Source organism: Bidens hawaiensis, unplaced genomic scaffold, assembly GCF_021521415.1.
Source record: "Bidens hawaiensis isolate Kalapana, Puna unplaced genomic scaffold, B.hawaiensis_p1.1 tig00026585_1, whole genome shotgun sequence".
NCBI lineage: Eukaryota > Viridiplantae > Streptophyta > Magnoliopsida > Asterales > Asteraceae > Bidens > Bidens hawaiensis.
Window position 1 is genome coordinate 94,737 of NW_027494264.1, and position 72,089 is coordinate 166,825.

General features: G+C 35.9%; 2 protein-coding genes, 1 non-coding gene and 1 pseudogene across 3 annotated transcripts; 2 read left to right on the forward strand and 2 right to left on the reverse strand.

The window, feature by feature from the left end:
- Positions 1–16,607: 16,607 nt before the first annotated feature.
- On the forward strand, positions 16,608–18,187 carry LOC143573538 (berberine bridge enzyme-like 8 pseudogene; annotated as a pseudogene).
- Positions 18,188–27,034: 8,847 nt separating this feature from the next.
- TRNAY-GUA (transfer RNA tyrosine (anticodon GUA)) lies at positions 27,035–27,117 on the reverse strand. The gene has a single exon. It is a non-coding gene; the product is annotated as a tRNA-Tyr (tRNA).
- A 545-nt stretch (positions 27,118–27,662) lies between these two features.
- On the forward strand, positions 27,663–35,487 carry LOC143573540 (nuclear poly(A) polymerase 2-like). The gene is made up of 13 exons (XM_077058392.1): positions 27,663–27,723; positions 28,648–28,823; positions 28,896–28,973; positions 29,660–29,767; positions 30,373–30,435; positions 30,529–30,690; positions 30,778–30,891; positions 30,973–31,035; positions 32,080–32,409; positions 32,493–32,657; positions 33,742–34,377; positions 35,127–35,203; positions 35,274–35,487. The coding sequence occupies exons 2-13, from the start codon at positions 28,677–28,679 to the stop codon at positions 35,296–35,298; spliced, it is 1,968 nt and encodes a 655-aa protein (XP_076914507.1). The 5' UTR covers positions 27,663–27,723; positions 28,648–28,676; the 3' UTR covers positions 35,299–35,487.
- A 1,019-nt stretch (positions 35,488–36,506) lies between these two features.
- On the reverse strand, positions 36,507–40,465 carry LOC143573539 (uncharacterized). Its single transcript, XM_077058391.1, has 2 exons — positions 37,861–40,465; positions 36,507–36,943 (listed from the first exon to the last, which is right to left on the reverse strand). Exons 1-2 carry the CDS (start codon positions 40,463–40,465, stop codon positions 36,507–36,509), a joined length of 3,042 nt encoding a protein of 1,013 aa, XP_076914506.1.
- Between the last annotated feature and the right edge of the window lie 31,624 nt (positions 40,466–72,089).

Here is a 72,089-nt window from a genome sequence, read left to right on the forward strand (position 1 = left end):
TTCGAATGTTTAAACTTCATATTCTCGCCGTTAGAATACTTAAATCATATTAATAAACGAGTTGCCATTAAAGCATGAATAACAATATAATAATCAAAAAATATATAAATAATATAAAATATTCCTTACAAGTTATACAATAACCAATCCCATACAATTATCGATTAAATCTCGTTTTACTCAATTTAGTTAGCGCGGATCGCTTGTTTCGGCTTTCGTGACATGTTCGGTTGTTTGCCATTTTTCAACGCTTTCGAGTTCTCCTTTTTGCTTCAACACCAAAGGTGAGTTTTCACAACCCCTTTTTAAACGCTTTCATGTTTTGGGATGACATATGTATTTATTATCAAACTTCAAGATTTACAACTTTGCTTACAAACTACAATTCGTATCATGGACTTGTATGCTTACTTGCTTATTTGTTATATACGTGGATTTTAAGTGGTTGCCTCAATAAGTATGATCATACGCCCCCATTTGCACTCAGGTCTATTTGTATCGAGTGGAAAAAGGACCTCATATCCAAGTACGTTGGTAGCCCCAACTAGAAAGGACATTCGTTTGTTCTTTACACTCAAGTCCATTGCATCGAGTGTAAAGAACCCTTACTTGAGTATTTACGAGTTTCATGGAATTGTATAGTTTCTATATAATATATCAAAATGTGAAAATATCACCAGCTATATTTATAGCTGATCATATTTTATACATATGTTACAGGTACCGTGATTAGAGGTTGAAGTATTGAATACGCTTAGTTTATTTAGGGTATTCAAATAAATGGATTATTATTATTGTTTATCTTTGATTTGGATGTATTTGTTTACTTTGAAACTTGTGTTACATGATGTATGAAATGAATTAATGTTATTATTGTCACCAAATAGTGTCACGTGTGTTTAAACAATCTGTACGTCACACTCGGGCGTTTCCGCTTAAGCCGGGGTGATACATTAGATTTTTTTAAAAATAAAATATTCATACCAATATTGTTATATTAAATATTGTGTGTATAAAGATGATATTTATGACAAAATGTTATCACAGATTTAAAAACTAAATTTATAATGACTACGGTTTGGTTGTAAAAGAAAATATATTAAATTTTAAAATGAAAAGAGAAATGATGAACAATCTTAAATGGTTGTGTTAAAGAAATATGAGAATACAATGTGATATTGTGAATTATGGAAATGTTAACAATTAAGTATAATTTTGGTTTTATACTTGAAGAGAAGTTACATTTATATGTGTTAAGGCAAAAATTCTAACACAATTACCAATTTAGTAGGGTTGGTAAGCATATTTGGTTTGAAACATGAGGTTTTTGGTTCGAAACCCGTATCATACAATAATTTGTTTTTCAAAATTTTATAAAGCCTTTAGGGGTCATGTGCCATGATATTGTTATAATAGAAAATTGTGACATGACATCTACTTGGCATCCTATGTGGAGTGCTTAGTTAAATGACACGTAGACAACTTGTTTTGCTTTAATAGTATAGTTAGATAGAACAAATATGCATCTAGTATCTCATCAGAAAAATGATGGATCAAGGTGTATTCTCAATGTTTCAATAAAGAGTTTCCTAGTTCCCCACTTTTTTTTAGTTTCCTCTTGAACCTGCCCGTGTGGGGGGGGGGGAATGTTCATGTATATTTTAATCTTAACATGAGAACGTAGGAAATAATACCAATTTATAAAAAAAAATTAAGAACTTAAGAAACAATACCAACTACAATACCAATCTAGATAAACAATGATTTATAATAACAAAAAAAAACCTAAAAATTACAACAAAATAATCAAAATCAAGAACAAAATTAATAACATCAAATACCAGCAAATACTTATAACAGCAAAATAAAAAATCTAATAATAACAACAAAATATAAATCAGCAAATACTTATAACGTCTCATAATCGAAAATTAGCAAATATGAATAAAAAATAACAGCAAAGACCTATAAAAATAAATTTAATATAGCAACAAATTGGTATTTACTGTTTTCATGTTAAAAATAAAATGTATTTGATCAAGTTTCTACACACACACACACACACACACACATATATATATATATAGGATCTTAGTGTGAAAAATTAATATGGACCACTAGTTTAATTTTTTAATCATTAATGTTTAAAAATAAATGAAAATTGTGTAAATACAACAATATATACTATCTCTCTTCAATTAATACAACCACTAAAACCATTAGTTTCTCTTTCCTTAGAACGTCGACTTTCTTGTATTTAGGCTACCACGCTCTTCAATTTTGGATAGCCTCATTGCCCCATTCTAGCTAGACTATGCTGTCTTAACTGCACCCACACTGGCTTCATAGTTTGGCTTTGGCATTCCCCCAGGAAACCATACCGCCAGCTGCCACTTGACAGTCGTTGTACCACCACAACAGCAGAACTCTTTGGCGTAACACAGGGTGGGACGAAAACTCGGTTAGGCTCGGGGTTCAAACATACAACCTTTGCACAAGTTCTATCTCAAATACTTCATTGCCAATTTTCACCTAAAGTGGCACAAGTGGGAATCGAACTTAAGTCTCAATTGAAGAACCCAAGCCTCTTTCTAATTTACATAACTAATCAAACTAAGAAAATTAAAAATAAAAAAATAAAAAGTATAAAACTACTTTTGTAACTTATTTCTTTTCCCTCTTGATTTTTCATTCTACACAAATACAATTTATTCATAGAATATAATTTCTTTCTCTCCAAAAGAATTACTTTTAACTCAATATATCACTATCCATTAGCATCATTAACATGTAATTTTCTTTATAGCGATTAATACATAACTTTTTTCAACTAACATGCATACATAAACTAACACATAGTTATATTGTGATGAATAATACATAAAAATATCCTACACATGTTTGTATTATAAGGTAACAAAAAATATACAACCTAAATTCCTACACAAAAATGCATATAACCTAAACTTGTTCTTGGCGTAGAAAAACATATAACCTGCACAACAACATACAACTTACACATGTAATTTAACATCAATAAATATATATATATATATAAGCTACAAAAAAATGCATATATCCTACGCATGTGTATATTAAATATTAATTAAAACATGCACCCTACATAAAAGCATAAACCAACACTTGTATTCCAGCATCAACAATTATATATAACCTAGACGAAAATGCACATAACCTACACATGTATTTAATATTAAAAAGAAAAACAATTGAAGGTTGTACTTTAAAATACACATATACAGATTATATTTATTTTCATGCAACTTATATATATACTTGTTGATGCTGAAATTCATATATTTGTTACATGTTTTTGTGTATATTGCATGTTTTTTTGCAAAAATAAAAGTGTAAGTTGTATGATTTGGCATAAGTTGTATATTTTTTGTAAAAATTTAATATCCACATGTAGGATATATTTATATTTGTGTAGTTTTTATAATCGTTGATGCTAAATTTCATGTGTAGGTTGTATGTTGTAGGTTCCCAGCCGGATCGACACGAGATATCTCGTTCTACGTAGGTGCGGAATCCCTACGTAAGACGTTACGAGCGTAGAAGACGATATGATTAAACACACGTTACAATAAACAAAGACTCGTTATATTGCAACTGGAAACACGTGATATTAATCACAAACACTGGACTCGTAAACTCGATACAATAATTCTTGTAGAAATGTTATCAACAACCGTATATATAAACACGACAACTTCGCCTGGCATGTTCAGGCGAAGTTGTCCCTAACTTCGCTTAGTTCACAAGTTCGCCAGTATCAGCGAACTTGTGAGCTAACTTCGCTTACATACAAAAACACAAATCTAACAAACTCGATTACAGACACTTGACACTGAACTACTGACATCATGTACCAACAGACTCCCCCTTGGCAGTAGCTTCACATCTCTATCTTCACACACGTGTCTTGTAATCTTCAACAATCTTTTATCTTCATCTTTAAGCATGAACTCCCTCGCGTACACAAACTGATACAACTTTTTGATATTTCTTCGCTTCGTCTTTCCAAGCAGGAATATAAAATATCTTCTAATCATGAAGAGCCTCAACTGCTCATCATATATCCAGCAAATAATCCCTTTCTTCGCTTCAGCATAACCTCTAATGTTGTAACTCTACTTAAACATAGTAGGAACCGCCGGTTTCTTCGTTTTGACGAACCATTGAGCATAGCCTTCTTTCCATCGTGGCTGCTCTTCCCATTCCGTCTCATCGCTTCCAATCTCTTTACTCATATCTGCTTTATCCACTTCCGGAATTTCATGCTCAATATTCTCTTCTACTATATCTCCCTCTTCAATATCATTATCTATAACTATCTCTGCACCAATCTTCTCTATCTCTTCAACCGGTAATACATCATCATCACCTATCAACTCATCATCCATCTCCTCAACTTCCACGACCACCACCTCATCACCTGTACCGCCCGCCGCACTTGTTGACTCCCCCTGAGCTGTGGAAGTCCCAAGAGCTTGTTCAGTTCTTGGCAACTCTCCACCTGCACCTTTCGATGCATTGGGATCATCGTCTCGATCATTTCTCTTCTTAGTCCTCAGCTCATCGCCTTTACAGCTCGTCTCCCCCTGAGATGCCAAGAACTGCTTGAAAGCATCAATGATTTTGCCATGTTCAACCAGCAGGGACGACTGTATCTGATTCTCTGCAACAAGGCATTGAATAGCATGGGTCTGGATAAGATTCACCCTTGATTGTTCTGCCACGACCCGTTCAAGTGCTGCTAATCGTTCTGAGTCTGATAAGGTTGTATCGAAATCAAACCTCAGATGTGATATATCTTGAGTGTACTGATGAGGGATTTCCGACATAACCGGGACCTCAGAAGTAGGCGTAAACGTAACCGCAGATGGTATCGTTACCGACAACCCTGCAGTTGCTACCACTGTTGACTCTATAAATCGTGCCACGACCTCCGTTGGAGTAAGAGTTGGAGGTGGCAAGGATACAATCTCTGGAGTCGATAGCTGGAATGTGGTGGGTGGGAGGCCAAAAGAGGATGATGTAGCCACCACGGGAACATCCGTGGCGCTTGGCCTTGTAACCGGCAACGATGTAGGGACTATAGACATACCGGACAGTGCGGGTGGAGTGAAACGTACCACCCTTGAGCTCTCACCAGCTCCCCGTACCTGCACCTGTCCTGTCCCTTCTTGGTCTGCGAACCAACTGATGAACTTCTTCTTCATAATCTGACTCGCTGTCATCATCAGTTCTCTTTCTTTTCCCATGAATCCGTTCTTGAGTTACCAAAATTCGTCTTGCCTCAGCCACTTCATCATCAGAATCAGAGTCAGCCACCATCGTAGCTGCCCTAGTCACATTCACACTCGAAACTTGTGCAACTGAGACCTGTATATTCTCCTGAGGATCAACCCGATCCATATCAAAGAATCCTTGACCACCAAACAGTGCATCAAGGTCTACATTTTCTTCTGGTGACACAACAGGAGCAGCAGGTATAGCTTGAGGTGCTCCTGCCTGTTGTGGTTGAGGATCCCTAAACTCGTACCCACGAGCAGGAACATACTCTGGGTTGATCAAGTACCCGAATAATGGAGTATGTCGAGGACGGAGCTCAGGTTTGCTTATCGCACTGGAATATCTGCACTGAGCAAAGATCCGCTTGCTCACACTTTCTACGTATCTGATTGGGCGGCGCTGAGGTAGCGTTGGAGCAACATGATTCAAGATCATCTGAATGAATCTTGGATACATAATAAATCTCTCACACGCCACCGCTCTTCTATGTCGATCTATCTCGTAAAAGACCATCTGACTAAAGCCGTAATGCTTATTGTAAGTCAGAGCAGTCATCGCCGACTGCATGGTCGCGCCCATCCCATCAGTACCAGCCTTTCTCCCTGACATGCATACAATCATGACGTGCATGAGAAAGCGCCACTGGTCTAATAAGAACCCCTTCCTTCTCTGAGTATCTCCCAAGGGTCCAGAGTATCCCATCCTCAAAAACGCACCATCTCGGAATGGAGCTACAAAGTCTGTCGGGTCATCTCTCGTCTCATCTCCAAACCGTAAAGCCGCCCGGATCTGTTCAGATGAGAACTGAACAATCTGATTGTTGACCGTTGCACGCATAACCGAGGGCTCGACGCGACAGTCATATTCCACGGTCTGCCAAAAATCCTCAATGTTTGGCAAGGATATTGGCAGTGTTGTTGTAATCGCGTGGAATATACGCGAGCGAAGGAGAAACGTGATGATCTCGCGGAAATCATCAACACCGCTCGCCTCCGGGTCTAATGTTATGTACATGTTATGACCCGGGAAAAACTGTCGCTGGTTGTCTCCTCCATCATCACCACCAGCACCACCTGCTCCAGCTACAGCAGCCATTTCTACAACAAACAGGCCAAGTCAGATAAACGTCAAGGCAAATCACAAGTTCGCCTGTTACCATGAGCGAAGTTGTGATTAATTCTGTATAGGCGAAGTTAGAGGTGGGGCGAAGTTGAGAACAACTTCGCCTCAACTTGAACTTCGTCTAATAAATGTTAAGTAAAAGGGCCAGGCGAAGTTAAAGATAACTTCGCTTAACCACAATATCGCCTCATAAACTGTTACATAAGTAATTGTCAGGCGAAGTTAAACCTCAGACGAAGTTACGGATAACTTCGCCTAAACTGTAACTTCGCTGAATACGACTCGGTGACAGATAGACGAAACAAACGAATCGATTTGGACAATTTTGAAGATTTTGGTCAGTTAACACATGCTTTTGAGACGATTGGACGATTAATATGTTTACTACCACGTGAAAGTAGTTTGAAAATCGGGTGTTAAGGTTCGAAAGAACGAGGTCGCTAATCGGGTCGATACGACCGATGATTAACATTTAAAGATAGTGATTATACGACATTAGAACCCTACACACCTTTAATCGGATTAGAATCGAGAAGGAATAACACATATTGATCAAGATCGATAAGTTCGCTTAGGTTTTCGGAGAGAATAAGTTCGCTGGTTTGTAAATAATGAGCAGTTTGACCTTTAATTTCCTTTATATAGGGGCAGAGTTATACAGGCGAAGTTGTGGATAACTTCGCCTATTGCAGGCGAAGTTATGGACAAGTTCGCCGATATTACAAAACAAACCCCTATAATTTGAACAATTTGCAATTAAGTTTGAAAACATCCTTTAAAGAGTTAAATGATACAATCAAGACCAAGTAACCAGGTATAAAATCATACAACTACATAAGTAGAAAAAATTTTAAAAATAAAGTACACGGGATCAAATTTCAGTCTCGACAGGGACTACCATGTTTTAGAAAAGATCCGAACAGGAATCATACTAATTACGTGACTGTCACATAGATCCGTTTTCAGCTGTATTATGACATAGAGAAACAGGTTGTAAGCAGGTAAATAACTTAGAATGGTTTTCATCGTTTCTGTGATACGGGTTAGGTTCAATTAAGCTCAAAACTTAAGTGGTCAATAACTCAGAGATTATGATGCCTCCTATCTATTCTCAAGGCGTATTTGGCTTTCCCCAAGTCATCCCGAGTTGACCTCGACCCGTAGTGTCTGATTAACTAGAAAGTACTCTTCGATCTTTAGACTCTGCTTCCCGTTCTCTTTCTTACACCTTGATTGAGAAGTCTTAACATTATGAACTCTAGAATGTCTCAATAACACACACACATTTTTTTTTTTAAATTAAACAAAGTATTTACATAACTTCAGAGTAGTAGACAACTGCAAGTCCCGAATCTGGATCACTGCAGTTTCTTGACACGCTATCTTCACGGGAATCAGAACACTCACGGGCTCGTGTATGACTGGGTAATCGCTTTTCTGCCTATCATTCGGAAAGATATATATGAAGACATGCACAGCTCTTAAGGAGTTTTCACGTAAAATCGAGTAGATTTAGTTAGTATCACTTCTACTTTTACGCACCATAAAAAGTTACCATGACATACAATGACTGTTCTAAAGTCTTTTAGGCGTAATAACTTCACTAGTTAAGCACACAGAATCAGTATATCTATCACTTTCCAAGGTTGGATCAATTTTCTATTAAACATAGTAAAAGAACTTCTTACGAAGTAGTAGACTTGAAAAATAATTTCATCTCCCTAAAAAAAATTTTAACATCAATCGCCCCGATCAAATCAAAGTTTTCAGGTAAACGGCTATCCCGAAGATCCAATGGATCAGCTGGACCGACCACATACAAGTATGTGTCCTTCTAACTAAGTATGAAAAACTAATTTTCAGTGAAAGAATAAAAACTACATCATAAACCGCCCCGGTCACTTTCAGTCATCTGGTTAATGGCTATCCTCATATTCTACAAGTAGAGATGAGGACCAAACATATCCGAAGATATGTCTTTCAAACTGAGGCAACCGACATAATTCTAAGCGATAGTGACGTTTTTTTTTTTTTTTTTAAACAAAGACAAAAAAACACGGTTACTCGGGATTGATCATCCCATTCAGCTCAACAAGGTTTTGAAAATGATTTTTGTCAAACGCTTTAGTAAACAAGTCAGCGAAATTATCTAACGTATCAACCTTTTCGAGCACAATCAGTTTCTTCTCAGCACAATCCCGTATAAAATGATGACGTATGTCAATGTGTTTAGTTATACTGTGCTTTACGGGATTGTTAGTTACTGAGATAGCAGCAGTATTATCAATGCAAATAGGAGTATGAGTGAAATTCAGACCATAATCGCGCAACTGTTGTTGAATCCAAAGAACCTGGGAGCAGCAGTTGGATGCTGCCATGTATTCTGCTTCACAGGTTGAAATGGCGACTGAGGTCTGCTTCTTGAATTGCCATGACACTAATCTGCCACCAAGAAACTGACATCCACCTGTTGTAGACTTCCGACTCTGATTGCACCCTCCATAATCAGAATCTATGTAGGCGACCAACTCCAAGTCTCCTCCTCTCGTGTACCACAACCCCAGCTTAGGTTTGCCTTTGAGATAATGTAATATCCTCTTCGTACCCTTCAAGTGAGATTCCCTTGGGTTTGCCTGAAAGCGAGCACAAAGACAAACATCAAACATTATATCAGGCCTAGAAGCAGTTAAGTACATTAAAGAACCTATTATTGCCCGATATTGGGTTGGGTCCACGTCTGCATCATTGTCTGAATCAGCACGCAATTTATGGTTGACGCAGACTGGAGTATCAAATGGAGAGCTGTCCTCCATCTTGAAGTGTTTGAGAACATCATGGACGTACTTAGTCTGATGAATGAACATCCCATCTTTTTTCTGATCAACCTGCAGTCCTAAAAAGAAAGTTAGTTCACCCATAGCACTCATTTCAAACCTCTTTTTCATGACGGCCTCAAACTCCTGACACATGGCGACTTTTGATGCAGCAAAGATAATGTCGTCCACGTAGACTTGCACCAGTAGAAAGTCGCTCCCTTTTCTCTTAAAGAACAATGTGCTATCAATCTTACCTCTTTCAAACTCATTCTCAAGCAAGTAATCGGATAAAGTTGAATACCAGGCACGAGGTGCCTGATGTAGTCCATACAGCGCTTTACTTAGCTTGTACACGTGATCGGGAAAGTCTGGGTCAGGAAAACCCGGAGGTTGCTCAACGTACACAACCTCATCGACTTTACCGTTGAGGAACGCACTCTTCACATCTAACTGAAATACCTTCATCTCCTTGTGTGCCGCAAATGCCAAAAACAAACGAATGGCTTCCAATCTCGCCACAGGAGCAAACACCTCATTGTAGTCAATCCCCTCTTGCTGATTAAAACCTTTTACAACCAGCCTAGCCTTGTTCCTGATAATAATCCCTTTCTCATCTCTCTTGCATTTGAAAACCCATTTTGTGCCAATCGCATGCACATCATTTGGTTTTGCAACCAAGTTCCATACCTCCATCTTCTTGAACTGGGCTAACTCTTCTTGCATGGCTTCGACCCACGAGCTGTCCTTGAGAGCCATTTGATAGTTCTTTGGTTCAATCTGGCTGATGAAGCAGGTGTACAAGCATTCATTAATTATGCCCGTATCTTTAATGCTTGTGTAAACACAGGTGTGCTCATTCAAGCTTTGTCTTGTTTGTACACCATCGGACAGATCACCTATCACGTTCTCCAAATGGTGATTTTTGTGAACTCTCGTAGTTGGAACCGAATTGACTTGCAGATTGTCTTCCAGGTTTGAAGATAGCTCATCAATGGGTGATTGTTGTTGTTGATAGTGAAACGGATTGAAGAATTCCTCTTCTGTAGAGGCAGCAGGGTATCGACAGCATTTGACGAGGAAGGCTGACATCCATCATACTGCGGTCGTTGCACCAAAGTGTCTTCCTCATCGTAAATCATCTTCGAAGCAATTCTTTCATCAACTTCTGCACAATCCAAATAAGGCATGTTAAAAGATTTAAAAAGTCTATCATAGTCGAAAACCCCAGCGGGTCCCGTGCTTGGTTTTGGTGATTTGTAACTTGTGATATCAGTGTTACACACCACCTCAACCTTGCTGGTCGATGTATTAAAGACACGTCTGTTGGGAGTCCCAACAACATATCCGACTAAAATTCCTTCGTCGGCTATTTCACCAAATTTAGAATTTGTCTTTAATATCGAACACGGGGACCCGAATGGTTCGAGACCACTCAAGTTGGGCTTTCTCCCATGCATAAGTTCATAACATGTTTTATTCAGTCTTTTAACAGTTAACACTCTATTAAGGATATAACAGGCTGTTGCAACAGCTTCAGCCCAGAACACCACAGGAAGCTTCGAATCAGCCAGCATGGTTCTGGCTCCTTCAATTAACGTTCTGTTCTTCCTCTCAGCCACCCCATTTTGTTGCGGAGTATACGGTGCGCTGTACTGGTGTTCTATCCCTTTCTGTAAGCAGAAGATCTCCATCTCATAGTTCTTGAACTCTGTCCCATTGTCACTCCTGATGTATTTAACCCTTTTCCCCATGATATTCTCAACCTTGGTAATCAAATTCTTTACCATCTGAACCATTTCATCCTTTGACTTCAGGAAATATACCCAAGAATATCGAGAGAAATCATCAGTGATCACCAAGCAATATGATGTTCCTCCTAGGCTTTTTACATTCACTGGACCGAAGAGATCCATGTGAAGTAGGTCTAGGGTACTGACTATAGAATTAACCTTCTTGGTGTGATGGGATTTCTTGTGTTGCTTTCCCTTTTTGCATGATAAGCATTGGTCTTCAAAGTTAAAATTCTTCAAGGGAACACCCAGCACCAACCCATTCTTGACAATGTAGTTCATCTTCCAAGGATGAATATGCCCCATTCTCCTATGCCATAACTCGGACTCCGATTCAGTTGCTTTTGACAGAAGACACGATTCTTCTGTGGCCATCTCAGTCGACCTCATGTCCATAATATACGTATTCTTTTCTCTTGGAGCCTTCATAACAATCCAATCCTCTGGTATCTTGAAACCAGGATACAGCACGATCGCCTCATTCTTGGTAAAGTGCACGGTGTACTCTTTGTCACAGATCTGCGATACACTCAGCAGATTATGCTTCAGTTCTTCAACAAAATTCACTTTCTCTAAAGTCATTTTTCCATTCGTCACCGTCCCAATTCCTGTAATCCTTCCACCGCTCTCTCCAGCAAAACTCACTCTTCCTCCTTGAACAGGTTTCCATTCGTGTAACAAATTCTTGTTACCCGTCATGTGCCGGGAACAGCCGCAATCCACAACCCATTGATTGTTTGCAGCCCTGTTCAACTGTCCCTGCACGATTAAAGCATAGGATTAAAATCTGGGGACCCAAGACCTATTGGTCTTGGGTCGATACATCCCGTACTTTGGCTGTCCAAAGTTAGTATCAGAATAATTTATGTAAGTCCTAAAAGGATACCTTCTTGCAGATTGACTATGGGGCCATCCGAACCTTCTTGAATTAAATGAATTATTACTTATGGTTTGGTTGTTAGCAGTGAAAAACTGAGATCGATTTCTTTGAAAACCCGAATTAGTCCAATTTCTGAACTTTGGTGAGTTTTCATTTTTACCATTATATTGATTACTGTTAGTTCTTTTCTCAGATTTTGAAGGCCTCACACCTCTGAATCTCTGCTTCAGAGGGCAATCAGCAATTAGGTGTCCTAATTGATTACATCTGAAACAACTCCGGTGTTCAACTTTCTTATCAATAGTTGTCTTAGATGTTGAGGCTGTATTACTGCCCGTTTGTCTCACATATGGTGGGACATACGGGTTTAGTGGAGAACTCTTTTCAGTTGTTTTATGTTTCTCTCCACTTTTTGGTAACACTGCCTCTTCTGTTGTCTTACCAGACTCGGATGACTTGTCCGAATTTGATGAGACAGGACTAGGAACAGAAATCCTCACATTCGAAACAGGCTTACTTGTTTCGCCTTTACTAACTTCTGGTTCTTTAATAGTAACCTTAACCGGAACTGTCTGACCAAAATCAACATCAACAGATTTCTGATTACTAGGATCATAAGTGTAATTATGATTGTAAGGTGGTGGAACTTCATGATATCCAATTCCTCCCCTTTTAACTGGGGAACCTTGATCACTAACGAGGTGATCAAGTATAGCGGAGGAATTTCTAAATTGCTCAAGTTTCCTGTTCAGTTCCACCACTTTCACCTGGTGATCAGCTATCTGTTTATCCCTTTCAGCTATTAGTTTGGTTTTCTCTTCTAACACTTCATAGCTAAGATCAATTACTTGTATTTTCTCAGCTAGATTGGCTTTAAGACTTCTAATCTTTCTCACTAGCTTTTATTTTTACCTTATAACTGTTTTCTCTAGCTTTAGTGAAATGATGATCTTCTTTTAATGTTTTAAATTGAGCATCCAAACTAACAAACTGATCAGTTATAGTTGTCAATTGTTCAGACAGATTTTCACATTTATTACAAGGGAGTTTAGTACTTACCTCGGAGAGCTGATCTGTCACATCGGCCATGAAAGCTTGATTTTCTCCAGTCACCTTCTCACTTTCTGCAGTTTTGATGTTTGCCAAATTAGCCTGTTCAAACACTTCCTCAACATGCAGATTCCAGTTGTACTCCCCGTTCTGTCTGGATATCATGTCTCTATTATCATTACCACCCCCACTCTGTTGTGTAGACCTGTTTTGACTGCGTTCTACACGTTCATTTGTGCACTCCTTCGCAAAATAGCCATTCTGTTGACAATTGTAACACCTAACCTTCGACTTGTCAAAACCTGGTCTTTCACCTACAAACTTCCTACCGGTCTTCTTCATAAACCGTTTAACCCTTCTCACAATCATCGCCATCTGCCACTGCAGATCCATTTCTTCCAGATCATCAGCATCGATCTGATCATAGTCTTCGTCCAAAGTTGCTGGATCAACAATCTTACCCTGAATGTAATTTTCATACGAGGCAATGAAAGATGCATAGAGAGCAAACTGATGTTCAGCAGATTTAACACTCATGGGCATCTTCGAGTAGTTTTTGTTCGAAACACTTGGGGAAAAACTACCCTTGGTCGCTTGAGGTTTAGAAGCATTAGTTCCACCAGCTACAAAGCACACATCACCATTCATGTTGAGAGATACATGTCCTTCATGTGTTGAGTTAGCGCCCGACTCTCCCTTTGAGTAGTAAGCAGATGATTCAGACTTCGAACTTGAACTTGAGTTAACTTTTGCACCATACATTCCCGGATCTTGAACCTGATCAGTAGGTGTCTCTTTTCGAACCATGTTTAGTTCAAAAGTTCGTAGCTTGTTAACTGCTGTTTCCAAGTCATAGTCGGCAAAGTCTTTGTCTTCTCTCATCAACACAGTGTACATCTCCCATTTTGGTGGAGAGCATCAAGAAGCTTTTCAACAATCTCATCTTCTTTGTAAGCAATTGAATAATTGCTGAGTTCTGTCATCAGGTGATAATATCTCGTGATGATATCATCAAGTGATTCATTCTTCAGATACTTGAAGACCGAGAACTGGGTTTTAAGTAGTTTAATCTTTGATGCACGAATCCCCACATTACCCTCAAACCGGTTTTCAAGTGCTTCCCAAAGCTCTCTAGCAGTTTTATACTTCCTGAAGGTGTGAAGTATTTCTTGTGGAAGAGCCATTGTTATCGCTGCATGAGCTTTGCTTTCAGCCTCATACATTTTCTTCTCTTCCTCTTCCATCTTGCTGTATTTCTTAATCTGATCACGACCCTCATACTCAGCAGTTGGTGGAATGTATCCATCTTGGATGCACACCCACATCTTAGCATCTTGGTATTTGACATATTGTTCAAACCGATCCTTCCAAGCCACGAAATCGGTTCCTTTCAGCAACTTCGGTGCCTTAGTAGCTGAAACCGCTTCCACTTCCATCTTCACCAGTTCCGTAATATTTATAGAAGACATCTTTCGCGAAACACAAAGAAACCCGAAAAACAAAAATTTTATTCCTAACAGTACTGTAGGCGAAGTTGTGGATAACTTCGCTTAAGTCTTAACTTCGCTGGAATTCTTAACTTCGCTTCCTTTTTAAATTCGCCTGATTCGGCGAAGTTGTAAATAACTTCGCTTAAGGTAAGCGAACTTGTGAAGTAGGCGAAGTTGTGGGTAACTTCGCTTAGGCGAACTTGTGAGGTAGGCGAAGTTGTGGATAACTTCGCTTAACCTTATATCTTCGCCGAAACCCTACGAACAGTGACGGCAACTTCGCCTGATGAACACGATGGTTTTGCAGGTTTGATTTCTGGATTTTGCGAGGTTTGTGACAGTGTAATGGGTTGTTTATGATGGTGGGAGGTGAGTAGGACACAAAAACTCGGTAAACTCGTCCCGCGAATAGTCGAACGGAACGATTTCTACACCCGCGTGATAATCCCGAACCACAATCACGAGCAAAATCTCTGATACCAATTTTAGGTTCCCAGCCGGATCGACACGAGATATCTCGTTCTACGTAGGTGCGGAATCCCTATGTAAGACGTTACGAGCGTAGAAAACGATACGATTAAACACACGTTACAATAAACAAAGGCTCGTTATATTGCAACTGGAAACACGTGATATTAATCACAAACACTGGACTCGTAAACTCGATACAATAATTCTTGTAGAAATGTTATCAACAGCCGTAACCTAGCAGCTATATAAACACGACAACTTCGCCTGGCATGTTCAGGCGAAGTTGTCCCTAACTTCGCTTAGTTCACAAGTTCGCCAGTATCAGCGAACTTGTGAGCTAACTTCGCTTACATACAAAAACACAAATCTAACAAACTCGATTACAAACACTTAACACTGAACTACTGACATCATGTACCAACATATGTTTTTGTCTATGTTACACATTTTTGTGCTTCAAATTAGTATATGTTATATAATTTATATAAGCTGTATATTTAATATTAATATTAATATTTTATCGACACACTTGTATGATATATATACTTTTTGTATATTTATCACAATGATTTTTGTATGTATGCAGAAAGAAATACGTGTTGATGACTATAAAAAAAAGTTACATGTTAATGGATGTTGAGTAGAACGAAATTGTTTTTAGATAATTATATTGTATGAATGAATTGTATTTATGGCTTTATGTGTAGAATAAAATGAAGAGGGAGGATAAAAAAATTATGAAAATGAATTAAACATTTCATTTTTTTTTTTTTTGGAACGACCAATTAAGTAACACTAGGTACTCCGTACGCGGCCCCCAATGGCTAAAGGTAGCCCGAGCCGGCCACGAGTCTGGACGGACAGGGCCCCTAGCGTCCAACTATTGAGGGATTCCCCGGATAAAAGCCGACCCCCACGCCCGCCAAACGGCACGACGGCGATGAGCCGGGAAAACCGGGTGAGATCAGGACTCGAACCCTGGCAAGCCAGGGTCATCCCTCATATCTCCCATATAAATTGGTGATAGTGAGGTTTGAACCCCCTACCTCTCACTAATAAAGTGAGTGCTCGAACCCTGGCAAGCCAGAGTCATCCCTCATATCTCCCATATAAATTGATGATAGTGAGGTTTGAACCCCCTACCTCTCACGACAGCGAGGAGCCGGTAAAACCGGGTGAGATCAGGACTCGAACCCTGGCAAGCCAGGGTCATCCCTCATATCTCCCATATAAATTGGTGATAGTGAGGTTTGAACCCCCTACCTCTCACGACAGCGAGGAGCCGGTAAAACCGGGTGAGATCAGGACTTGAACCCTGGCAAGCCAGGGTCATCCCTCATATCTCCCATATAATTTAAAAGAGAATTATAAAGGTTTTATATTTATACTTTTTAATTAATTTACTTTTATTGGTTATGTTAATTGGGAAAGAAATTAATGGCTTATTAATTGTATTAATTGAAGAAATAAGTTATTTATTGTTGTAATTAAAATCTTTTCATTTATGTTTAAACATTTGTTAAATTAATTGTTCATATTAAAGGAAAATTCATCTTAAAACCCATATGATTTTTCATCATAAATATATTATGAGTTTTGATTGTCTATAAATTGCATGCACCAAGAAACCTCAAACCATGCTAAAACAGCAAACATATTTTCTTTTAACATGCAAATTTTCATTTTAACTCTCCTTGTGTTGTTCTCAACCCAATCTTATGCAACTTCTGCTATAGATAGTTTCATTCAATGTCTAAATGACCGAGCGCACTCTTCGTTCCTGAACACCGGAGAGGTCTACACTCCCGGAAACTCATCTTTCCCCACTGTGTTGCAAAACTACATCAGAAATGGTCGGTTCAATGAATCTACAACACCAAAACCCTTTGTAATCATCACCGCTGAACATGTTTCCCACATTCAGGCAGCTGTTGTGTGTGGAAAAGAAAACTGTCTGCTAATGAAAACAAGAAGCGGTGGCCATGATTTCGAAGGTCTTTCCTACCTTACTAACACGAATCAACCATTCTTTATTGTCAACATGTTCAATTTAAGGTCGATAAACGTGGACATCGAACAAGAAACCGCATGGGTCCAAGCCGGTGCGACTCTTGGTGACTTTACTATCGAATCGCCGAGAAAAGTAACAAACATGGCTTTCCCGCTGGCGTTTGCCCGATGGTTGGCGTTGGTGGGCATTTTAGTGGTGGTGGTTATGGTAACTTGATGAGGAAATATGGTTTATCCGTTGATAATATTATTGACGCTCAAATAATCGACGTGAATGGCAAGATTTTGAATAGAAAGAGTATGGGTGAAGATTTGTTTTGGGCCATCACGGGTGGTGGTGGTGTTAGTTTTGGGGTGGTTCTGGCCTACAAAATTAAATTGGTTCGTGTTCCAGAAACCGTGACAGTCTTTACCATCCAAAGAACCGAGGAACAAAATCTTAGCACCATCGCCGAACGGTGGGTCCAAGTTGCTGACAAGCTAGATAACAATATTTTCATTCGAATGAATTTTAATGTCACCAAAGATACAAATGGTGAAAAGAAAATCCATGCTATTTTCCCAACGTTGTACCTTGGAAACTCGAGGAATCTTGTGATTCTATTCAACAAAGATTTCCCTGAGTTAGGGTTACATGAATCAGATTGTACTGAAATGAGTTGGGTTGAATCGATTCTTTATTACACGGGCTTTGCCATTGGTACTCCGACCACAGCTCTCTTAATCCATACACTTCAAAATCTCAAACCACTTAAGATCAAATCTGATTATGTGCAAAACCCTATTACTAAACAAGGATTTGAGTTCATATTTAAAAGGATGAAAGAACTCAAAAGTCAAATATTGGATTTCAACCCATACGGTGGAAGAATGAATGAAATATCAGAATTTGCAAAGCCCTTTCCACATCGATCGGGTAACATAGCGAAGATTCAATATGTAGTAATCTGGGACGAACTTGGTGATGAAGCAGCAAATAGATACTTGAATTTCACAAGGTTGATGTATGAATACATGACTCCATTTGTATCGAAGAACCCTAGAGAAGCATTTCTCAACTATAGAGATTTGGATATTGGTATCAACAACCATGGAAGGAATGCTTATATTGAAGGAATGGTCTATGGGCATAAGTATTTCTCAGAGACAAATTACAAGAGGCTGGCAAGTGTGAAGACTAGAGTTGATCCTGATAACTTCTTTAGGAATGAGCAAAGTATCCCAACGATGTCAAATTGAAAGACGTAATACGATGGTGCATGAAATTATTTGGACAAGTTAAAATGAGTGAAATGGTTCTCATAATATTTATAACTAGCTAATATAAAAAATAGTAGTAGTAATAATAATAATAATAATAATAACAATAACAACAACAATATCTGTGATGCATGCATTTGATTGTTTGTATGTTTAGGCAGGAAAAAAAAGTTAAAATTAAAATGTTTGTTAATGAGATTTAGCAATTTAATTGCAAGCCCAAAACAAGAATGGTGAATATGTCAAACAGAATGGGCCAACAAGAGTGAAAGAAAAGAGTAATTAAAGTGGGTGGACATGAAACAAGAAGGATACAATAGAGAATAACTAAATACAAAGGCCACGTCACATAACTAAGACTTGATCGGCAATTATCAAAAGGGAGAAGAGGAGTTCTCGAGGTGGCGACTATGGATTAAAAGGAAAATAAAAAGATGCTAGCATGCAGCCTGGTCTATAAAATGTCCATGGCTCTTATCTATTGAATAAAAGAAGCGTCACTAGGTGAATTAATTTAACTAGGCAAACACCGATGTTATCAGACCTAGACTGGACATCAACCTGGACTTCTTACTAGATCACAGGTCGGACCGTACATTAACTCGGATGATGTAATTAACAATCATACACCTTCGTTTGATTTATTGCGAGCACCTGCGGGATATTTGTTTTAGTCACTGCCATTTCTTGCAAGTTGCAAACATCAAATAGGACCCACTTTTATGCGAGTGCATGTTCAAGTCGGTTATGGGCACCATTTAGAAACCAGTCCCAGCCCGGCCTGTCGAACCGGGACCCGGTAAAACCCATTTTTCATTAAATCAAAATGAAATGTGTATGCTGGGATTCGAACTTAGGTAATTTCAGAGATAGAAACTTTAATAATTACCCTAGGAGTCAACCAACAAAGCTTCATTGATGTCTTTATTAATCAAACATAAATCATATATATTTAAAAAGCAATGCATAAAACATAAATAAACATTAAAGTTTGTTATTGTTATTATTTTTGGTTATTATTATTTTTATATGTATATGAATTATATATATATATATAGGGGTGTTCAAAGTCGGATATCCAAACTTCGGATATCCGAACATTTCGGATAGTGGATTTCACTATCCGAATCCGTATCCAAAATTTCGGATATCTGTTCAGATAATAAAACGATATCCGAAAATTTAAAAAAAATAATGAAAGAAGCTATTTCAAAACTAGAGTTTTTGTAAATCTGTAATACACTAATAATGAAGATGTGGAACACCACAACGGCACAACTTATGATATTTTAGTTGTATTCTTGAATAGAATGTACAAATAATTTAGATAATCGACAAGAGTATAAACAAACCAAATGCCCAATTAAATTATACAGCTGGTTACATCCGAATAGTACTATAGTAGTGTAGCCGGAATGGAGCGCCGGAGTCGGAGAAACGACTGAGACCACCACCGACGCACCGACAGAGTATAGGCTGTAGCAGCGGCCGGCGTGCGGACGTGAGAATCTACAGACGATTGGATAGCAGTGGGAGTCACTGAACTATTGAAGCGGCGTTAAGTTTGTGTTTGGTTGGGAATTAGGGTTTCATATCTTATATCTTGGTATATAATATATATTTTAAAAATATTAAATTTAATGTTTCGGATAGTTCGGATATCCGAACTATCCGAAAAATCCCAAAAATGCTATCCGAATCCGAATTTTCGGATATCCGGGTTTCGGATATCCGAATTTTCGGATATCTGAAATTTCGGATAGTTCGGATACGGATAATCGGATAATTCGGATACAGATTCGGATTCGGATACTTTTGATCACCCCTATATATATAAATTATTTATGACGCTATCCGAGTCAAACATCGATCCGCCTTCCCAGGTCCGGCCTTTAACCCAATAAGGCATCCGGGTGATCGGGTGTGAAAACATTAGTTATGGGTGCACCACCACTAAATTCAGTTTACCACGAGTATAATAATATTCCCACCTGATCTTGTTTCCATATTAAATGTGTTCCATATTCTCATAATAATATTTCCACAATTCTTCATACAAATGTTCTTTATTAATGTGCTATTCCATATAAATCTCGTTTCCTTTTCTTGGGTTACCATATTATTTTTATTAATTATTAATGTTTCAATATGGCCTTGGTAAGTCTAATATCATTTATTATTGGGGCATTTACATATTTCTCCTTTCTAACATCTTTAATTACATACCAGATTATTGACCCGTGTACAACACGACAAGGGTTAAAATATAAAACATGGGTTGAAAAAAATATTTTTTAACATGTTATTAAATATAATCTATGAAATTTTAAAAATCAAATAAGTATGTAAAGCAAAAACATTTATTTTAGGAAATGGTGTTATAGGTTAAATGCTATTTATTTTTTCGTTCAAGCAAATGTACATGTCTTATGCGGTTCTCAACGTACGGTTGGTTTTGAAAAGAATGTGCCTCTATATATGTGTGTGCATACATATTCATGTTTTTTTGTTTATTTATAACTAGGATAGTGGCCCGTGTTACATACAGGTGAAAAAAATTTCAAACGTCATATATATATATCATAAGAATTCTTTAAATTGTTTTCTGCAAAATCACAAGTTGTAGGAAAATATGTATAAATGGTGTGAATGAAAAACTGTATAAATATACAAATCATTGAATTGCTAAAGTAATAGTCATACTAAAAAAGGTAGCAAAAATTAGTTATAAATAATTAATTGTAGTCAAAATTGGTTTTTAAATCATTTAAAAGGAAATAGTTGGTTATGATTATAGAAAGCATTAATTAGTGAGGTTATGATTCTAGAAAATATTAATTAGTGAATTATGTGGCGATTTTAGAGATGAAAACCTTGTAAGCTTATGTGGACATCCTGTTTAAAGGCCACGTGGATATCTTGTTTTGCTTTAATAGTTTAGTAAGAAGATTAGCATTAGGCTTAAAATTAATTGATTAATTATGTGGAATTTATAAACATGAAAAATGGATGACATGGAACATTAGGTGGACACCCTAGGAGAAGGACAAGTGGACAAATTGATTTTCCTTTAATATATTAATTAGATGTAATAAAGTCAAAGTAAATGTTAACGCGTGTCTTAACAATTAACATGTATATATTCCTTTTGCTTTTGACACTTTTGGTTTCCGCGTGCCTGAAGCTGTGGAGTTACTTATCCGTGTTCAGCGGGTCATGCATAGTAATGTTATGACTCGAAGATCAGCAAATGCAGTTTTTAAAAGATTGGGTTTTGCAATTCAAAAAGGGGTAGCGGTGCAGCTTGTTACCTGCTTGCCTTCTGTATCTATGTAATCTAAACATTGAAATTTTTTATATTTAGGTTGGTCAAAAAAATGTTAAGTTATGAATTCAAAACTTTAAATGTTAAGTTTGACCAATGCTTGTGTTATATATTGGTTTAAATGTTAATTAGCATTATGATTAAAATTAATTGATTAATTATGTGGAAATTATAAGCATGGAAAGTGGATGACATGGAATATTAGGTGGACACCTTAAGAGAAGGATAATTAGACAAATTGGTTTTGCTTTAATATATTAGTTAGATAACTAATGTCATTGTGTGATTTATTGTTGTAGAACTTAAGGTCAAATTTGACATTATGGAAACTTGGAAATTTACCACCAACTTTGATTGCATTTAGAGGCCTTCCAATATTGAATATTAATTTTTATTTTTCATTTATTAAACTAGAAGAAAATTCTAAGAATGCATTCTTATTTATAGAAATTACTAAAACCATCCAACAGGAATGTAGTAAAATGTATTGCTTTAATATTATATATATAGACTAGATTTTATCCCCCGTATTACGGGATTGTTTTACGTTATTCGTTTTTAATATTTATATATGTATATTTTGATTTTAATTTTATTTATTGTAAGAAAGTTAATAATTAATATACTTAAGGTTTGATGATGAAATGGTTTCACAAATAAATGATATGTTATAACCCGGTTTAAAAACTATCTGGGTTTGGTAATACCCATTACTCGTTTACTTTCTTTATTATAAAATTGTTTTCTTAATTATAAATAATATCTTTTTTTTAAAATAAAATAGGATATTAATTTTTAGTGTATTCCTATTTTATAGAATTTTCATATCAAATATTTGATGAGATTACTTTTTTAATATACCGAGATTACTTTTTGATGAGATTATTTTTCATATCATATATTTGATGAGATTAAATTTAATAGCTATCTGGGTTTGGTGAGACCTTTACTCGTGAATTCGGGTCAAATGCGTGATAAGCCTTCATTTACAAATAAAATAATATGATGGCTTGAGAGAATGGTTGTTTTACATTTTTAATTTTTTAATATTTATTTTTGGATTTTATTTTTTTTTATTGTAAGAAAGTTAATAATATACTTAGGGTTTGATGATGAAAGGGTTTCATAAATAAATGATATGTTATAACCCGTTTAAAAGCTATCTGGATTTGGTGACCCATGACTCGCTTATGTTTTTTACTATAAAATTGTTTATTAATTATAAATAATATATTTTTCTTTTTAAATTGGATATTAAATTTTAGTATATTCCTATTTTGTTGGATTTTCATATCAAATAATTGGTAAGATTAATTTTTAATTTAATGAGATGTTATAACCCGTTTAAGAGCTATCTGGTTTTTGGTAAGATCCATACCCATGAATTTGGGTTAAATCAATGAGAGGCATCCATTTAAAAATCAAGAAATCTGGTGGCTTCCATAAAAAGTAAGAGCGACCACATTGCGACACATAGGATTTTTGGGTTTTCATTTATATATATTATAGATATATAGATTTCCCCAAAGTTTAAACAACAATTAAATATTTCCCCTCTCTAACACATATATATTATATACATATATATATAGAGAGATGATCAAAAGAGAACTCCTTTTTAAAAAGAGAATTAGAGAACTAATAAAAAAATATTTTTAATTTAATCAAAAAATATTTTTACATTTTTTTTCAGCCTATATATTTTTTTTTACCAAAAGAGAACTCCTTCTTTAACAATAAAATATTTCTTTATTAGTTTTCTAGTTCTCTTTTTAAAAAGGAGTTCTCCTTTGATCCTCTCCTTATATATATATATATGTATGTCCATTACACTAAAATAAACCTATTAATTGGCTAATTTACCCATTTCTCTAAAACTAAAATTAAGTACCATTGTTTAATATTAACGAAAATCTTTAAAAAAAATCAAATAAACAAAATACATTAAAAAAAACTAAATTTAAAACCCACAATTTGGTATTATAAACCTTAAAAAAGTGCAATCCCTCCGGTCCAAAGGGTCATCGTTTTTAACAACCCCTATCATCGAATCACCGCTTTACACCATCACCAGCATTTGTCATTTATTTCATGGTCTTACACACTCGCCATCATCTCTGTACATCATTTCCAACAGTTCTCGTAAGTCTGGATGCGACTCTCTCTCTTTGCGTCTCTCTCTCTTTGGATTTGCAGTTCTGTTAAGCCAAGGTTTTCAGTTACCACCCTTCATCTCCATCTTCAATCTACCTGTATCAAGTTCGATAGTGGTTTAGATCTGGGTTTCAGAACGAAAGAGACAGATTCAAGTTACAAATTTTGGGTTTGGGCATTGACCTATGGTGGTTGACCATTGGTTTAACGAAGATGAAAGGTGATGGTGGGTCGTCGACGGTGGCAAGCAATAATAGATATGTATTTTCTTTTAATAAACTTTTATTATTATTATTATTATTATTTTCAATTAATATAGCAAAACTAAATTGTTCGTTCCCCCCAAAATTTTTTATAACAATAATAATTTTTTTATTATTTAGTTTTTATTTTATATATTTAAACATAATTAGATATGACCAAATGCTCGTTTAAACGTCTCGTATTTTAGTGGGTCAATTTACTCATTATTTACTCGTGTACCAATATTTGAAAATTAAATTTCAAAAATTTTACTTTTATCCACAAAATGGGATGTTACATTAAGTTAGTCTTTAGATGGGCCTTATAATCCTTTATACGGTTCGTCAAATCCGAAATTTCCACAATTGCATATTAGACCCTAGATTTTAACTTTCACATGTCTACAAATTGGTCCCTCAACTTTCAAAGTTGGCAAATTTGATACGAAATTTTCCAGGATGCTACATAGTGGTCAGTGATGGTGGTGAAGATGAACATGGTCATGGTGGTGACGATCAACAGAGATGAAGGTGGGGTTGGTGGTTATTGATGGTTGCGATGAAGATGGAAAGATGAGGGATGCATATTGAATGTATATGGGAAGGTGAAGCGAAGATTAAACGCAAGGTTCTGATACGGGGGTGAAATATCGATTTTGCCCCTCCGTTTATCGGTGTTATTAACGGACAATAGCCTGAGAGATTCATAGTGATCCCGTTAAAAAAACAAAGGGACTCAACCAATTCAAATTTCGTGGGAGGAGTGAAGTTGCTCCCGTTCCTAAACCACATCGATGCAAACTGTAATTTACTCCTAAATTTATAAATAATTATTAAGTATGACAATGTAGATTTAATGTGCGTGTTGAATGTTAAAACAAATATACTGACATTTGTTAATACGAGACGTGTCGATTATAAAACGTGGCAGCTCACCGAAAATTGACTCTTAATAAATAGACACAAGACATTTAGCTAGTACCACTCACAAAATTCTAAAAACCTCTTCAACGAAGCAAGGTGTAAACGAAGAACATCCATAAGGTAAATGCACATTATTTTCAAGGATCAACCATTTTACTACTTGAACAATATCCAGGTTTGATGTTTACCATCCATTCAATCACTTTGAGTAATAATCGTTCATTTAAATGTTTTGAGATGAAATTAAATCTGATTCTTAAACCGACTAAATGATATTAATATCCAGATTTATTAATGGTTAATGCGATGATTTGTTTCAGATATGAAAATGAAAAATTCTTAAAAATTTAAGATCCTTTTTCCTTATGTATTTCTAAATTTTACATCTAACGAGATATGGTCCCAGATCGGTTAATCGCACCCTACGGAAATGGCTATTCAGCCCATGTTAAACTCGTGTTTCATCAACATCAAAACTAATATCTTCTTAACAAGCTTTGTTCACACCCATCATATTGCAGTCTCTTTTATTTATTTATTTTTTCTTATGTGTTTACATTGTTAGAATTCTCATGAAACTCTTGATCAGCAATTTCCACTAACTTTAATGGATCGTATCATGTGACATGATCACAACAAGGGTAATTAAGTCATTATAACTCTTGTGTTTCTTCATCGGTAAATGAAAACGTTTCGCGTGATTATTATTAACTAGGATATAGCTTGTGTAATACACGGGTGGTTAAAAAATGCAACAAAAAAATTAAATTTAATAATAGACATACTAGCATACCTGGGTATACCTGGGTTCATAAGATATAAATAATGATAAATAAAATTTTATAATTCATAGCTATATAAAAACCTCATTTAATACAACATTTAAAGTTATATTTGTAACTTTGTTAGTAATTATATAAATGATAATTATTAAAATTAAATAGGTTATTAGGTGTAAATTATACTTTTAGAAATTGTTAAAGTGGAATATTATGTGGATAGCTTAATTAAATGCCATGTGAAAACTATGCATTACTTTAATATAGTAGTTAGATGAAAGATAATAATAGGTATATACAAAGTATTTTCATGCATGACAGTAATCACATCTCTTTGTAACACGTGCCAGCAACTTTCGACGCCTCTTGTTTAATAATATCTTATCTGTTTTTTCTTCTTTTTTTCTTGCCACTTATTTTTGTAAAACTTAGTTTAAATAAATCGGGTATGTGTGACAAAGGAAACATAAAACAAAAGATCAAATATGAGTATCCATTCATAAAGAAACCTCACATCCCATAAAAAAAGCAAAATTTTTTTATCAGCCTTTTCACTATTCGATTTTTGAAAACAGTGAGTACGGATTCCGAGTGAAAGAAAAATAATTAAATAATAAAAGAAAAATATTGTTTAATTGAATAAATATATATTAAGAATCAGATGTGAAGAGCTTTTAAAAGGTAAACAAAAGATCAAATATGATATTCAGGTCATATTTATCATATGTAAATTGAAAATATTTAATATTCTTCTCGATCACGGTTTCAATGTCATAACTGTTTATTAGAATATATATTTAAATTCTTTTAAGTTTCTTCATAATTTACTAGAATATAAGACATATTTTGTAGCATATATTATATTTCCCTCTTGATGTCTTCGCTATGCCATGCTAATTTAAACCACTGATTACGAGCTTTTGATCGTGATTGTCTACACGTATGGCCTCTACTGGGGCCGCAACTTCTTTCTTATATACTTATCTTGTAAGTTAGTCGTATTCGCTTCAGGGAATGTACCAGTACAATTGACTGGTCATGGGTAGAACACATAAAATATGGTGAATGTCTTGTTGAACATGTCGTCATAAGTGTTGTTTTTCACCACATAGGTTGAACTTGGAGGTAATCTAGCACTTATAGCAAGAAAAATTTATAACAAGCTTTATACGACCAACTTCTGGTGGCCAAGCTTGTCTTTTGATGTTCCTCCACACGTCAAGAAAATCCTCGTGATGCGTTTTTAGGATGTGGCAGAGGAGAACGATAATAACTTTTAAGAAAGTCTCCCCTTGGCTATTTAATACAATTGAACTTCACGGAACGACCAAAGGAGCTTCGCTCGGTTGGCCTTCCTACGTTGACGAGTGCCTCTTTTCTCTTCCCTAAAGTCAACAACAAGTGGGAGAGGCAGGATTCGAACCTACGTAGAAAAACTTCAACAGATTTACAGTCTGTCGCTTTTGACCACTCAACCACTCTCCCCTTCCTAGGCGGAGGCCCCCCTTCGTAGCTTCTAGCGAAGCTACGAGTTCATGAGCAAGTGAATGAACGAGCCATGCTCCTAAAAGGAGTGGCTCTCTTTCTTTTCTTCCCTTTCCCTATCCCTTCAAAGCCTGGTTAGACGTTAGCGCTTGACTAATTATAGAAAGTCAGGCTCTTCTGCTAAGCGAAGTTGCGAGCCTACCCTTCTCGAGCCTACAACAATAGCTTACGCTTACCAAGTCTAAAAATAGGCTACAGCAAGCCAAGCAAGCTTTTGTTTACATTATATAGTTACAAGATTATGAAACGCTAAATTATAGCATTGATGATAGTTAACACCTAGTCAAGGTAATTAATTAAGGATTTGATGATGTAATAACGGGCTGTTTCATAACAAAAATAAAAATTTTATAAATAAAAAGTCGCAGATTGAAAGAAAAAAAAGTAAAAAGTAGAGCTAAGAGAAATCGATGAAATAAAAAGTTTGACTTGTTAGTCTCCAAACCTCAAATAATAATAATAATAATAATAATAATAATAATATCAGAAAAGCAGCACCGGAAGGAAGAAATCAATTCCGTCTACGATGCACCGTATGACGTTCAGGTTCTCATTCACTCCACAAATAAATCTCTTTCTTTAGATCCATTCATTCATTTCTTTCCTCATTAACCATCCAATTCAATCCACTCATTATTATAATAATAATTACACGGGTTTTATTGAAATCCAACTGGATTATTAGATGATTACTTATTGTTCTTTCCTTTCTGGGTTTTGCCCTAAATTTGATGCTGCTGCTGCTTAGGGTTTTTAGGGTTCATGATCTCCAAAATTGAGAATTTAGGGTTTTGAATTTGCACTCTGTATTTGTATTTTAATTCATTGATGACTAACAACTGTGTATAGCTAGTTGTTTTATTGAAAATTTCAACATTTCCTCACACAGATCAAAATGTGGTTTTTATCTGTTTAATGATCATATATTTCGTTTATACCGACAGGTCTTGTGTTAGTCTGGATTTAGTGTTCAAACCTTTTTTTTTTGGGGGTGTGTTATTAGGGTTCATGATCTTCCAAAGTTGAAAATTTAGGCTTTTGAATCCCAATTTATTTTAATTACATTTGATTATTGTTAGGATTTTTAACAAGTGTGTATATTTGTTCTCTGAAATTATCTACATTTGGTCACAGAGATCAAAATGTAGCTAATAGTTGTTTTAAATGTAACACGTCATACGGTTCATCGTAGACTGCAAACATTCAGAATTGAAATCGTTTTCGAGGTTGAAAATATAGGGTTTTGAATTTTGCTTTTTTTTTTTTTTTGGGATAGATTTCACTCTACATTTAAGTTACATGTATCAAGGTGTAGCTTTTAGTTATTTTACAATCATAACAAGCTGTGGACCCTGTTGCAACATGCCAATTCCGTTGATCTTGAATTAGTGTGGATTTGGTTTTCAAAGTATTTGTTCTTTTGTTATGTTTCTGTTAAGGTAAAACAGTTATTTTTTGTTATTCATTTAGGTTTGCTGTAGAGTTCTGGTTGCTTTGAGATGGTGGGCTCTGAGACAGATGGTTCATCACCAACACCAACACCACTGCCACAGACGGTGGAAGTGAAGAAGTATGGTGTGATGGAGCCAATATCACGTGCGGGACCCACTGCAGTTGACATTCGCAGGAATGCACTGCTGGAACAGGTAGACCATGGTCTTGCTTTGACCCTTTGACCACATTTTTACAAAAGTTAATTTATTTGTTTATGTTGTAAGCTTTTGAGGGACTCGGGAGTTTATGAGGGCCCAGAAGAAACTGCAAAACGAGAAGAGGTTCTTCGTCGTCTGGATCAGGTTTTTCTAAATTTTGAATAGTTAAAACTTTTATAATTTTTTTTTCTATACAATCTTAATGTGTGCGCCACTACATTGTTTAAACTTTAAATTTGAACTAGTAATCCTTTGGTTTGATGATGATCAAGATTATGTACCTTGCAATATTACTTGTTTGTTAAAGATAATCACATACTACACATATGTGTCCCTATACACTTAAGGAATCATCTTTAAGTTTAGAACCATGCTGAAAATGCAAGTATACAAGATCAAGATATGTAGAAGTACAAGAGTGAATCGAAGCATAAATCAACCACATGGATGTGTTGTGAAATTAGAGAGATTCTAAACCAATTTTTAATAATACAACAAGACTTATAAAAATGAAAATTTATAAAATCATCATGTTATCCGAATAGTTTAATATTATGCATGTTGTATCACTGCTTTGACCTTCCCTGTAGGTGTCTTTGATATTATGCATGTTGTATCACTGCTTTGACCTTAAATCACTTTAAAAATTCATTAACAAAACTATAGCATTTTGCCAAAATGATAAATGATGTCTCGTTTCTGTTCATGTATTGATAGATATGTTCATCAACATGACTGCCATTGTTTCTTAGACGCGTCGCATATATCATTTTGATGATCTAACGATACAAATGCATTGTTTAATTTGTAACTTCGTTCTTTTGTTATAGATTATCAAAGATTGGGTGAAACAGTTGACCCGTCAAAAAGGGTACACTGAAAAAATGGTTGAGGAAGCAAACGGTATCGTTCGCACCTTTGGATCCTATCGCCTAGGGGTAATTGCCATTATTTATGTGTACACTGAAAAATTTGTGTTTTGTTTGTTTAACTTAAACCGAACAGATGATAGAACACGAACAATTAAAAGAACAATACTTTTACGTTTTTGCTCGTTCGTTAACAAAAAGGAAGTCCGTATTCTTTTATGTTCGTTTATTAATAATAGTATAAACAAATGGTTCGTGAAATGTAAACAAACGGACATAACTGAGCTAATACCAATTAACAGTAAAGGTGCACAACAATGTGCTGGGCCTTAAAAGCTAATATTTAGCCTAAATTGTAATGGGTAATATTTTAAATAAATATATATTAACGAACGTAAATGAGCGAACATAAGCGAATTTAAACTAGCGAACGTTCATGAGCAAAAAGTTTTGTTAATGTTCATTCGTCTATTAAATAAAAACAAACATAAATAAACAAACAAACTTCACGTTGACTGGTTCACGAACTGTTCGTTGAACGTTCGGTTCTTTATCAGGCCTATCTGTAATTATATAATTATATAAGTTTAATCTTGAAACATGAAAAGTAAAATCTGTATATTTGGAGATGAAAAGAATAAATGATGGTAAAAGCATGACCCATTTGGTCACAGGTACATGGCCCCCACGCTGACATTGACACACTCTGCATTGGGCCATCATATGTGAATCGAGAGGTGATCACATAATTTAGCTGAAAATGTATTTTCTATATTTTGATTTGGTCATCTTTGTGCTTAAATTAACCTTTTTATTATTTCTTTCATCAGCATGATTTTTTCAGAATATTGCATAATATACTATTGGGAATGGAAGAAGTGGCTGACCTTCAGGCCATTGAGGATGCACATGTTCCTGTGATGAAGTTTAAGTTTCAAGGGATATCTATTGATCTTCTTTATGCTAGTGTATCTCTACTGATTGTTCCAGAAGTAAGTGCCAAAATGCCTAGCCCTTCTGAAAATGTATAGTTTGTTTTTGAGTTTAGGTTTTTCTCGTGTGAAACTAACTTGTGATAGGATTTGGACATTTCTCATAACTCTGTGTTGTACAACACTGATGAAAAAACCGTGAGGAGTCTTAACGGATGCCGCGTTGTTGATCAGATTCTTAAACTTGTTCCAAATGTGGAGGCACGTATTTTGGTCTATATATAATGTTAGATATACATTATTGATTTTTTTACGTTTATTAAACTGGCATGAAATATGTAGAACTTCTGCACAACATTAAGATGTTTGAAGTTTTGGGCTAAAAGGCGTGGCGTTTATTCGAATGTAAGATTTCATTCTATGTTTATCTATATTGTTAGATGTTACAATTTTGACTAGGCTTGTAAACGAACCGAACGAACACGAGCGGGGCATGTTTGTGTTCTTTCATGGAACTTTAACCAACAAACAATCAAGTACGAACTGTTAAAAGAACGGAGCTTTCTTGTTCATGTTTGTTTCTCAAGAAAATGATAGTGTTTGTGTTCGTTCGTTAAGAATCTTTCCTGCTTCACCGCTAATAGGATAGGTATTCTATTTGAAATAAGGGGGCTACCCTAAGGTGAGATAGTGTGTCAGTAAATACGCAGTGGTTAAGGGCATAGACCTCTAGATAAGACAGAATAGATTGTGGGTTCCAGGCGAATTTTATAGATTGCGATAGAGTCACCCCCTGAAACCGACACAGGTGGGTAGGTAGAGAATAGCTAGGGGCGCAAGACAACTCTCTCTAAGCAACTCAGCAAAGGGAAGAGTGTAAACAAATGGTTCACTAACGTAAACAAACGAACATAACTGAATATAAATGAGTGAACATAACTAAAGTGAATATTAATTAAAAGTAAAAGTGAACATCAATCAGTTGGGCCTAAAAATTAATAAAACTAGACTAAATTATAGAGGGTCTAAATATCTAAAAACAAACTTAAACAAACGTGAACAAACGAACATAGACGAGTGAACGGGACATGTGCTCATGGTTCATTTAACTGAACCTACAAAAAAGTATGTTCATGTTGTTCATTATTAAATAAACAAATATAAATGAATTTCCCGCTGAACGGTTTATTAAACGTTCGTTTTGTTTCCATGCCTAGTTTTGACTTTTGATCTATTCGAGTCCTTTGTCATGTTTAACGAGCTAGATGGGTAAATATAAAAGTTCTGATTATGTCAGAAGATGCATTTTTTTATGAAGTTCTATTTGATACTTTAATTTTATAAAACTATAAAATGTTTGTGGGTTGTCCTAACCAGATCTGGCCCAACGTGTTTGACCACATAACATTCACTGTTTTGACCCGTTTATATTTTGATGATTTTGATTAGGTCACGGGATTTCTTGGTGGTGTTAATTGGGCTCTGTTAGTTGCTCAGGTATGCCAGCTTTATCCCAATGCAATACCTAGTATGCTGGTTTCCCGTTTTTTCAGAGTGTACACACACTGGCGTTGGCCCAACCCGGTCATGCTTTCCCCAATTGAAGAGGACGATCTTGGATTTGCCGTGTGGGACCCACGCAAGTGGAAGGGTGACCGCACTCATCTTATGCCTATTATCACTCCTGCATACCCGTGCATGAACTCTAGTTACAATGTTTCTACAAGCACTCTCCATGTTATTGTGGAGCAATTTCATTTTGGAAACAGAGTTTGCGAGGTAAAAACTTAAAACCCTTTATTTTGTTAACTTTATTAATTATGCTTTTGCTGGTGATATATTGCTTTTTTAATGTGATTTAGGAAATCGAGTTGAACAGAGCAAATTGGAGTGCTTTGTTTGAACCATGTGCTTTTTTCGAGTTGTATAGAAACTACTTGCAGGTAGATGCTGTAGCTGCAGATGCTGATGACCTGCTTTCATGGAGAGGATGGGTGGAATCCCGTCTTAGATTCCTTACTTTGAAGGTCAGTTTCGTTAATATTAATAGCCTACTACATTCCTCGTTTTAACATTGACTTGTTTTGACCCGTTACCGACCTACCTACCCTTTTAGGGGTGCTCATCAAATCGAATTTGGGCTATTCGAACTTGAAAGTTTTTAAACTTTTGAATTCGAATAAGTTCGCAAAAATCAGTTCTGAGTAACCCTAAATCCTAAATTTAAAAATACTGATAAAAGAAATTCTAATATAATTAAAATTATCAAAAAAAAAAAAAAAACATCCCTGAGCAAATATCTAGTTATATATAATATCATAAAGCTTAGACATAATTCAAAAGCCTGTTTGAATTTGGGATACTCGAATCGAATCAGTTCAAGATATTTAAATTCGAATTAGAAATTCGATTTGGAGTTTGGACAACCCCAAATTTGAATTCCTGATTCATTATTTGAATTTGGTTAGGTTCAGATTTCCCCTACAGCCTGCACATGAATGGGGCATGTTCGTTCGATTAATTTAACCGAACAAACGATCGGACATGAACGATTGCACAAACGAGGTTTTCTTGTTCATTTTCGCTCGTTAAGAAATTGTTCATGTTCATGTTCGTCTTTGTTTATGTTCACATGCTAATAGTATAAACGAGCTATTCACAAATGTAGACAATCGCAGGCTAACAAACATAATTGAAGTATTGAGCATAGATGATCAAAGACAACTTTTTAAATACCAATTAAAAGTAAACGTTTATTTAACTAGACTAATAGTAAGAGGTGATATTTTAATTTCATAAATTAAACTAAATTGTAAATGGCCTAAGTATTTTAAATGAATACTTAAACCAACGTAACCGAACGAACGTAAATGAACAAACATATCCAGCGAACGTTCATGAATGAATGAGACATGTGTTCATGTTTGTTTCTTTAACTAAATGGACAAAAAGATTTGTTCATGTTCGTTCATTTATTAAATAAACGGGCATAAACAAACTTCCTGCTCAACGTTTCACGGACGGTTCACTGAATGCTCGGTTTGTTTACAAGCCGACCTGCTCTTATGAAATCTGACCTCTGTTTTCCGTACCATGCTGTGGTGTTTTCAGATTGAGCGCGATACAAAGTCGACATTGCAGTGCCACCCGTTCCCAACCCCGTATGCTGATACATCAAAGCCGTTTTCACATTGTGCGTTTTTTATGGGGCTGCAAAGGCAACCGGGGGTAATTGTTCAAGACAGCAACCAGTTTGATATTCGTGTAACAGTGGAAGAGTTTAAGTCAGAGGTAAACAGTTATGATAATTGGAGACCTGGGATGAACATTTTTGTGTCACATGTGCGTAGGAGAGAGCTTCCGGCTTATGTTTTCCCGTCAGGACATAGACGTCATCGACAATTAAGACACCCTCCACAACCATCTACAATAACGTCAAACCAAGATGTTCAAGGCTCGGTTTCTCCAGCTTCTGAGAGACGATCCAGGAGGAGAGATGATGGTCCTACTGAGGATGTTCACGGCTCGGTTTCTCCAGCTTCTGAGAGACGATCCAGGAGGAGAGATGATGGCCCTACTGAGGATGTTCAAGGCTCGGTCTCTCCAGCTTCTGAGAGACTGTCCAGGATGAGAGATGAAGATGTTCCTACCGAGGATGCTGGGCCTAGTAAGTTGCTGAAACAGACCTCAGGAAGCCAACAAACACCTGAAACTGCTGGCCTGATAACTCAAGGACTCACTACTGAGGTCAGTTTTTCAAGCTTCAATATTCTTGTGTCTATATTGACTTAATAGCTAGTTAGAAGCTAGATGCTACTAACCGGTGGGCGAAAACCGGGTGATGGTGGAGGTATTAAAATTTATAAGTAGCATTCACCCTGCAAAAAAGTTCATGTTTAAACGTTGATAAAAATAAGCACATCGAAATGACATTTCTGGAATTTTATAAAGCATCATTTTTTAAAGGTTGTATGAGAAAAACAAAAACTGCAAAAAAAGGAAAAAAAGAACTAGAAGAAACCTTGAAGTATCTTTGACGGCTTGTACGTTCGTGCTTCGATGACTTGTACATTATTCCGAAAACTCGGTTTTGAATAAAATTCACATCAAAATGTAGATAAAAATAAGCACGTTGCAACTTACATTCGGATTTTTTATAAAACGCCATATTTTAAAAGTTAACAAAAGAACAAAACAAAAAAAGTGTGTGCCACGTGTCATAACCTGGCGACACAAAAAAAAGGAATAAAAAAACAAAGTGAAAAGTGTAGGGTGTAAATGGTAAGTTCAATTAAAGTTGGGTTGCAAATTGTAATTTGAATTTTATATTCGGTTCACGCTGAAATCACTTGTAGTGCTTCAAGCATTTGTAACCTTTGTTGTGACAGTATGATCTTGTGCGAGCACCGACCACTGCGAATCATAAAAAATATGATATAGTTATTTAATGTTTCTTATCTGGTTTGCTTCTTGTTGGTTTATAATATCGTATGCAGTCTCCAGTTCAACTGAATGTTGTAATGGAGTCTGAGGATGGAGCAAATACTGAACCAATGCAACCACCCACTATAAGGTATGTGAATTTGTGATATTCATAATTGATGCTAATTGGTTTTAAGTAATTTTATTTTTGTTTGTGACAGGTTGAGCTTGGAATCAACGGCTTAAGTTGTTGAGAGCGTGATGCGGTTGCAGCAGAGGGTGACCTTTGTGGCATCAATCAGTCAATCTCTTGTGTTTTGTTGTTGAACATGGTACAATGGCATAGTGTGTAATCCAGCTAGACTCTAAAAGGCTTGTGTTTAGACCTTGAAGTTTCTTCTTGTGTTGACTGATGTTTATGGTTGTTTGAGACAAGTTTTGTGTCATAATCTTACTGTCATGATAAGTTGTGCGTCTTGGAATCTAATAGATTTCAGTCAATTGGGTCATGTAATGAGCTGATAATGGTTTTGAGTTAAAACGAGTTCAATAAAAATAGGTCGTTTTTAGACAAAAAAAAAGTGAAAAAAAAGGAAGAGTATAATAATGGGTTCGCTAACGGGTAGTGCCTGCTTGAAACCGTTCAAAACTAACAGTTTTATAATGGTGACCCATTTTAACCATTTGTATATTTAGCGAACTCTAGTTGGCCTGTTACGCTGTTCACATGGAGGGGGCTTTAAAGCCTCATCACAGTGTCATCACCGTTACATAGGTACCGGAGGCTTTAAAGTCCTTTCACAATGTTGTCCCGCAATGGTCTGAACCTTCGTTACCGTCCCATTATACACACACACATATATGCATGTGTGTATGAGAGAGGGAGAGAGGGAAATACACATGGTCCCACCATTTTTTACTTTACCACCGGTCTTCACCACACCGCCCTCTCCCTTACCGCCCCTTTGCGGTGTTCCCCCCTTTACCACCCTCGACCAAGCCCATAGCGTGCAGTCTTAGTAGACCTAATGGCTGGTTAATAACTGTTCAAATTGGTTCCACATCGGTCCAAACCCGTTCCTACACATTATCTTTTAAACCGGTTCCAAACCATCAGGTCCAAACCAGTTCAGTTTTGGTTTGGGTAACTGGTTTTGATGTGCACCTCTAGACCCAATTAAACTCATAAGCAACTTTTCTTTTACTCGAATCAACTTAATTTCTTTTACTCATAAGCAACTTTTCTTTTACTCAAATCAACTTAATTTCTCGTATAAAACTGTTCATACTTGTCAGGGTCTGCAATCTTAACAACTGCTTTTGATGTCTACACTCATAGTACAACACACCATTCATTACCATAAGACAGTATTCCTATACGTTAAGAGAGAGATCTCTCACATAGTGCATAATAATAACACTCACTCAGAGTTTAGCTACTTTTCGGCTAAACATCACACACTCGTGTCGAGGAAATCCTCATTTTTGTGATAGCTCGTGACGTAACTTTCTCGCCAAAGAAGAGGTGCAACATCAAACTCTTCTCTTGCTAGTTTCACTTCTTCCGGGAGTTGATCAAGCGGGTTGCATCTTCTAAGAACCTCAAGAACATCCTTCATTGATGGCCTACTTGAAGGCAAGGTGCTTGTGCAAATGAGTCCTAGCTTGAACACTGTGCTCATCTCTTGTATGCAACTATCTGGATCTTTGATATCTTCATCTAAAGCTTCCACCATGGAACCGCCTTCTTCATAGTGCTTCCATGCCCATTCGGCTAGGTTCAAATCTTCATCCCCTTCGTTGGCTTCTTTTCCCGTTACGAGTTCAAGCAGGACCACACCGAAGCTATACACATCTATCCTCTCGTTTATTCTACTAGTGTATGCATACTCTGCAATTAAACAAGTGTTGAGTTTAAGTCTTAACTAGCTAAGTTCAACTTTAATTTTCAACATAAATAATTTTTTCGCATATAAGAAAATGGATAGTTGTTTTGAGATGTCATGACACAAAACGGTTGTTTACAATCCAGTTTGAACGGTCTTAACAGAACTGGCTGGATTGGCCAGACCAGCCAAAGCTGCCAAAACAATTCGGTTTTGGCAGTTTGGGCCGTTCTTTTAGCACAAAAGCGTACCCTTAGTCCTTAGATGTTCGAAAGTTACAGTAAATTGTAGGTTTAAAAAAAAGATCAAAGCTTTTACCTTTTAAGAGGCTTTACTAAAAAGTTATAAAAAATCAATAGCACAGAACCGGTTAAAGTAGTAATACATGTATTATAACTAAAAATACTTAAACCTATTATAATATTTGATTCTTATACTAAAAGATTCACTTTTATAATATTTCGGCCAATGCAGTTTTGTCGGCCGATTCCAAACTGTAAAACCTGGTTTTTCAAACCGTACAACGAACCATTTCACTTCTAACTTCTCCTAACCAGCCAATTTGGCTCGGTTTAGGCAGTTCAACCATTTCAACAGTTTTTGAACACCCCTGTAACACATATGATTGACTCATTGACATGAAATCTTAACCTTACACGAAATTTGCAGTTTGGTTTAGTCTAAACGGGTTTTGGACAGTTTTTTTTATAATTTAGAGTAATTAATTTGCATCCATTTATTTTAGAAATTTGTAATTTTAGACGATTATTGCGCAAAATATATAATATAAAGTTTGTGTTAAACCGGTCATGTTTGTGTCAACCCATGAACACCGTGTCATGTTTAGTCTCACATGTCTAACACAATTTCCAGATCCTTGTACCCAAACACGATCAGTTTAACAGCTCCTAAGAGTTCTTACCAGGCGCAAAGTAACCCAATGAGCCAACAATGGAAGACACATCACCCTCACCAGGCTTCTGCTTTTCCAAAATTCTCGCGACTCCAAAATCAGCAATCTTCGCTTTAAACTCCGAATCCAACAATATATTACTCGACTTCACATCTCTATGCACAATGGGGGGCGAACAATCATGATGCATATAGCAAAGCCCCTGGGCTGCACCAATTGCAATCTGCAACCGCCTCGGCCAGTCCAACACAAACCCCGGAACCAAACCAGGCCCCAACTTTCTCTTCTTCCCATGTAGCCACCGGTCTAGACTCTGGTGCACCATGTACTCGTACACCAGAAGCCTAGAGTTCTGACTAGACAAACAACATAGTAGTTTCACTATGTTTGAGTGTCGAATCGATCCCAATATTTGAACTTCAGATGTGAACTCATTTTCTAGACCTTGATCCACTTTATTATTATTCCAAATCCGCTTCACGGCTACATAACCACGCGGTTGACCAACCCCAACTCGGTACACTTTCCCTGAACCACCGGTCCCAATCACATTGGCTTCAGTCAAGCATGACAATATGCTAGTTTCTGTGAAATCCATTTTTTGAAATGAGGTAAGTTTCCATGTTGTGAGAATCGGTTTAGGTTTGTTGTGCACACGGTCTCTGAACATGAACAAAGCGGACAAAACGGCTGCAAGCATAACAAAAGCGGATAATATTATTATCATGGATATGGTTTTGGGTGAGAATTTGTTGGAGTGTGAGGGTTTGGTAAAACAGTTATGGAGGTTGGAGATTTGTGAAATGGAACAAAGGTTAGGGTTGTTGAAAAAACTGTTTTGAAAAGCAATGGTATCTAAAGATGATGGGATTCTTCCTGTGAGTTTGTTGGATGAAAGATTCAAAGATGTGAGTCTCAGATTGGTGAATTGTGATGGAATTGGCCCGGAAAATTGGTTTTCAGATAAATCAAGGTCTAGAAGATCTTGTAAAGAAGCTAACGAAGCAGGAAGCTGGCCAGAAAGTTTGTTTCTGGCCAGGTTCAAGATCGTTATCGAGTTCCATGACTTTACCTGGGACGGAAACTCACCAGAAAGTGAGTTTCCGTCCAGATAAAGCACGGTTAGCTCTGAAAGAGCAGTGAGTTCCGTCGGAATTTCTCCGGAAAAGTTGTTACTACTAGCTTTAAACACATTGAGTTTTACCCAAGACGAAATTTCATGGGGGATTTGGCTGGAAAACTTATTGTTACTAATTTCTAGTCTAGATAGATTCCCGGAAACTTTACTCGGAAGCTCACCCGAAAATGAGTTTCCGGTGAGCCTCAAACTTGAAATACTTGATAAAGTCCAAATTCCCGACGGAATCTCACCGGAAAACTTGTTATCATAGAGTTGGATAGTGATAATCCGATCACATCTCTCGAGTGATCGTGGCAATTCTCCGGTGAGGGTATTTGAAAAGGCAATCACACCGGTCAACGACCCACCGGCACATAAATTTTCCGGCAGTTTTCCGGTGAATTCGTTTTCGGACACCTCAAACGCTTCGAGTTTGGAGTGAAGTCCAAACTCCGGCGGCAATTCTCCGGTAAGGTTGTTTCTAAACACTCTAAAAATCCTTAGCGTTCGAATTTTAGATATACTTACCGGAATCTGACCTGAAAGCTGATTCGAGTACAAATTGAAAACCTCAAGCTTTAACAGTTTACCAAAACCATTAGGAATTGAACCGTTTAAATTGTTCATAGAGATATCAAAACGCGTCAAATTCAACAACGGAGTCACTACTGGAATTCGGCCAGACAACTTATTCTTATACAAGAACATATCCTCCAAATTCTGTAACTGAAACAATTCAGGCAAAATTTCACCTTCCAAATTATTCAAACTCAAGTCCAACGACTCGAGACTTGTCATACCCGCCATCGATTTCGGTATCTTACCGATTAAATTATTCTCCGTCATCCATAACACCTTCAACTTCTTCAACTTCCCGAACTCGTACGGTATCTCCGGATTGGCAAACCCGTTATACGCGAGTTCTAAAACTTCAAGATTTGTTAAGTTACCAATCTCAGAAGGTATACCACCGTTAAACAAATTATCGTACAGACGCAACGAACTCAACAACGTTAAATTCCCTATCGCAGGCGGTATATCTCCAGTGAAGTTATTAGCTCCGATTTCCAACGTTTTGAGCTTCGAAAGCCGGTAAATATCGCTCGGCAATGTTCCAACGAACATATTCTGAGAGATATCTAGCTTAACCAGCTTGGAGCAGTTATACAAAACCCTAGGAAACTCTCCGGTGAGGAAATTGTCACGTAGGGTGATCTGTTTCAAGTTAGTTAAGTCGCATACCAACGGCGGTACGTGACCGGTAAGCTTCATGCTTTTGAGGTGTAGTGAGATAACAGAGCCGTTACGGCAGTGAACCTCCGGCCACGTGCATGGTGATGACGTGGAGTTCCAGTGTGTTAGTGACGGCGGATTGTTCCAGGTTTGTTTGAGGTTAAGCAAGGTTGAATGCTCGGAAGTTGAGAACGGTTGCGAGCTTACGCTGGAGGTGAGGAGGATGAAGACGGAGAAAGAGAAGAGGTGCGGTGACGTCATAGTTTTCCGGTGAGTTAGTTACTGGGAGAACATATTATTCTTGAGGGGTTTTGTCGTTTTGAATGGTTGATTTTTAAGTTTTGAAGCTGTTGGTTTTAATATTACTACTATATTAAATAAAAAGGGTGCTGTGGAAGATGGTTATTTACCAACCTATAGTGCTGTGGGATATTATTAACTCCATATCATAGATTATTATTTTGCAAAATGCAAGTGTGCTTCAAATTTCAACTTCCAAAACCCGCCACACGTGTGATAATATTATAATAAAATAATCGAATAAAGGATGCTAGAGCCAGACTCATACAATTATATAGTACTAATTACCCTTTTTTAAGAGAGGCAACTTAATAGAACAACAATTTTAAAAATAGTTTTAATTAAATCAGTTAACTTTTATATTTTATTAAGTTAAAGGTTTTAATATGTTTTTTTAGTCTTTTTTCTTTTTTATTTCATATTGGAAATCCTTTTATCTTTTTTTTTTGAAGTTGACGCTGAATGGCGACTTGAATTTTATGTTTTATTTTTAAATTTTAATATAATTATCATTTTTAAAATTTTTTAAATTTAAATACATATATTGCAAATTCCGATCCCCACATCTTATCCTCCATTTCTTGCTTGACGCACAAAAAAATTAGTGAGACTTGATTTGAAGATTTGGTGATCCGATTTGAAGAAAATATGCATCAATGACCTAATTAGAACACTTTTGAAAGTTGGTTACTATTATATGAGATATTCCCTTTTTTTAATGTCACTTAAACAAAAGAAGATAGCATGTAATTTGCCTCTCACATTATTCTAAAGATGCTGGTATTACCCAGCAAAAATTAGAGTTTAAGCCTGGTAATAAAAAAAATGGAAACAACAATTAGTTGTTAGAAAAAAAAAGCATCTCATTTATGAAGAATCCCGGGTAGCTTGGTAGTTGGTACCAATCTTCAATCAAATCTCCACACGAAATCGTCATAGAACCAATTTTATTTTTGTTGAATGTGAGCAATCACTATAATTCTCAATGGATTTTGATGGTCTTACTAAATCTCCATAATTTTTATGAATTTAATTAAATATGAGTTGAAAATATCTTATTAGTTTGTTCTATTCCATGACCTCTATGACAATATATTTGAAGATATAGATTCAAATGCAGAAACAAAAATAGACAATGCTTGAAATTTTAAAGATGAAAATACACGATCAAATATGAATGCTCTAACCATTTAAACTCGTTTTAAGCTAACACATATTATAGTAGTTCCGTTGTCTAATTTTAGCATACCTCCATGGCTCCATTATGGCATTATAAATGTTGGGTTAACACATATTACCCTATATACAATTTGTTTATCCGGATAAATCTATAATTTTTTATATGGGTGGGGTTCAAACAAAAAGTTTTTTTCCCCTGCCGTCGTCACTCCGGCGCACCCAACGCCATCGACAGGTGCTCACGTAACTAATCCTATTTCAGATTTGGCGACGTCAATCGACATCTCCGACGACGTCCTCTGTCTCGTTGCTGGCTTGCTAGATGGGATTATTAGTATCTCGAGCCCTAGGATACGTATCTGGCAATTAATTCAAATTTGGAATGTCCAAAACTATAAATTAATTCTGTTGTGAAACAACGGCTTATTAGCCGCCAGCATTCATAATACATACATAATAATAATAATAGAGCATAATATATAGAGTATATAATGATGAATAGGAGTCTTCTTATTGAGTGTCTATTATAAAATACAAGGACACAATATATATAGGCCTTACATTAATATGAGAGTAATAAAGAGAAATGAGTTCTGTATGTGGAGAGTCACCACATAATGGATGCATTCATAACACTCCTCCTTGACGATCCACATGATAATAGCTTATTCTTTAATACGCTTGGTGATGCTGCCTCGTTAAAAACCTTGCTAGGAAAACCCAGTGGAATAAAACCACAGCTAAGGGAAAAAGAGTACAGTGCGTACTTTCATCGCATGATACTTCTGGATCTGTGTGTTGTCTCGTTGAAGACTTACCAAGAAACTTGTTGGGTCGAAACTTAGTGAAGGGTAAAGAGTACAACATTTGTAATAATCCCCCTCATTTTAATAAGTAACTTTGAGTGACAATGTTAATCTTCTATGAAGGTTTCTAAAAACTTTTGTGGTCAATAATACTCTTATTTGATCTCTTAATATGCAACTCTTTAAGCTGAGCATTGATGATCTTCATTCTAGGAATTTTAGTCTTTGCTCTCGTATGTGCACTTCTTTAAGTTGAACAATGTTGTATAACTAATGTTGCCTCCTTTCGTATATAAATGTCACAAGAACAACGAGCGTGATATGTTACACTCACTGCATCAACAAGACTAACTAAAACTTTTTTATAGTTAAATAAAATAATATAAACTCATATCTTTCATATCTGAAAGTATCAAAGTATTTATTTTAGCTCATTTGGATATCTCCTCACTAGAAACAAACTATATCAAATTAATTAACATCCTCTAACCCTTTTAGAGATGAACTTTACCTGTATTAACATTTTCCAACATCTTCTTAATGTAATTTGATTAATGTTAAAATATCCTTATACAAATGCTCAACCCGCATACCATCTCTTTATGAGATACGATGCAATCATCAACATGATATCAATGATTTAATATTAAAATATTCAACACATGGATCAAATCCATCATATTCATATCTCTTTCCACGAGATGATCAGCGAGATGATTATATCATTTCTAACTCGGAATTTGTAGTCCCCATATAAAACTTTGTTAATTTCACATAATAAATTTCTTAAGCTTTTAGTTTAAACCTTTTATGCACATCTAATATGTCATGGACTTAATTCCATGTTAACTAATCATGTATACAATATACTATCCAAGAGTTTCACAATTCGTCATAGGCTTCCTTCCATGTTAACCAATCATGTATACAAATTTACTCTTCAAGAATTTGGCATATATTTACCACATCATTTTCTATGTCATATTCAAATATGCCATCTATAATTATATAATTATCATTTCATATTGTACCATTATTGTGCATAATTTATTGAATGTCACCATATGCTTATTGATGCATAGGAATTACATACTTAAGATGTTTACTTCATGCACTTACCTCGAGAACTTATTTTATATGATTTGGCAATTTAAATCCTTCAGAATAAATTTCATTACCATGATATTTATTAAATGCATATAAATTCTCTCTTGTATTACCAGATTAAATTATATTGCATCCACCACTGAAGAATACATCTCCTCATCTTTATGCCTTAACTTGCATAATGTTTTTCTTATTACGTTTTCGCACAAAAAAAACTCTTTTAATCTCATAATGCTACAACAATTAGTTGTACGAAACATTTGTCCAAAACTAACAGATTCATGAGATAATACAATTCTGCATTATTTGCATTTTTTCATTTTTTTTTGCAAATCAATTAATATCTCATTTTCAGCAGAACTTATTTCTTGATCCTCATTATTTCAAGCGCTATATTATGTGCACATTTATTATCGATGTCGATTTTCTTTCGATTCCATACATTTCTAGACATGATATAGTTTATTGAGATCTCTTTATTTTCAGGTATCTGAGGTTCTCTTCTAGAACCATCATGTCAATCGTCTCTTAGGAGAATATTTCATTATACCTCGACTTGACCATTTTAATTCCTTGCTCCATTTTCGAGGATTTTTATTCTTTGAACCGAATAATCTAGCACGCTTTAGGCGTGCCATAGACTCATTACCAATGTATGATTATCCTTTAATAACATCTATTGGAGCACTAGCAATTGTTATTTGTGACTTAGCTAGTCACTCTATTTAGGTCAGCGAATGAATCTGATAGTTAATTCGATAATTCTTGTAAATGAATTATCTTTTGAACTTCTAGTTTATACTTTTTAACTTGAGGATCAACATATTGGTAATTCATTACAACTTTTTAATTTTCCAACTGCTTCTTATATCTCCCCTCATGTTGGAAATATTATTTTGTTTAAGTAAAAATCAATATTGAGTCGTAAACGAATCCCACCTTGATGACACTAAATACATAATTATCAATACTTTTCATATCCAACATATATTCCCAACCTTACTTGAGGTCCCATACTTGTGCATTGTGGTGGAGTAATTGCAATGTATATTGCACTTTTTCAAACTACAAATGGGAAGTATTTGGTTCCTGACCGAAAACCAACTGTAATGAGGAGGACGTATTATCACTTATTGGCCTGATGTGTTAATATTACATCATGCTAAAACACATGTTGCGACATACAAATAAAATTTTGCTCTCATGATTATTGGGTTTGCAATCAATCGTAGACGTTTATTCATCGTCTTCGACAAAAGCAAAAAGATTTTTGTAGCAGCATTCATCACATTTATTCCAATAATCATCACTAAAATAGGAATTAAGATCACCATATTTATCAAAATAGACTAGAATAATGTGCTTGTTATCAGCTAAGCCACAAGTCACGCAAACTTCAGGTTGTGAATTTGATAACCACTTAGACGTTGCATCGATTTCAAAACACTAAATGGTATCATGTCAGGATACTCATATCTTTTTAGCACTTCCATAGTATATTAGATATTTACACACAACATAGTTGGTTAATAACTAATTTTTGTTGAGAGCAAACATTGTATGTTTAATTACCATGAAAAACTGCTGGTTCTTCAATATTTTCACATCATCAATGACTCGGAATGGTCCAACCGGTCAAGCCAATATATTTATATTAAACAATCATGATCCATAAATTTATAGTTTCTGATCATATATGCTTACTTTCTCACCCGTGTTTGTTTAATACACGACATAATATCCAAGATTATAGTGCATTATTAGTTCTAAAGTTCATGTTAGCACTTTTCCCTATTATATTCTTGTGATTACTCCCTTAATGTACCGCAACTTGTGGTCACTTTTATTATTAATTTGGTTGATCTCATATTCAAAAGCGTCGTTATAATCTCGGTTGATATAATTATTCTCATGACCACCACTACCCGGTTGATCTCATTATAATCATGATCACTATTACCCGGTTGATCTCATCATCACTTTCACTTAAATGGATTATAGTCATTACAATTTGCATGATCACAACATTTATAATGCTCATTATATCAGCATATTCATTTCCATGAATGAATTAGAATCATTATAATTTCGTCAATTATTTACACTATCATGATCTTTAAAATGATCATTTACCATCACACTTACCTCAAGGAATGGATATGCACCACAAAAGTTTCATGTTGTGGTTATTTTAAACATTTTATACACTTGTAATAATATTGCTACTTCATGAGCATATGAAGCATGAGAAATGAATAACTATTTTATTCAACATTTTCTTAAAAATAATATTTTCATCACATAACATCGACTGAGAAGTAATTGTGATTGAGTAATGCTCATTTATTTTTCCAAAATCTTTCAATTTATGTAAGTTTATAATGAGTATTAGAGTGTAACACACAAGGTGTCATTTATTTGCATTAAATTATTCCATTAAACCAGCGGATCTTTCACAATAAGCAAAACATGGTTATAGTCATTCATGAGATTGATTATAAAACACAAGTTAGTTTTTTATTTCTTTATTAGATAATCTATAACATATAAAAGATATATAACGTAAAGTTAAAATCATGTGATTCTCAACATTACAACGTATCATCATCTTATAAACAAGATACATTCTTGCAACATAGTGATAATATCAACTAATAAGTCACACGCTCTTCCATTATATAACATGTTAAAGATATCCTAAAACATGTCAAATATAAACAAGTCATATTTATTATTATAATATCTTTAATAAAATTGTACTTCTGATATTTTTTCAATAAAAAAAACACTACACATAATTTTTAATATGTTTTGTATCCGTCAAAAGTTATTACTTTATCAATAAATGTGGAATGTGTTTATGATTAGAAGTGTATAACAAAAATGCTTTTAATTTATTTAGATGACATGAACTAGTAAACTAACCAAGCATTAACATAGTTGCTGGTTATATAATATCATAATCAATACTATTGAGTATCATAATCAATATTAATAAATAAGGTCTGGTAAAAAGACGGGTCAAAACGGAGAAGTTTATCAAGCACCCTCTAATTTCTTAAGCATCTAACAGATAGAAAATTCAGAAATAAAAACTAGTAAGTTTTTCAAAGCTTTATTAGCTTAATCATAAGTGAGTGGACTCTAACAAATATGTATGGTCCGATTCATGTTCACAAATTCATGAAACGCAAGAGTAGGATTAAACACAAATAAACTATATTTAATAATATAACTAGTCATCTCATCTAAGAGTCCTCATAGATGAATTTGAGCGAACCACTAGTATAGAAAAGTTTGTTGTTTTAAGAAATCAAAATAAATAAATTATATTTCTTTATCCTTTATCGTGTTTTACCATGCGGGCTATTTTGCTAATCGACTCTTATAATTTTTATAAAATACTTGGCATTCAACCTCCTCCAAAGCACATGTCAAAAATTAGTAACTTTTGCTTAATTAAACAAACTTAAAGCACTTTATGGATTAACAAACAAATAGCATCATCAGGAAACACCAGAACTAAATCTTAAAAATATTTAGCTAACTATACAACTACTATAAGAATGTCTAACAAATGGCGACTAAAACGACTAAAACATAACAATTGACGTTCGTGACAAAACATATCTAACTTCAAACACAAGGGAGACATAAAATGAACTCGATCTACACAAACATGACAAAAATATAAACATCAATTGCACTGTCGTTTCAAGCAATTTCTTAAAGACATCTAATATGAATGAATTTTATCTATAAAAATATTATGTGCTAGTTATGAGTACAAAAATATTTTGATTCGGTACTTGCTAACTAAATTATTCAAGGTGTGTCATCAATCATATTACATGTTTGTATAAATGTATTGTTGATCTAAACAAACTGTTTCGAGTAGACATGCCTCACAGTTTGCATGCAATCTGAACACATGAAGCTTTAACCAGAATGATGATGATTTTATTGTGTATATATCAACTTTATTAGAGTTTAATTGGGTGTATAAGTATAATTTTTCTTATCGTTTCAGCCAATAACTTAGCACATAAATCCTAATTTTGAATAAACATCGGAACTCTATTTACCATCCCTAACTCTTCAAATCAAAGAAGATAAAAATCAATATATCCAGTACATTGTGTTTAAATACACAACCCAAAAATGTGGACAACAAAGAAACTTATAATTAATCTCAAATATCATTGAATAAAGCACACCAGTGGTTCCAGTAGCCAACCGGTTAACGAGAAACTTAACATGCATGTGCCTGAACCATTCTAAAAACAATTCGTGCTGATAACGTGTTGTAAAACAACGGTTTATTAGCCGCCAGCATTCATAATACATAATAATAATAATAATAATAATAATAATAATAATATATACAGAGTATATAATGATGAATAGGAGGAGTCTTCTTATTGTTACAAAATACAAGGACAATATATATAGGCCTTACATTAATATGAGAGTAATAAAGAGAAATGAGTTATGTATGTGGAGAGTCATCACATAATGGATGCATTCATAACAAATTCGTCATGTTTTGAATTGTGCTTTTTAAAGGATATGAGGGATTTTAAGAGCATTCCCAATCAGTTCTCCATCTCCATCTTTATAATTACACTAAAAACATCATCTTTTCTCTCTTATTTCAATTAAATAATACTTTTTTTATACTTTTATCATTGCATTTTCTCTCTCATTCACTCATAACCACTTTCAAAAACATTAAAAAATTACAGAGATGAACAGTGCGGATCTCCAAATTTAACCATGAACAGTAATACTTTCTCTCTCATCCTCTCACAACTACTTTTAACCATCTCTAAAAGATAGAGAACCCCCTCACATAATTTGGAGAATCCATTAAGAATGCTCTAATTGGATGATTCATGATAGAATGCATTGTTGTGCTTTCCATCGTAGAATCCAAACCATTGGGATTGTTTTTTTTTTCTTTTTCACAAACAAAGTAGGGTGGTTGTGATGGTGAATGGTGGCAGCAGCGGTGATTTGATAACATGAGGTTTGATTCAATTGATAATGGTGGTGGCGATGGTTTATTCAGTTGAGTATAAAAACACAATTAAAGTTTGATAACATGATAAAACACAATTGAGACTAACGAAAAAACACAAGAAAGAACACAATAAAAAACATAAATAAAATCATAATGAAAAACACTATAAAAACACACAATATAAAAAAACACAATAAAAGAAACTATGTTAAAGCACAATAAATAAAATATTACTATAGGGCACTATGTTAAAACACAACATAAAAAAATACTATGCTAAATCACAACATTAAAACCACTTGTGCTAAAACACAATTTGTAAAAAACACAATAACTAAGAAGCTATAACGCAATAGATAAAAAAAAACCCCCACTAAATTGTTTTTACCTTTATATAGCAATATGATACTTATATTAAGGATGAAAAAAAACTCGTTATTATGGTGATTTTTTTTTAAAGATATTGTATGAGAAAGTCATGAACGTTTTAAAATAATAAAAAAACTGACATGTGTCTTGCATGTGAGAAGACAAAGTCTAACAATTATGCATTATTCCTTTTATGCTCTTAACCTTATTTTATACTTAATTTTCTCTCAAACTAATCGCAACTCTTCAAATAAAAAATTAATGGACTAGATTACTTTTTCTCCTTCCAATAAAGATTATACTTCTTATTTTAACATATCGCTTTATATATATATATATATATATATATATATATATATATATTTTCTAAAGATTTCATAAAAGAACTTGAAAGCCATTTTCCTAGTTTGTGTTGTCCATCAACCCAGTATGCTTTATGTCCATATAATTTGAACAACAAACCAACAATAATGTAGTCTATAGTCTTGACACCCAAAGTCAAGTAAAGTGAGCATGATGTGTTGTAACGAAAGTTATTTACTGACAACGGAATATTTTTCTCACTCGGTCCCTACTTTCCTTTTGTATTCTAGGGACAAGGATGAGGGAATATAGAATCGATGAATTCGAAAACACTATACAGTAGTACCTTGGAATTATGCTATGCTAGAAATGTTGTCGGAGAAGAAAATCGGATTTTATGAGGATAAGGTCATTATTGACGGTTCAAGTCTAGGACTCGATGTATTGTGATTGAGTCCAAATGGGTCTAGCAAGTGATAGTAAGTGATGCTTACTCATTTGTACTCGTTCTAGTAAGTTTTAAGAGTCACTTGTTTTGATGGATTCTGTAAATTTTGATAGACCTAATAAACTTATCTAACAAACAAAAATTAACCAAGTTAACTTATTATATAAGGGCGCAATTTAACATGTGCCGTTATGACACAAAGAAAGGACTTTATTGAACAACTTATTGAGAAGCTGAGTTTTCATTCTTGTCTCGTGATGATGCTATATCATTAAGTGTGCCAATTGTGTCTGGTTGATTGATTGAATTAAGAAATTTGAGTATATTGATATATTTATTCATGTACATGGCATCAATCCTAACCTAGTTATACTTAAATTCGTGTAACCCGTTGGTCTAGATTCTCAATAAATAAAAATGGGTGACAAGTTGTAAATGGATTGACATGTTTTAATCAAATTGTAAAAGGGTTGGCGGGTTGACAACCACTAATAAATTGATTAAACTAGTTGTAAATAAGTTGTCGGGTTGATGGGTAAGTATGTTTAGTTAAACATATTAACATGAACATGACATGCTAAAATAAACGGATTAGACATGTTAATCCAAATACGACATGTCTATTAAGTGGGCTAAAGGTAAATCTATGTTTTCTATCTTGTCAACGTTTCCGTCCTTAATCCGATGCTTTCGAAATTGGTTAGGGAAAATTCCATTCACTTTGAGAGCGATGCCATGCTTAAGGTGGAGAATGAAATATGTAGAGGTATATATTCTTGCCCAATCAATTAAATCATAACACTATTTTTTAATTTTTTAAAAATTCAAAATGAGAGTCACTATTATTGCAAATGAATTACTTGTAATATGACGAATTAGAACCTTTTAACTTTATAATATATATTTTTCATGTTGTTAATATACAATAATACTTTTATTTACTAATATCCTTCGATTGTGGACTAGTGGTAGAAGGCTCGGATTCTCCAATAGACATACAAGTTCAATCTTCACTTGTGACACTTTCGGTGGATATTGGCAATGAAAGTTTTGCTAGGCCTTGCAAGGTTGTCGGTTCGATTCTCGAGCCTACCCGGGTTTTAGTCCCACCGTGTTTTACGTTAGAGAGTTCTGTTCTTGTAACGCCACGATTGCTACCATTTGTAACCTTTTACTTTAATCGAAAAAATTACATTTTCATTTATTTACATCTATGAAATCTCTTTTGTGTTCAGATTCCTACAGAACCTTTACGTTTATTTTGAAGTGAAATAATTGGGTTCCTAAAAAATCATAAGTATTTGCTTGGAAAGGGGAATGAATAGGTTCTCAACTCTTGGCCTTATCTAAACGAAATATGGAAGTGGGTTCGATTACTTGCTGATTGTGTGGGTGGGGAGGGGGGGGGGGGGGGGGGGTATGACCACCTTTTTATTATTACTTGTTACTTTGCCTCATTAGTTTGGCAAATTTGTTAGTAATTGGTGTCAAATTCCTCCTATATATGCATTTTCGACTCATGATTTACTCCGAATCCACAAAGCAAGCAATTCGGGTCAACGAAGAAATAAGACATTATATGGAATTAGTCTTACGGTCTGCTGGTGTATATGAATAAATAGGAACGAGACTATCTTCCTCAGACAAATCAATATGTTTTTCGAAGACAATGATAAAGATTAAGGTTATGTTTGTTTTTGCTTAAAAGGTCTGCAATGGGCTTATGTGTGCGGACGCGCAGATATAAACCTCCGAAGACAGTTTATTTTTTTCTTAAAAAAAGGACAAAATGGTAAACGACGTACTTTACGTTTGATCGTTTTTTCAGTAGATGTCCTTTAGCAAAAAATAGCAGAAAACATACTTATGTATCAAATCCTTTTCACGTTAAGTCATTGGGCTCTAACCCAGTTAATTTTTCTCGTTAAATCTAGACACGTGCAAGGCATGTGAGGGGTACTATTGTAATTTTACAATTTATTTAATACTTAAAAGTAAAATGGTATATTTATAGATAAAAATATAATTCTCCCAAACTCTCTCTCTCTACTCCCTTTCCCTTTCTAAACCACAGATTCCACCGGACCACCACCACCACTCCACCACCACACCTGCAAACATCTACGACGTGGTTCCCGAAACCCTACTGGTTTACTGGAGGATGAAACTAGATTTCCGGAAACACAGATACTACCGCCACCACCTCATTCTGCCACCAACCAACCTCCAGCAACCACTACCATCTACGCCTATCACAACCACCCTATAGATCCAGATCCGTGAAGATTCAGTTTGTTTGTTTGTGCCTTGCCGTGAAGATTCACGGCCTCCCCTGCAATTCAATCAGATCTAGGGTTTGTCTTCTTGTTGTATGACGACTCAAAACAAATTATTTATCAGATGAAATTGGGGGATTTAAGTAAAATCGAGCCATGGTACCATTGAAGGTGAAGGATTAGGAGTGTTGTGAAGAGTGGATAGTGCTTGAACGAGATAAGTTTGTGTTTGTGTTGCAGACGAGGGATGAAATCTGGAGGTGATACGAGACACCATTTATTGGAATTGATTTAAATAGGGAGAGGTTGTGTAGGAACTGATAGGATTGGTCACTGTGTTACTGCAGAGATGGTGGTGATAGGCGGAGGCGCTGGTGGTTTGCCGGAGACGGTGGTTTGTGGGAGACGGTGGTGATAGGCGGAGGCACCGGTGGTTCCGGAGACGGTGGGGGTTTCCGGAGACAAGGATGGTCGGTGAAAGAGAGTTTGAGATATATATATATATATATATATATACATTTTTATTATTTTACTTTTAAGTATTAAATAAATAGTAAATTTACAATAGTACCCTCACATGACTTGCACATGTCTAGATTTAACGAGAAAAATTAACCAAGTTAGTGTCAAAGGACGTAACGTGAAAGGGATTTGAAACATGAAGTATGTTTTCTGCCATTTCTTTTGCTAAAGGACGACCACTGAAAAAACGATCAAACGTAAAGGACGTCTTTTGCTATTTTGTCTAAAAAATACCTAAAAAGTGCTTTTGTGGTTTTAAAATAAAGCTAATATCTAACTTTTTCAAACCTCTTCACACCCTACTAACACCTACCGTCCACCACCACCACCCGCCACCACCACCACCACCTTCTACCACCCACCACCCATCATCCACCACCACCACCCACCACCCACCATTCTCCACCACCACCGTTTCCACCTACCACCTACCACCATCGTCTACCACCAATCATCCACCACCACCACCACTGTCCTCATAAATATCTTTTAAAGATTGGTGTAATTTCTTGTTGCAACTCCTGTTTTTGTTGTTTGTTTTTTAACGTCTCACTAGTTGTTTCTATTGAAATTTTCCATTGCAAAATAAAAAAGATTAACTTAAATAAAATAACAAAATAAAAGATAAACAATTTAAAATTTTGATTTTTGAGTACGGAAAGTTCATCCTCTCCAAAAGTTCTAACAATAGAGTTGTCAAAGTAACAACTCTAGTTGGCCCCGTATGGCTTGCCATATTATATTATATATTTTAGTGTTTGATTAATTAGAAATAAATAAATCTACATTATATATTTGATAAAACTTGGTGGCGATATGAATAGTATTACGGTCAACTTGAATGACAAATCTTACTATGTGAAATAGAATGTATATACTATCAAGGAATGTAATAAATTAAATAATTAAGATGGATAAAATCAAGTTAAATCAAATAATTAGAAATATTCTCTTTATAAGTTTAGTCTTTCAAATATCTTGTAATTATTTGTATTCCTATAGTTTAGCCATTGCATTATTTAGATCAATGTCAACATTGTATATAAACATGTATATCCTGTGTAATAATATAGGTGTTGGAATTATGGATCAGTTCGGGTAAGTCAATACGGTCAACCGAGTTATGACTCGTGAGAGTATGGAACGAACGTTGGAGAAAGACATGGACTTTTTGGCCCATTAGGTTTATAACTAATTAGATTAGTTAAACCTAATTGAGGGGTTATAAATATATGATATTTTATAACCTGAACCTAATCCTGACAAGTCCATCTTTTCTTCCTCCACCTTAGTTGCCGGCCACCTGCTTCACCACCGCTGCTTCACCGCCGGCGCATGACCAGCCGCCGCCGCCTGTTCGCCGCTGTCTGACTGTGCCGCCGCCGCCTGTTCGCCGCTGTCTGACGGTGCCGCCGCCGCCTGTTCGCCGCTGTCTGACGGTGCCGCTGCTGACCGGTCGCTGTCCGCCACCGCTGACCGCGCCTCCAGCCGCTGCCGCACACCACCACCGCTGCCGGGTTGCCGTCGTTCACCACCACCGTTGGTCGTCTGTCTCGTTGTGTCACCTAGCTCGGTTCGTTAGCCTTCGGTGTCTCAACCGGTTAATTATTAACCGAGGTAAACTTAAATATATTGTTAGTTTGTAATTATATATTTAAGGTTTTGACTCATACTCGTATTGTCTGTAACCGGATCCAGTTGGGTTTAGTTTCGGTGCTGATTAATTGTATACATTCCGCAGCGTATAATAAACAAAATTTTAACTGATCACCACTGAAACCCAACAGTGGTATCAGAGCCTTGGTTACAACATACGAGCTTTGGTTAAACAACTTTTCTTCGACAATGGAGGAGAATATATCAAACTCACCACCCACCTCCAATCACGAGGAGTTTCTCACCTTACTTCTCCACCACACACATCTGAACATAACGGTTATGCCGAACGTCGGCATCGCCATATCGTTGAAACCGGCTTATCTCTTCTCTCCCATGCCAAATTACCCATTAATTTTTGGCTATTTTCTTTCACTAATGCAACCTACCTAATCAATAGACTTCCCACCCCTACACTAAAAAATAATTCTCCATATTTTTGCCTCTTCAACAAACAACCAAATTATGAAAAATTAAGAAGTTTTGGTTGCCTTTGCTACCCATGGCTTTGACCCTATGTCTCTCACAAACTTCAACCTAAATCCAAACAATGTATTTTTGTTGGTTACTCCTCCTCTCAAAGTGCATATCACATTCTTGACCCCACCACAAAAAAACTATATACCTCTAGACACGTTCAATTTATTGAAGAAGAGTTCCCATATGAAATCTCTCAAATAGAACAAACCCACCACATCCAAATCTGAACACTTGGTTCACAATGTCCCTAACCACTGCGGTTCCCAATAATATATCTACTACCTTTGAAGCATTACCCATCGAAAGCCCCACATCATCATCTGACCAAACTCCAACATCTCAAACCGAACACCTCTCATCCACACAACCCACTTTTCCTAACCAGCCCACTTCTCCAAATCAGCCCACCCATCCATATACTGCCACTTCTAGCCCACTTCCGCCTACCCCCTTAACACTTCCACAACAGAAGACCCTGTTGCCCAATCAAAATCAGCCAATGAACCACCCACAATTACTACCGCACCTGCAAACCAAACCCACGTTACCATAACCCCGAATTCCAATTATATACTGCCATAAACGGTCCGGTAACCGAACCATCGACCATCACCCAAGCACTCAAACACCCCTCATGGCGTAATGCTATGACTCAAGAATTCGATGCCCTTCAACACAATAACACATTGACTCTTGTTCCTCCTTCCTAAGCCGCTAATTTAATCGGAACCAAATGGATCTTCCGCACCAAGTATAAACCGGACGACTTTATTGAATGCCTTAAAGCACATCTTGTTGAAAAAGGTTTTCATCAGCAGCCGGGTATTGATTTCGGTGAGACCTTTAGTCCCGTTGTCAAACCCGCCACACTCCGTCTCATTCTCTCTCTAGCCGTATCACAAAAATGGAATCTTCGACAACTAGATATTAACAATGCCTTTCTTCAAGGTACATTAACCAAAGATGTGTACATGGCACAACCTCCCGGTTTCATTCATCCTTCCTTCCTTTCTCATGTATGCAAACTTAATATATCTATGGCCTACGCCACATTCTAAACATTTTCAACCCACCATCTCCAACCCTTCATTATTTATTCAAACAAATAACACTTCTCCTGTTTATATTCTTGTCTACGTTGATGACATTATCATCACTGGTCCATCTCCTCAAACCGTAAATGACTTCATATCTACCCTTGCCATGAAGTTCTCTCTTAAAGATCTTGGCAATCTATCTTATTTTCTTGGTGTTGAAGTTCTACCTCACCCTCAAGGAATTTTCTTATCTCAATCTAAATACATACATGATCTTCTCCAACGTGCCAATATGAGTGACTGTAAACTGACAACCACACCAATTACGTGCTTCAAACCCCTTGTCTTGCATGACGGAACACCGCTTAAAAAGCCAATATAATATCGTGCTTTGGTCGGTTCATTACAATACTTAACTCTTACAAGGCCGGATGTCGCTTTTACCGTGAATAAGCTTTCACAATTTATGCATGCACCAACCTCAACACATTGGCATGCCCTCAAACGGTTGCTTTGGTACCTTCATGGTTCAGTTCACAAAGGTCTTCTAATAAGAAATGGCTCACCATTACTTTTTTATGGTTTTACCGATGCTGATTGGGCGGGCGACAAAGATAATTATCGAAGCACCACTGGTATCTCGTATATCTTGGATCGAACTCCATTACTTGGAGTTCAAAAAGGCAACCCACTTTAGCTCGTTCCTCAACGGAAGCTGAATTTCGTGCCATCGCGTCGGTCACCATGGAAGTCATTTGGATTAAATCTCTTCTAAAGGAACTTGGCTACACATCAGTTTCAACACCAACTATATTTTGTGACAACATGAGTGCAACACAATATTCAGCCAACCCGATGTTTCACTCGCGTATGAAACATCTTGCTCTCTATTTCCACTTTGTATGTAAACAAGTTCAAGATCGCTCCTACGGGTCACACACATTACTGGAGACGACCTGCTAGCTGATGCTCTAACCAAACTGCTACCTCGATCAAGATTTAATTATCTTATATCCAAGATTGGACTAACAACAAGACCGTCCATATTGCGGGAGCATATCAAGGAATGTACTAAATCAAATAATCAAGATGGAGAAAATCAAGCTAAATCAAATAATTAGAAATATTCTCTCCATAAGTTTAGCCTTTCAAAATATCTTGTAATTATTTGTATTCCTATAGTTTAGCCATTGCATTATTTAGATCAATGTCAACATTATATATAAACATGTATATCATGAATGCAATAATATATGCTTTCACAATTCAAATATATTTCTTATATTTAGAAGGTGTTCTCACGCGGACACATTAAAAGAAACATATAAAGATGATTAAAAGAAACATATAAAGATGTTGGTTGTGTAATATGTATGCTGTTAAGTATTAGGGAACTTGAGGCCCCTTCAGGTTCCCCGTTTAGTTTCATTTGGGTTCTTGACAACACCACCTTAATTCGGTTTGATTTGGTTGCTAGTTTCGGTTTCAAGTATCCGACTAGATGAATTATTGTGTGTTTGTGGGTGTGATAGAGCACCATGTGATTGGTTGAAACATATTCGGGTTTGTTGTATAGATGGAACACCGTCCAAATATCCAACTTTGAACAACCCTACCTATTAGTTTGTGTTCATTTGGGAGTTTTGAGTTGTCTCCATTGTAGAAAGTCGTTCGTATACTAAATAAAAAAAACAATTTAAAATGAAATTACAATACATGGCGCAGATAAATAAGTGAATTACATTACAGTTACAACTTAAGTAAACGATATACAAGAAAGGAAACGAAATGGAAGAAAGGTTTTGGCTAAGTATTCATGTTAAACATAGGTCCCTTAAAACAAATTATGAGTCTCCCAATAGAACTCGTTTGTTTCCCTCGATACAATTGCTGGAGCAATGGTACTGTCAGTGAAGACTCAAGCATCTTAAATAAGTACCTCAAGATGAATATAAGAAAAGAAAACTGGATTGCTAGAGAGTAAACTTTACATGTATTCGGGTCTGTGTTTTTGTGCATTGCTTTTCTATATATATATCTATATTTATACTATATATAGTGCATGAGTTAGAGATTTCTTAAATTTTAATATATATCTATACTATATATAAAGCATGAGTTAGAGACATATTAAATTTTAAGAGGTATAAAATTTCATGCAAAAGGTACAATCAACTACATACAATTTTGAAAATCTATGTGTAAAATGATCTTTGGGTCACATGATCTACTGCTAAACAATTTATTTCAAAAAGACATAATTACAGAGATTGCCCTTTATGTTTATACTCAGTTTCAGTAGTTGTCCTTTGATGTATATAAAAATATACGTATTTTAAGCATAAAATAATCTCAAAAATACCAGCCTTTATTTTTTAGTTCAAATAGCTACTTATTATGTTATTTTCAATTTTTAGGTTTATTCCGGCCTCAAACAAAGAAACGAGTGGATACACAAAGAAAAATGAAGAAAATTAAAGAAATTATGTATCAGTCAGCCTAACACACCCCTGTGTTCAAGAACCACACCCCCGTGGTCACCTTCTCAAGACAAGACAAAATCTAATGAAGCAAACACGGGGCCGGCAACATCCTACTTTTGTTAATAATAAATAAAGAAAATATTGTTAATTTGGTGGTGTGTTATTGTTTGATTATGTGGGGTATGGACTTAGGGATGGGCTAGGGAAATGGGCATGGGCCTTAAGGCCCATAGGCTTAGAGTATATAAACTCCATAAGCCTGGAGACCCAACACTCTCACTCATTTCCATCACCTTACTTTCACATACACCCTCAAGAACACACACAAACACTCTTCTTCAAACCCGGATCCAAATCCGAGTTAAAGGAAGGAAGATTTCATGTTTAAGTATCCACAAACAACGAGAAACACGTCTAGACCCACTGGTTGGTCCAAATCCGAACCAAATTGGAACCCGTAAGGTATGCTTTTGATGTAAAGGGCAAGTTTTAGACCTTAGTTAGTCTTAAGATGTGATAAGAAGGCAAATCGGACCTTGTAGTGGTATAAAAACATAAACTTGATGAAAAACGAGTTCACAGTTGTGATTCGGGTAATGATCGGGTCATGTAAAAGCAAGTAAACAAAGTTTTTATGGCCCAAAGCTCATTAAAATGATAAAAACGGGTCATAAGGAAGGGTCACGGAGGAAAATGACTAAAATAATGGTAAAATGAAGAAAGAGATGAATCGTATTGCACATGCATGCGATGAGATTCGTTAAAGAAAGCGATTCGATTGAATTTCATCCGTGCGATGCGATTGGATTGCAAACCATACGATGCGATTGGATTGCATCCATGCGATGGATTGGATTGCTCCATGCGATGCGATTGGAATTCGTCCATGCGATGCGATTGGAGTGCATCCATTCGATGCGATTGGATTGCACCCATGCGATGCGATTGGATTGCACCCATGCGATTGGTTTCATATGCGATCCTATTGGTTTCTATAACTCAACTCGATTCGTTTTTCTGATGAATTTTTGATAAACGCTTGTTAATGAAAATAAAATTTTTCTAAGCTGACCTGGCAGCTCGACCCCAGCCAGGGGCTCTACCCATTGGACCCTGCTTGGGGCTGCCGCCCTCGGACCCTCGCTCGTTAGGGGCTTCACTACCTTAGAGTTATGATATAATTAGGAGTAGTTAAGTGATGCTTGTAATTTGTACACAGTTATCCGTGCCCAGCTGAAGAGAGGTGTTAACATAAACTCTGAGAGGAACATGATTCAAGTGAGTTTCTAGCCCCTTTCTCCGTTATGTTTTTTGGGGTTGTGTGCATAATCCTAGGGATGAGCATTTGGTACTTGGTACCAGTACCGAACCGATACTGGTACCGAAATCGGTACCAAAGTTTTGTGTTTTGGGATCGGTACGGTATCGGTACCGGTACGGTATCGGTACCGGTATTTCCCGAATTTTTACCTTCAATACTGGTACCATACCGGTACCGAACCGAATATTTCGGTACCGGTGCCGGTACCAAGATTTGGAGATTTTCGGGATTGGTATTTTCGGTACTGGTACGGTACCGAGCTCATCCCTATATACTCCTGTGTGATTAGTGAATGCACTTACCTTAACTGGGAAGTGTATGTTATATGAATGCCTATGAATGATATGTGAATAATATAGAAAGAGTTAAGAGTAGGTACCGGGATGTGTATGAATATGTGTATAAATATGTAACAAAAGATAAGTAAAGTATGTATGGTTGTGTGGAACAAGAAAAAGGGACCGGACCCTAATAATATTCGAGGTGTGAAGGGCATCGGACCCTAATAATATCCAAGGCATGTAGGGTACCGGACCCTAATAATATCCGAGGTATGTATGGCACCGGACCCTAATAATATCCGAGGAAGTAGGGCTAAATGCTATTTAAAATGTAGAGATAGTATGCATGAAGTTAATAAGTTAAAACATGAAAGCATGAAAGTATGAAACGATGAACGAATGTATGTATGTAAATATGTATGAAAGAAAGATGAACATGTTACGTATGTAATATGTATCTCCGGATACGTGTAAGTAAGTATGTGAATTTAATGTATGATTGCCTGATTAACTAGAACTTACTCAGCATAGCTGACTTTTAGTATGCATGTAGGCAAATAGGTTGAAGCAACTAGCTTGAGGGAGACACATGACATTGAACTGAAGATTCTGGCATCCTGAGAAGCATGTTATGATGCTATGTTTGGTTATGTTGTATTTTGCAAAGACAGATATGAATGATGTTAAGACAACATTTAAAGTTTTATGTAAGGAATGGTTGATGTTTTATATTCCGCAAAAAAATTTAATTCACTTTATATTTGGACTGTGTTTATAAGTAAATCCAATACCAAAGTAGGCACCCGGGAGCGGGGCCTTACAGGGTCGTGCCTCATGAACCACACCCCCGTGGTAACATTTCCAAGATAAGAAAAAAATCTGATGAAACAAACATGGGGCCGTGTCTCACCTACCACACCCCCGTGGTCACCCTAACCAAATAAGACCAAAAAAAAAATAAAAAAATACAAGAATCTGACATCCAAAACACACACCCGTGTCTCAAGTAACACGCCATTGTGGTGAGTCAACATATGTACAATTTGACAAGCAATTAATGCACCTGGACAGCTCACTACGGGGTCGTGACGATATAACACGGGGCCGTGTCAGATTTCCCAGACAGACTGTAAATAGATTGCATATTTCATTGAAATGGGTGTGCTTGGAGAGGATCTAGTTGGGTTTATCACTTAAAAACACTCACTTTACACTCAAATTGAAGATCCATTGAAGAGTTTGAAGGCTTGGAGGCATCCATCATCATCATCATCATCATCATCATCATCCATCACCATTGAAGAAAGATTAATCACCAACTTGGTTTGATTGTTCTGGTTAATCATGTATTTGATATCTTCTTTGATGTTCTTTGTCATGCTCATCATGAGCTTAACCTCCATTTACCATCTAAATCTTTGATGAAACTTAACTTTATTTGATGATTATATTGAATATGTGATTTAGTATTTGTGAAGTACATGATTATATTGCAATTATCCTTGGATGAAATATGTTTTGTCATCATAATCCATTAATTCAAGATTGATGATTAATATCTTTAAAACAAATCTTTATAATCGTTCATGTTCTTAGAGACTATGAATGGTAGAAAGAAAATCTTGATGATTTATCCAAAACATATTTCCTTGTACCTCTGATTTTAGGTAGAACCTTTTTGGCCACCGCAAAAGCCCTCATTGTTGTTTGCACGGCCAAATTCACAGTCAGGGTAAATGATGAAGTAGTCACTTTTGACATATGTGAATCTTTGAAATATGCACAACATCATGATGACACATTATATTGCATTGTTATCATTGATTCCATTGTGAGTTGTTATGTGAGAGAGTCTGCCATCATAGACGCACTCGAAACACAAATCATAGTCGAACCTATTCCTGAACCCATTTCAAAACTAGAAAATCGCACTGCAGACAACACCAGCCAAGAAGCGCCCGAAGTAATTTATGAAATCATCGAATGCAATGAAAAATCAAAGCCTTCTATAGAAGAAGCACCAGCCTTGGAGTTAAAAGAACTCCCGACCCATCTAGAATACGCCTTTTTTGAAAAAGACTCCCAACTTCTTGTAATCATTTCATTCCACCTTGCCGAAGATGACAAAGACAGGCTGCTTAAGGTCTTGAAACACCATAAGAAGGCCGGACCCATCTAGAATATGCCTTTCTTGAAAAAGACTCCCAACTTCCTGTAATCATTTCATCCCACCTTGCCAAAGACGAAAAAGATAGGATGCTTAACGTCTTGAAACACCATAATAAGGCCATCTCATGGAAGATCAAGGATATCAAGGGCATTAGTCCTTCTTTTTGTACTCATGAAATTCTCATGGAGGAGAAGTACAAACCCATGGTCCAACATCAAAGGTGTCTGAATCCCAACATGCAAAATGTGTTGAAAAAGGAACTAATCAAACTCCTTGATGTCGGGCTAATCTATCCAATCTTAGATTCACCTTGGGTCAACCTAATCCAATTTGTACCCAAAAGGGAGGAATGACGGTAGTAGTGAATCTGAAAGATGAGCTAATTCTGATGAGAACCATCACAGGCTGGCGAGCATGCATTGATTACCAGAAGCTTAATGGTGACACTAGAAAAGATCACTTTCCACTTCTTTTCATTGTTCAAATGCTTGAACGATTATCTGGAAAAATGTTTTACTGGATTTTTCAGATACTTCCAAATCCCTATTGCTCTAGAAGGTCAGGAGAAAACCACATTTACGTACCCTTATGGCTCCTTTTCTTATCGAAGAATGCCTTTTAGACTATGTAATGCTCCAGCTGTATTCCAGCGATGTATGGTAGCTATCTTCCATGAAATTATTGAACAATCCATGAAAGTTTTCATGGATGACTTCTCCGTTTTCGAAGACTCGTTCGACCATTGCTCAAAAACTTAGACAAAGTGTTGACTAGTTTAGTACTCAACTGGGAAAAATGCCACTTTATGGTTAAAGAAGGCATTGTTGTTGGTCCCAAGATCTCTCAATCAGGATTAGAATTTGATAGAGCAAAAATAGAAACCATTTCCAAACTTCCTCCACCAACTTCTGTCAAAACCAATGGAAGCTTCCTTGGTCATGCAGGTTTTTATCGTTGCTTCATAAAACACTTTTCAAAAATCGTTCGACCTATGGCTAAGCTTCTAGAGAAAGATGCACAATTCATTTTCTCAGAAGAATATGTTGAAACATTTAACATCTTAAAATACAAACCTGTCAACCCCCAAATCATGATTTCTCATGATTGGATCCTTCCATTCGAGATCATGTATGATGCGAGAAATTTTGCAGTTGGATCCGTACTCGGACAAAGAAAATGTACACACTTTCACCCAATCTACTATGCTAGTAAAAATCTGAATGATGCACAAGAAATTATATCACAACAGAAAAAGAGTTATTGGCCGTAGTCTTTGTTTTTGAGAAATTTAGATCCTACCTTGTCCTTTCCAAAACCATTGTTTACAATGACCATGCCGCCATTTGATACCTCTTCAACAAACAAGATTCAAAGGCCAGATTAATCCGATGGATTATGCTACTCCAAGAATTTGACATTGAAATCAAAGATAAACGAGGGGCAGAAAATATTGCTGTAGATCATCTTTCTTTCTTAGCATGTCCAGCTTCAGAAGAACAACATAAAGATGTCATAAATGACAACTTCCCACATAAAGTTCTTATGCATATCCAAGAAATTATGAAAAAGAAGATGAATGTCCCTAGTTTCCTGATTTTGCAAAATCCCTAGCATGTGGAATCATGAGAAAAGGGCTAAGTCATCAGCAACGAATGAAATTCTTCTCCGATCTTAAGTTTTACTTCTGGGAGGATTCTTACATATTTAAGACAAGGGCTAATCAAGTAATTCGTAGGTGTGTCAGGAAAGGAAACCACAGACATTCTCAAACATTACCATGAATGACCAAATGATGGACACCATAACATAGCCACCACAATTAGGAAAGTGTTTGATGCACGATTCTTTTGTCCCACCATGACGCACATGCTGTGATCCAAACATGCGATGCTTATCAAAGAACCGGGAATATTTCATCTAAGAATGAGATGGATCAAAAAGGCATTCAAATTTATGAAGTCTTTGATGTGATAGATTTCATGGGGCCATTTCCCAACTCATTCGGAAACAAGTACATCCTAGTAGTAGTAGACTATGTTTCTAAGTGAGTAGAAGCACAAGCTCTCCCCACTAATGATGCTCGGGTTGTTATCAGATTTTTGAAAAAAAATGTTTTCACGATTTGGGACTCCAAAAGCCCTAATAAGTGATAGAGGAATCCATTTTTGCAATGCCCAAATGGACAAAGTTCTATCACGATATGGAGTTCACCAACACTTGGCAACACCATATCACCCACAAACTAGTGGGCAAGTAGAAGTCTCAAACCGAGGAATGAAGAGAATCCTCGAAAGGACTATTGGATTAAACCGCAAAATTGGGCAGAAAAGTTAGATTATGCTTTATGGGCTTTTCGCACCGCGTATATGACCCACATAGGGACAAAACTATTCAAACTCGTCTAAGGAAAAGCATATCATCTACCAGTTGAATTAGAACACAAATCTTATTGGGCTCTTCGAGCCGTAAATCTCGATTTCATTGCCGCCGACAAAAATTGAATTGACCAAATTCATGAACTGAAGTAATTAAGAAGCTTGGCCTATGAGAACTCCTGGTCTTAGAAAGAGAACACTAAACATCTGCAAGACGCCCATTTATAAAAGAAACAAATAATTCCAAATCGCCGATCGTGTACTGTTATATAACACACGTTTACGTCTGTCCCTAGGAAAATTAAAGTCTCGTTGGACTGGTCCACACCTAGTCGAAAAGGTTTTCTACTATGGTATAGTTAAAATCTCAAGTTCTGGCGGATACACGTTCAATGTCAATGGTCATCGAATTAAACCATACATCGATGGACCACTCGAAGCTGTCTCGGAGGTAACTATCCTCCACTTAAGAAATTAAACCAAACAGGATAAAAAGGGTCTAGCCTAGACCCTCTTTAAACTAGTCATTGTTAGGGGTTTTCACGGTTAGGTTTTGACGGTTTTTAGGTCAAACCGTAAACCGAACCATTAGTAACGATTTTTAATAACCGAAAACCAAAACCAAACCGTTGAAAATTAAAACCGAACCAAACCAAACCATTACGAACAGTTTGGTCCAGTCTGGTTAAACGGTTTCATAATGTATACAAAAGTCAATTACTAATAACTCTACAACTACATCTCTAGCGTTTTACACTAGCAATAAATAATTGTAGGATGAGATTCTCCTACAGTTAACATATGGAACAAAAATTAAAGGGCACTTCACTTATTGGAGAAACTTTAAACATGAGCACAATAACTGATATTGATGGTCAAATATCAGAAAGCTGAGAGGAGAGCAGCTCGTAATTTGTAAACATTCATGAATTTTTATATTATTTTTTATAATTAACATGTTAATAATTATAAACGGAGAGTAAAAATAAATATGGCTGCTTAATCCTTTTTTTGTTTCATTTTAGTAGATATTTGTAACGAAGTACAGCTAGTATTCGCTATCTTAAAAAGCTAAAAGTATATCTTAACCAACGGTTCGGTTCGGTTTTATACGGCCGGTTTTCGATATAAACCGCAAACCAAACCGTTCACTACGGGTTAAAAATTTTGAAACCGACCAACCGAAAACTAAAAGAAAAAACCAACCATGAAACCAAACCGACGACCGGTTCGGGCGGTTTCACGGTTTCAAAATCGAACCGTGAACACCCCTAGTCATTATATATATATATATATATATATATATATATTATATATATATATTAAAAAATCAAGTCATTTAACCACGGGGTCATGCCGATATAACACGGGGCCGTGTCAGATTACCCAGATAGCCTATAAATAGATTGCATGTTTCATTGCAGTGGGTGTGCTTGGAGAGGATCTAGTCGGGTTTATCACTCAAAACACTCACTTTACACTCAAATTGAAGATCCATTAAAGAGTTTGAAGGCTTGGAGGCATCCATCATCATCATCCATCGCCATTGAAGAAAGATTAATCATTAACTTGGTTAGATTGTTCTAGTTTAATCATGTATTTGATATCTTCGTGTTCTTTTTCATGCTCATCATAAGCAAAACCTTCATTTACCATCTAAATCTATGATGAAACTTAACTTTATTTGATGATTATATTGAATAAGGGATTTAGTGTTGTGAAGTACACGATTCTTTAGTAATTATCATTTGATGAAATATGTTTTGTCATCATAATCCATTTATTCAAGATTGATGATTAATATCTTTAAAACAAATCTTTATAATCATTCATGTTTTTGGATGTAACATCCGTTACTTTTAAATCCCGAAAACCGACCCATTTTGAATTTTCAGTTTTTGTTTATATATATATATATATATATATATATATTAATATTCGCTTTGTGTGATATTCGTTAGCGTTTATTTGAATTTGAATTTTTCACTTGTTAAATCGACCCGTTTTGACGTTTCAATGTATTCGTGTTCATCGTTTATTGTTAATCTAATATTCATGATGATTTACGGGTATTGTTCATTCGTTTATTATTCATTTTGTTCAATTAATGAAATCCCGAGGATTTAAAACTTATGTTTATTCAATTTCCAAACTTTACGGGTTTAATACGTAAATATTCAAGTTTATTAATTTTTAAATTTTCAAAACAATTCAAACTTCAAGGTTAATATTGAAAAAATATACTTTGATTTAAAGGTTAATACATTTAGAAATTCTAGGGGATGCTTTTGAAAATTCCATTTGAAATATAATAAAATATTACAATCCAGCACCCCTTCCTTCCCCACGTTTTCCCGGTAGACTACGCCCAGCGAGCTTCCGGCGGCCGTAATAGTATTCCGGTGATAGTTTAAAACCATTCAAACTCATGTAAAAACACAATTAAATCTCGTAACATATTTCTCCACTAACATCAAACTTTAAACATCATTCATAACACGAATTAACGGCTTTAATGTGTGATTAATTCCGTAACCCACAAGAAAATATTGAAATCGCAATTACGAGCAATTGACATCAAACGCTTCAACTGAGATTATAAATAGTATTTTACACATCTTTTAAACATGCCCCAGCCATCAATTTAATCTAAAACACTATGTACAACCCGTAACCCTTCATCCCAGTCCGCATTCCGGCCGCTCGTCGATTACCCTAAATTCATAACGTTATCAGGTAATTATAATATGTATTATGGTTTTCTTTTCAATGCTAAATAAAATCCCAAACATTAATTTTACGTTCATAGAACGGATTAAACGAATTGTAAGCTAGGGTTTATAAAGAAGAAAATGATCTTGTATGCTTATTTTTATATTTTTGTTTATGTAGTAATAACAACTTGAAAGGTTAGCTCAACAGGTTGAGTCTGTTTGTTGTGATCAAAAAGACCCGTGTTTGAACCCGGGTCACTGCATGCCTTTTGTTTATATATATTTTTAAAACCATTTATATTATTTAATGTGTGTATATATATATATTTAAATCAAATAAAAATTATTTTAATCACTTAAAAATCAATTATAAATTTATACTTATCATTTTCACTTAAACCCGTCAAGTTTTCGTGAAAACTATTAATATAATATTATGTTATATTCACCTCTTCGTTTACGCTAAAAATAAATCATTTTAAGATAAAATCCCGTCAAGGTTCATACTTCGTAATTATAAATTTTCGTATCTATAATAAATTATTAGTTGAATAACATTTAAATAATATTATCCCTTTTCCTTAACGTTATAATTTGATTTTGTTAAAACTATTATAATTCGTTACCATAATCATTTTCGAGTTAAACTATCATTAAATCTGTAATTCGCAAATATTATACTCCTTGTATTTGTGTTAAATTACTAATCAAATATTAGTTAAAATAAAATATAAAACCATTAAAATTTCGTAAAGCTTAAAAAATAATATTATAATAGTAAATGCCTAAAAATAATATTAAAATAATGCATATTTCCTAAAATTAAATTCTTAACTTTACAATCTCGTTAGTTAGATTTCGTTTTTTTAGTTATAGTTTGTGAAGTTCGGTTCCTTGGATGCATTCGGTTTTACCTTTATTTCTCGCTTCAATTTCTAAGATGAGTTTATCACACCCTCTTTAAACGATTTTATTACTTTTGGGGGTAGCATATGTATTCTATAAATCTCAAGTATTTACAGTTTCACTTACAAACTACAATTTGATATATGGACTTGTGTGTTACTTGATTACTTGCTCGAATTTACTTGCACGTGGTATCCTCAATAAGAATGATCGTACGCTCCCCTTCGCACTCAGGACCATTTTGTTATGAGTGGAAAATGGCCTTATTATTCGAGTACATTGGTTGTTACCAACTAGAAATGACCTTACTTGTGCGATCATCCGAGTACGTTGATTGATATCAACTGGAAAGGACCTTACTTGCACGTTTATCACTTGTTCATGAATTGTATGGTTTTTATGTATTTATATTAAACTGCGTATACTCACCAACTATTCCTATAGTTAACATTATTTTATACATATGCTACAGGTACTGTTAGTAGAAGATGACACACGGAGAAGACACTAGACATAGGTTATTTAAACCAATTGACCAACTGTTTAGTTGGATCTATTTTCCTTGTATTTCTTGTTTTGAACTTGTATACTCGACTCATAAATTAATTAATGATAATATTGTCACTTAATAGTGTCCCATGTGTTTTGAACAATCTATACGTCACACTCAGGCGTTTCCGCTTTAGCCTGGGTGTTACAGATTGGTATCAGAGTCGTAACTTGTCACACCCTCAAAATCCACTAACGGAGTTTTACCGTCAGAGGGTGTGAACTGGCAGGATCAGAATCATTAGTTATAACCAAACCAAAGAAAAACGTTTAAATGAAAGTAAGTGCGGAAGCGTAAAACCTTAATTCAAAAGTTGCGTCACGCAGGACGACTTAAAACCAAATGTAACTGTTAAAATTAAGTTTGCAGAATAAAAGTGTTTTCATTAATGCATGCTCCTAAACCGCGCGCCCGCCTCGGCTACCTGAGAATAACATACTAAAAGTGTCAACACAAGGTTGGTGAGTTCACAAGTAAAATAAGATAAATCGTTTAGCGTTTTGCGTAACCTCGTTACGACGTTTAAATGTTGCGTAACCCCGTTACGACGTTTGAGTGTGTAACCACGTTACAGCGTTTAAGTGTGTAACCACGTTACAGCGTTTAAGTGTGTAACCACGTTACAGCGTTTAAGTGTTTTGCATTACCAGATAGTGTTATGTCAAATTATATATCGATAGGTAGCTAATCTATACAACAAGTATCGCTAAGTGGTTCGCGACCGAAGCTGACTGTTTATCAAGTGCCCGTCACCAGGTCCTCCAGACCATGGTAAGTGTTAGCCAAAATTTACACCCACTCAACCTCCAGTTGAGCTTAGTGTCGGGTGGGGTTTGTCAAACCCAGTAGTACTACCCAAAAGTGACTCGCTATTCCAAATATTAACCGGTCCGATGTGTGGGACTTCAAATGTTATGTATGCCGCTTAGCCTTTACAAGTGATATATAATTTATAACAAAATCTTTCATATGCGTTTATCTCAGAAAATATGTTTATCGGAGTATGTTATCTCTCCCAAGTGAAAAACGTTTGAAAACAGTTTAAGAGTGGGGTAAGTGAACTCACTGTTTGCGAAGAATATCCGATCTAGATCACCAAGTGATGCGCGTCGTAGAAAACTCTCTAGCGTTCTAAAATAACAAAGAGATTTTCTAAGTAGCGGAACATTTAACGAGTCTCTAGACTCGGCACATAATACCTATGCACGTAACATGTTTCGTGTTTCGTTTGTGAATCGTGTGTGACTTGAACAAGTACAATTGTGATACGATACATGAGTGAGCAATTACTTTCGTGTCACGTATTAATAACATACTTATTAGCAATTATTCCCGTAAGGGCATTTTGGTCAACAAACAAAGACTAACTAACCATTATTCCCCATAAGGGCAATTTGGTCAATTCATGGCAATCAACTAGCAACTATTCCCCGCAAGGGTATTTTGGTCAAAATACAACAATTATATAAAAACTATCATATTTCATGCATTCCTATACAACTCAGCAGCTAGTTTCGTTATGACAGAATTTCTACTTGAAAGATTGCACTAGTTTACCCATTATAACGTCTCAATTAATTCACCAAAAATTACCACAGGAGCATACATATCTTAGGTTTCCAGAACATCTTTTATCTTATTTTTATTCCATATAGATTGTTCATAATGATCAAAACATTACAGCTAACTTGTATCAGTCAGATTCATGCACATCAGAATGTTATTTGCAATTCCCGTTAAACGAAAAATCCAATAAATGCAAGACCACTTGGGTTTGGTTCCTAACTCAGTGAGTCAACTTCCAGAAGTGGAACCAACCCAATTGGTCTCGTGGTTCATGAGATATAACATTTACAACATAACCTAACAGCAGGTCTAACAGCTCAGCTTTGCATCACGTTTTTGTAAAATCATAAAAGTATACTTCCACTTATCCAAAAATTACGAATTTATACTTCATAGAAACTAGACTCAACCTAGTTTACTGCAGTACCCACAATCTCAATCAATTTTCACGTTTACACTTCGTTACAGTCAGTTAAACATCGTATATACATTCTGTCCAGAATCTGTTCACATCAAAACTCAACATAATCACAACCTATGAACTATCATGCATCCATATAACCCTCTAGACACTATAACTACTATCCATGCATATCAATCACACCATACATACAAGATTAGGGTTTGTGTTTTAATTCAAATCAAGAACAACAATCAATCATGTATCAATATCAATCTAGTTATTAATCTATTATCCAACTAACAAGAATCCTAACAATCATATTCATGCAATAATCGGCCGATTTAGGGTTTTCACATAACCCATCAAACATCAAATTAAACAATCAAAGAGGTAAGAGATGATCAAGTATACCTTCCTAGCACCTAGTTCTTGGATTAATCTCTTGATTTGATGTGTATGTGTGTGTGGTGGTGGACGGCAGCCGTGGATCAAGAGAGGGAGAGAGAGCCGATCGGGATTTAGGTTTAGGATAATAATAATAAGTTAGGGTTTAGTTTAGGATATATTTATAAGCAAACAAGTTACACTCTAGTCCTTCTACTTTCAAGTGTTGTTTTTCTAGAACATTCTATCCTAACTTGCACATAATCATGACAATAATATAACACATAATCATGACAATGATATAACACATAATCCTAACACATAGTTATCACATCATTAGTGTTTTAGTGTGCTTCGTTTATTCCTCGATCGTTTGCGTTTCGGTGCAAATCCCGAAAGACTACTACACATGTAGTAAGTGTTAAGCGTCATTTAAACCCTAGTTTAAATGTAATGAAGTATGCGTTATAGATTCAACGATCTTAAAGTTTGAATTAACGGAGTTGAGTTAACGAGGTTAACCTGGAATTGGCGATTGTCACATCATTCCCATGTTAAAGAATTTTCGTCCCGAAAATTTGAGTCAAGTCGTGATGAGAGCCTGAAAAAAAGTAAGAAAGATTTTCAGTTTGTCATATCATCCCCTAGTAGAAAGAAATTTCGTCCCGAAATTTAGTTCATACCTCCGGTGATGTTTGACGGTTTGCCGGGTTTCGCGGTTTTCGGTGTTTGGTTAGCCCTTCGAAAAGGTGAGGATACTTTTTCATCATGTGATCCTCGCGTTCCCATGTGAACTCCGGTCCACGTCTCGAGTTCCAACGAACTTTAACAATTGGAATTTTGCTGCGTTTGAGCGTTTTGGTTTCCCAATCCAAAACCTCGACTGGTTCCTCAATGAACCGTAACTGTTCATCGACTTGTAGTTCCTCCAAAGGGACTACTTGGGTTTCATCAGATAGGCATTTCTTCAAATTTGATACGTGGAATACATCGTGTACGCCACTGAGTTCTGTTGGTAGATCCAGTCGGTACGCCACCGGACCAATGCGCTCAGTTATCCGGTACGGACCAACATACCGTGGGTTGAGTTTGTTTCGCTTACCAAAGCGAACCACACCTTTCCAAGGTGAGACTTTGAGTAACACCCGATCGTTCACTTGAAATTCGAGAGGTTTTCTGCGCTTGTCGGCGTAACTCTTTTGGCGATCTCGTGCTGCTGCCATGCG

What these genes read in the sequence shown, in the direction of transcription:
- LOC143573540 (XM_077058392.1), top strand. Translation starts at nt 28,677, where the DNA reads ATGGTGGGCTCTGAGACAGATGGTTCATCACCAACACCAACACCACTG. An exon ending in CATCATATGTGAATCGAGAG is followed by an intron (nt 30,436 to 30,528) that starts GTGATCACATAA and finishes TTCTTTCATCAG; the next exon opens with CATGATTTTTTCAGAATATT. An exon ending in AACTTGTTCCAAATGTGGAG is followed by an intron (nt 30,892 to 30,972) that starts GCACGTATTTTG and finishes TGAAATATGTAG; the next exon opens with AACTTCTGCACAACATTAAG.
- LOC143573539 (XM_077058391.1), bottom strand. Translation starts at nt 40,465, where the DNA reads ATGACGTCACCGCACCTCTTCTCTTTCTCCGTCTTCATCCTCCTCACC. An exon ending in ATTGGGTTACTTTGCGCCTG is followed by an intron (nt 36,944 to 37,860) that starts GTAAGAACTCTT and finishes GTTTAATTGCAG; the next exon opens with AGTATGCATACACTAGTAGA.